Source organism: Ovis aries, chromosome 15, assembly GCF_016772045.2.
Source record: "Ovis aries strain OAR_USU_Benz2616 breed Rambouillet chromosome 15, ARS-UI_Ramb_v3.0, whole genome shotgun sequence".
NCBI classification, from domain to species: Eukaryota; Metazoa; Chordata; class Mammalia; order Artiodactyla; family Bovidae; genus Ovis; species Ovis aries.
This window is the reverse complement of record NC_056068.1, coordinates 10179468-10251556: the sequence shown is the minus strand read 5'-3', so window position 1 is coordinate 10251556 and position 72089 is coordinate 10179468. Positions and strand designations below refer to the sequence as shown.

General features: G+C 36.4%; 1 pseudogene; it reads left to right on the top strand.

Annotated features, from left to right (window-relative positions):
• The first annotated feature begins 39367 nt into the window (after nt 1–39367).
• Nucleotides 39368–41835, top strand: LOC101123407 (NADH dehydrogenase [ubiquinone] flavoprotein 2, mitochondrial-like; annotated as a pseudogene).
• The last annotated feature ends 30254 nt before the right edge of the window (nt 41836–72089 follow it).

Below are 72089 nucleotides of genomic sequence, written 5' to 3'. Positions count from 1 at the left end.
ACTGGAGTTTCAGCTTTAGCATCATTCCTTCCAAAGAAATCTCAGGGCTGGTCTCCTTCAGAATGGTCTGGTTGGATCTCCTTGCAGTCCAAGGGACTCTCAAGAGTCTTCTCCAACACCACAGTTCAAAAGCATCAATTCTTCAGCACTCAGCCTTCTTTACAGTCCAACTCTCAACATCCATACACGACTACTGGAAAAAGCATAGCCTTGATTAGACGGACCTTAGTTGGCTAAGTATTGTCTCTGCTTTTGAATATGCTATCTAGGTTGGTCATAACTTTTAAACTTGAAATTAAAAGTAAGCATCTTTTAATTTCATGGCTGCAGTCACCATCTGCAGTGATTTTGGAGCCCCCCAAAATGCAGTCTGACACTGTTTCCACCATTTCCCATTTATTTCCCATGAAGTGATGGGACCAGTTGCCATGATCTTCATTTTCTGAATGCTGAGCTTTAAGCCAACTTTTTCACTCTCCTCTTTCACTTTCTTCAAGAGGCTTTTTAGTTCCTCTTCTCTTTCTGCCAAAAGGGTGGTGTCATCTGCATATCTGAGGTTATTGATATTTCTCCCTGCAATCTTGATTCCAGCTTGTGTTTCTTCCAGCCCAGCATTTCTCATGATGTACTCTGCATAGAAGTTAAATAAGCAGGGTGACAATATACAGTCTGGACATACTCCTTTTCCTATTTGGAACCAGTCTGTTGTTCCATGTCCAGTTCTAGCTGTTGCTTCCTCATCTGCATACAGATTTCTCAAGAGGCAGGTCAGGTGATCTGGTATTCCCATCTCTTTCAGAATTTTCCACAGTTTATTGTGATCCACACAGTCAAAGGCTTTGGTATAGTCAATAAAGCAGAAATAGATGTTTTTTCTGGAACTGTCTTGCTTTTTTGATGATCCAGGGGATGTTGGCAATTTGATCTCTGGTTCCTCTGCCTTTTTTAAAACCAGCTTGAACATCAGGAAGTTCGCAGTTCACATGTTGCTGAAGCCTGGCTTGGAGAATTTTGAGCATTACTTTTCTAGTATGTGAGACGAGTGCAATTATGAGGTAGTTTGATCATTCTTTGACATTGCCCTTCTTTTGGATTGGAATGAAAACTGATCTTTTCCAGTCCTGTGGCCCCTGCTGAGTTTTCCAAATTTGCTGGCATATTGAATACAGCACTTTCACAGCATCATCTTTCAGGATTTGAAGTAGCTCAACTGGAATTCCATCACCTCCACTAGCTTTGTTTGTAGTGATGCTTTCTAAAGCCCACTTGACTTCACATTCCAGGATGTCTGGCTCTAGATGAGTGACCACACCATCATGATTATCCAGGTCATGAAGCTCTTTTTTGTACAGTTCTTCTGTGTATTCTTGCCACCTCTTCTTAATATCTTCTGCTTCTGTTAGGTCCATACCATTTCTGTCCTTTAGGTGCATGGATTTATCTCTGGGCTTTCAATTTTGTTCCATTGATCTGTATTTCTGTCTTTGTGTCAGTACCATATTTTCTTGATGACTGTGGTTTTGTAGTAGAGCCTGAAGTCAGGCAGGTTGATTCCTCATTTCCATTTTCCTTTCTCAAGATTGCTTTGGCTAATCCAGGTTTTTTGTATTTCCATAAAAAATTGTGAAATTATTTGATCTTGTCTCTGAAAAATACCAATGGTATCTTGATAGGGACTGCATTGAATCTATAGATTGCTTTGGGTAGTATATACATTTTCACTATATTGTCTCTTCCAATCCATGAACATGTATATTTTCCCATCTATTTGTGTCTTCTTTGATTTATTTCACCAGTGTTTTATAGTTTTCTATATATAGGTCTTTTGTTTCTTTAGGTAGATATATTCCTAAGTATTTAATTCTTTTTGGTGCAATGGTGAATGGAATTGTTAGTGTATAGGAATCTAAGGGATTTCTGTGTGTTGATTTTTATTCTGCAACTTTATTATATTCATTGATTAGCTTTAGTAATTTTCTGGTGGAGTCTTTAGAGTTTTCTATGTGGAGGACATGTCATCTGCAAACAGTGTGAATTTTACTTCTTCTTTTCCAATTTGGGTTCCCTTTATTTCTTTTTCTGCTCTGGTTGCTGTGGCCAAAACTTCCAAAACTATGTTGAATAGTAGTGGTGAGAGTGGGCACCCTTGTCTTGTACCTGACTTTAGGGGAAATGGTTTCAATTTTTCACCATTGAGGATAACATTTTATGTGGGTTTGTTACATATAGCTTTTATTATATTGAGGTATGTTCCTTCCATTCTTGCTCTGGAGGGTTTTTAGCATAAATGGATGTTGAATTTTGTCAAAGGCTTTCTCTGCATGTATTGAGATAATCATATGGCTTTTATTTTTCAACTTGTTAATGTGGTGTATTACTTTGGTTGATTTGCAGATATTTTAGAATCCTTGCATCCCAGGAATAAAGCCCACTTGATCGTGATGTATGATCTTTTTAATATGTTATTGGATTCTGTTTATAGAATTTTGTTGAGGATTTTTGCATCAATGTTCATAAGTAATATTGGCCTAAAGTTTTCATTTTTTGTGGCATCTTTGTCAGGTTTTGGTATTAGGGTGATGGTGACCTCATAGAATGAGTTTGGAAGTTCACCTTCCTCTGCAATTTTCTGGAAGAGTTTGAGTAGAATAGGTGTTAGCTCTTCTCTAAATTTTTGGTAGAATTCAGCTGTGAAGCCATCTGGTCCTGGGCTTTTGCTTGTTGAACGATTTCTGATTACAGTTTCAATTTCTGTGCTTCTGATGGGTCTGGTAAGATTTTCTGTTTCCTCCTGGTTCAGTTTTGGAAAGTTGTACATTTCTAAGAATTTGTCCATTTCTTTCAAGTTGTCCATATTATTGGCATATAGTTGCTGATAATAGTCTCTTATGATCCTTTGTACTTCTGTGTTGTCTGCTGTGATCTCTCCATTTTCATTTCTAATTTTGTTGATTTAATTTTTCTCCCTTTGTTTCTTGATGAAGGTGGCTAATGGTTTTTCAATTTCATTTATCTTCTCAAAGAACCAGCTTTTGGCTTTGTTGATATTTGCAATGGTCTCTTTTGTTTCTTTTGCATTTATTTCTGCTCTAATCTTTAAGATTTCTTTCCTTCTATTAACCCTGGGGTTCTTCATTTCTTCTTTTTTTAGTTGCTTTAGTTGTAGAGTTAGGTTATTTATTTGACTTTTCTCTTGTTTCTGGAGGTATGCCTCTATGCTATGAACTTACCTCTTAGCACTGCTTTTATTGTGTCCCACAGGTTTTGGGTTGTTGTGTTTTCATTTTCATTCCTTTCTATGCATATTTTGATTTCTTTTTGATTTCTTCTGTGATTTGTTGGTTATTCAGAAGCGTGTTGTTCAGCCTCCATATGTTGGAACTTTTTAATAGTTTTTCTCCTGTAATTGAGATCTAATCTTAATGCATTATGGTCAGAAAAGATGCTTGGAATGATTTCAATTTTTTTGAATTTATCAAGGTTAGATTTATGGCCCAGGATATGATCTATCCTGGAGAAAGTTCCGTGAGCACTTGAGAAAAGGGTGAAATTCATTGTTTTGGGGTGAAATGTCCTATAGATATCAATTAGGTCTAACTGGTCTATTGTATCATTTAAAGTTTGTGTTTCTTTGTTAATTTTCTGTTTAGTTGATCTGTCCATAGGTGTTAGTGGGGCATTAAAGTCTCCTGCTACTATTGTGTTATTGTTAATTTCCCCTTTCATACTTGTTAGCATTTGTCTTGCATATTGCGGTGCTCCTATATTGGGTGCATATATATTTATAATTGTTATAGCTTCTTCTTGGATTGATCCTTTGATCATTATGTAGTGTCCTTCTTTGTCTCTTTTCACAGCCTTTGTTTTAAAGTCTATTTTTTCGGATATGAGTATTGCCACTCCTGCTTTCTTTTGGTCTCTATTTGCATGGAATATCTTTTTCCAGCCCTTCACTTTCAGTCTGTATGTGTCCCTTGTTGTGAGGTGGATCTCTTGTAAGCAACATATAGAGGGGTCTTGTTTTTGTATCCATTCAGCCAGTCGTTGCCTTTTGGAGCATTCAACCCATTTACGTTTAATGCAGTTATTGATAAGTATGATCCCATTACCATTTACTTTATTGTTTTGGGTTCGATTTTATACACCCTTTTTGTGTTTCTGTCTAGAGAATATCCTTTAGCATTTGTTGGAGAGCTGGTTTGGTGGTGCTGAATTCTCTCAGCTTTTGCTTGTCTGTAAAGCTTTTGATTTCTCCTTCGTATTTGAATGAGATCCTTGCTGGGTACAGTAATCTGGACTGTAGGCTATTGTCTTTCATCACTTTAAGTATGTCTTGCCATTCCCTCCTGGCCTGAAGAGTTTCTATTGAAAGATCAGCTGTTATCCTTATGGGAATCCCCTTGTGTGTTGTTTGTTGTTTTTCCCTTGCTGCTTTTAATATTTGTTCTTTGAGTTTGATCTTTTTAAATTTGATTAATATGTGTCTTGGGGTGTTTCGCCTTGGGTTTATCCTATTTGGAACTCTCTGGGTTTCTTGGACTTGGGTGATTATTTCTTTCCCCATTTTAGGTAAGCTTTCAACTATTATCTTCTCAAGGATTTTCTCATGGTCTTTCTTTTTGTCTTCTTCTTCTGGGACTCCTATAATTCGAATGTAGGAACGTTTTATATTGTCCTGGAAGTCTCTGAGATTGTCCTCATTTCTTTTAATTCGTTTTTCTTTTTTCCTCTCTGATTCATTTATTTCTACCATTCTATCTTCTATTTCACTAATCCTATCTTCTGCCTCCGTTATTCTACTCTTTGTTGCCTCCAGAGTGTTTCTGATCTCATTTATTGTGTTTTTCATTATATATTGACTGTTTTTTATTTCTTCTAGTTCCTTGTTAAACCTTTCTTGCATATTCTCAATCCTTGTCTCCATGCTATTTATCTGTGATTCCATTTTGTTTTCAAGATTTTGGATTATTTTCACTATCAATATTTGGAATTCTTTCTCAGGTAGATTCCCTGTCTCTTCCTCTTTGGTTTGGTGGGCATTTCTCCTGTTCCTTTAGCTGCTGAGTATTCCTCTGTCTCTTCATCTTGGTTATATTGCTTCATTTGGGGTGGCCTTTTTATATTCCAGGAATTTGTGGAGTTCTCTTTATTATGGAGCTTCCTCACTGTGGGTGGGGTTGTATCAGTGGCTTGTCAAGGTTTCCTGGTTAGGGAGGCTTGTGTTGGAGTTTCGGTGGATGGAGCTGGGTTTCTTCTCTCTGGAGTGCAGTGGAGTGACCAGTAATGGATTATGAGATGTCAGTGGTTTTGGAGTAACTTTGAGCTGCCTGTATATTGAAGCTCAGGGGTGTGTTCTGTGTTGCTGGAGAATTTGTGTGGTATGTCTTGCTCTGGAACTTGTTGGCCCTTGTGCAGAACTTGGTTTCAGTGTAGGTATGGAGGTATTTGATGAGCTCCTATTGATTAATGTTCCCTGAATTTAGGAGTTCTCTGATATTCTCAGGCTTTGGACTTAAGCCTCCTGCTTCTGGTTTTCAGTTTTATTTTTACAGTAGCCTCTAGACTTCTCCATCTATACAGTACTGATGATAAAACATCTAGGTTAAAGATGAAAAGTTTCTCCACATTGAGGGACACCCAGAGAGGTTCGCTGAGTTACATGGAAAAGAGAAGAGGGAGGGTGTAGTTAGAGGTCACTGGAATGAGATGCTGTGAGATCAAAACAGGAGAGAGCAAGCTAGCCAGTAATCACTTCCTTATGTGTGCTCCATAGTCTGGACTGCTAAGAGGTGTTCATGGAGTTATACAGGGAAGAGGAGAGGGAGGAAGTAGACAGAGGTGGATAGGAGGATAAAAGAGGGAAATGAAAAGGAGAGAGACAAATCCAGCCAGTAACCAGTTCCTTAGGTGTTCTTCACCGTCTGGAACACACAGAGATTCACAGAGTTGGATAGAGAAGAGAAGGGAGAGGGAAGAGACAGAGGCCACCTGGTGGAGAAAAAGGAGAGTCAAAAGGAGGAGAGAGTGGTCAAGCCAGTAATCTTGCTCTCAGGTAAAATTGGGTAGTGAAGTTTGGGTTTTTAAATGTACAAAATTGACAACAAAAGCCAAAAAGCAAAGATTAAAAATCTAGAGTAGAGGTTGGATTTTCAAAAATACAATATTAAAGAAAAGAAGAAGGAAAAAAGAAAAAAGAAAAATAAAACAAGAAAACACACAAACAAAAAAAAACAAAAAACAAAGCCACAAGAATTATTAAAAAACACCAACAACAACCACACAGAGACTATATATGGTGTTTGCTTTAAAAAATAGCCTTTTTTTGAAAAGTAATAGTAGGTTATAGAAACAAAAATTAGAGGAAAAATGGAAGACTTAACAATTTTAAAAAGTTAGAGGAAAAAAAAAAAAAAAGAAAAGAAGAAGAAAAAGAAAAAACAACCCCACAACAGTGTTAACAAAAAAAGAAAAACACAAAGAAAAAGAAAAAAAGGAATGATTGTAAAAATAGTAAAGATATATCTAGCCGTTTCTCTGGTGTTGTGGGCAGTGTGGGGTCACTTCCAAGGCGGTTCCCTCTGTTTAACTTCTGTTTGCTGGTCTCTTCAGTGTCTGATTTCTGTCCTGACACAGGGGGGCAGTGGTGGACACTTTTTTTTTTTTTTTTTTTTTTTAGGCTCACTTGTTCAGTCCCGTTGTGTGGAGGGAGGGATGCTGCAAACAAATAACACTGTTGTGTGCACAGTGTCTCAGCCCCGCTGGGCCTGTACCTGCTCGCTGCGCACAAACTGCTCCAGCTCTATGATGCTCAGCCAGGAACAGTCTGAGGCCGGCCCTAGGCTGCGTGCACCTCCCTGGTCTAAGCCGCTCAGGTTCGGCACTCAGGTAGCCCTCAGAGGTGCAGATTCGGTTGGGACTACATTTTGTGCCCTTCCCAGGTCTGAGTAGCTCAGGAGTTTGGCGAGCACGGTCACTGTGACATGTCGGCTTTCCTGTCTCTGTTGCTCAGTTTTCTGGGTGTACTGCTGGCGCCCCTTGTGAGGCAGATGGTGACTGTCCAGCACCCCCAGAAGTCTCATCAAAGAAGCCTGCTTGCAGTTTGGTAGGTAAAGTCTCTCCCGGGCTTCGATTGCCCCTTTCCAGCCCTTTCGGCTCTGGTTGCCTGTCCCCAGCAGGGAATGGTCTGTAGCCAGCTATTTCTGTTCCATCCTTTGTTCTGTGCGTGGTCCTGGTGGTGTCTTATGTTCGAGCTTTTCACGTGGTAACTATCCCACAGTCTGGCTTGCTAGCCCAAGTTAGTTCGTTCTGGTTATGCATGGGGCGTTCCTGCCTGATTCTTACAAAGCACTGCAGCCCGCGCCTCCCTCACCTCCCTGCCCTGCCCTCACTTGTTAGTGGCAGATGCAGGCGTCTGTGCTGCTTTTCCACTGGGGGAGTTACTGTTGGGCTTGTTATCTGTTGGTTTTAATTATTTATTTATTTTTCCTTCCTGTTATGTTGTCCTCTGTGCTTCCAAGGCTCACCACAGACTCGGCAGCGAGAGTGTTTCCTGGTGTTTGGAAACCTCTCTTCTTAAAATTCCCTTCCTGGGACGGGCTTCCCTTCCTGGGACGGGCTTCCCTTCCTGGGACAGAGCTCCCTCCCCACCTCCTTTTTCTCTTTTTTCGTCTTTTATATTTTTTCCTACCTGTTTTTGAAGACAATGATCTGCTTTTCTGGGTGCCTGATGTCCTCTGCCAGCATTCAGAAGTTGTTTTGTGGAGTTTGCTCAGCGTTGAAATGTTCTTTTGAGGAATTTGTGAGGGAGAAAGTGGTCTCCCCATCCTATTCCTCCACCATCTTAGGACCGCCTCAATTGTATTTTTTCTAAAGAAAGAGATTTATTTTTACTTTCTTCTGAAATTAAATAGCAATTGATCACCTTGATCCTGCCTGATATTCTTTCAGGTGGTTCTATTTCAGATTTTTCCTTACTCCTAAGGTACTGTGTTTATTCCTAGGGTTAGGAAATTACTTTTAGCATATGTCTCCTCCTCAAAGTTTTTGGCCTTAGGGATTTAAACCCACACTGCAACAGCTAAAAGCCCAAACTGTAACAACTGGTCCACATTGATATGGAATTAAAGTATAGCCTGACTTTTCAGAAATCTGCAGTTTCTGAAACCTCCCTTTAGTATTTTCTGACCCCAGCTGTTGGGTTCTACTGGGTAACTTTGCATATGTACAGCTCAGAATTAAAAAAAAAAAAAAAAAAAAAAAAACAACCAAGAGTGATGTTTTTATACAGATTTTGGTAACAGTGTTGGAGTCCATCCCCAGAAGATCAAAGTTTTTGCTAATTAACAGAGAAAGGTTTAGATGTTGGATTCCATTCCCCATTCCAGTTGGGATAGTTATCTGCTAGTACCCACAGATTTTGATGACTTTCTCTCTGGAGTCTATGCTTTTGGATTGGAAATGAAAGAGGTGAGTCAGGACAGATTTCAGTAATGACTGTTGTTCCCCTCCCCCAGTAAGCAAGGGTGGAGGGTTGGGGTGGTGGGAGGTCTTTCTCTAGATTTTTATGATACACTGTGTAAGATTCCAGTGAGTTTCCTGAAGACCATGTAAGGGTTTGAGAACCCCATGTGTCTGTCCCATCAAGCCCACGTCAGCTCACACTTGATCATTTGAAAGTCATTAAAAATTTCTAATTCAATCATCCTACTGGATTGTTTGGTTTCAGATAATATCTGCCTCAGGTAATCAAATGTTCAGGTAATTTTACTCCTTGAAGGTATCCTTTTTCCAGACTTTTGTCGTTAGTCTTGCAACTTTAGTTCTCTGATGAATTCAAAAAAAGTTAATTTGTAATTAGCACAAGACTTTTAGTTGTGAGACTGTTTTCAGTTCTCTACTTTGAGTTATGAACCAGAATCCAGAATATATACTTTAAGTTCTCCTGAACTGAGATGGAGAATTAGTAGAAAATTTTCTAACTTCTCCCCAAATATTCTAATAAATTAATAAATTAAAAATAGGAAATATGATTTTCAAATATTTACCTGTCAGGAAAATGATAAATTATGTTTACTTACACAATTGTGAAATTTGAAATTACTTTTTAATTTTAATCTATTCTTTTCTTGAACCTACTGCTCAGAATAAAAACTGTTGATTTATTGATTAACATCCACCTAACTCATCAGAAAACTCCATCTATCCTACTTCACCCCCACTTTATTTGGAAAATTTGATTAGAACATGATTTATAACTCAATGACTTGGTTATAGAGATATCAATCATTAATTGAAATTACCTTAGAAATAAGATCAATTCTCAATTAGGACATAAATGATTTGTCAAATCATGTTTCTAGAGATTTCTGAAATATTCTGAGGAATAGGCTACTGTATTTATTAATTTTACAAAGGCATTAGAGCATACATAGTCCATATTCCTAGATTTATCCTGCTGCTTAAAGTCTTAATTCCTATAGTTAACATTTAGAATGCAGATAATTTTTTTCCCAAAAAGTCCAAAGAAATGAAAAAATAAGGAAACTGGATTTTGTGTACCTGAATTTGTGTTAAGATCAAAATCCTTATGATCTTTTCTCAAAGAAAAGACGTTACCTGTCATGCTCCATTATAATGACTATGACTTTGATTTGCTCCATTGGTGAGTTTGCTACACTAGGATAGTAAATCAAAAAAATTAATAATACTGATAAGTATATTGATTGCATAGGAGAGATATCATCTCACAAGTCAAATTTATGTAATTGAGAGTATTGAATTCACTTTTCTTATTTATTACTATAATAAAGAGGTATATTATGATGAAGATTTTAGAGTTCTGAAATAAATATTATAGGAGAACTTTTATTAATAAAAGAAAAACATTGAATAATATTAAATATTAATAAATGTTTGAAGCATTTAGTAGAAAATATTGATAGCTAAATTATCCTATAAGAACAAGAAAAATATGAGTACATTAGTAATATTAAAAATATATTATAAGTAGAAATAAGTGCTAAAAATGATGCCATAAATTTAAAACATTCAAAATATTGAGAATGTACAAATTCCAATATGTAGTTAGCTTAAAAATTGAAGGGAATATACCATTGCAAACTGTAATGCTGAGGCTCATCTAGACCTAGTCAAAGAATGAAATAAATGAATTCATTTTCAAAACTACCCTGCAGTCATTTGTTCATTTCTATATAGCATGGCATCACCTATGCAATGGACATTAACTTGGCTAAACTCTGAGAGATGGTGGAGGACAGGGAGGCCTGGTGTGCTGCAGTCCATGGGGTCAAGAAGAGTTGGACAAGGCTTGGCAACTGAACCAACAGTTATTAGACTGGCATGTCCTATGGAGCTGTGCATTTTTATCCCCATTATGAAGCTAACTGCACAGCATAAAACTGGCGTGCTTAATCGATATTAAAGTGAAGTGTTAGTTGCTCAGTCATGTTCAACTCTTTGCAATCCAACGGAATGTAGCTCACCAGGCTCCTCTGTCCACGGGATTTTCCAGTCAAGGATTTTGGTGTGGGTAGCCATTCACTTCTCCAAGGGATCTTCTTGATCCATGGACTGAACCCTGGTCTCACCCATTGCAGGCAGATTCTTTACCATCTGAGCCACCAGGAAAGCTCAATACTTGATAATAACTGAATGAATGATCAAAGTATTATGGTTTTACTATATATAAATAGATACTATAAATAGATACAAGGTTTACTATAAATAGATACATGGTTGTCCATATATCTATTTTTTGTCAAATTGAGATTGGCTGGTTCTCTCACTGAGTACTTTTATAATAACGGAATAAGTTTATAAATGAAGTACTATTTATTATTTAACGATTGCTTACCTTTAAATATTTGCTTTAATTTAAAATACTTTTAAAGCGCAAGTTCATTCTAACAAGGAATTTTCAAGATATTCCATATTCTACAATAAAATCAATTTATAAACTTACAATTGACCCTTAATTTACATAGTGAGTGTTCCCTAAAGTAATCAAACATTTTTGAGCATTTCTTTAATCCATAAAGTCTAACTAATTCTATTTTTGCAACTGGTTTGTTTTCAATATGCCAAATAACTTCCTGTAATTAAGCTTTTAAGCACTGGGTTATAGCTTTCAATTTGTTCTTTGAATTTACTGTTAGCCAAAGAAGATAGCATATTCACTTAAGCACTCTAGAAAAAATATATACTGACTGAAAAATATTCTTCAGGAAAAAGGTGAGTTTAAGTATATCTAAATGATTTTAAATGTTTATAGTTATTCAACTTATAAAGCTTTACAAGTTCCAAGCAGAGTGCCATGCTACTCTAAAAGATTTTCTAACAAAGAAAATACTTATCTGAGTCATGATAGCATTCAAAGAACAAATAATGTAAATAAATATATAATTGGAAAATTATCTTTAGATAAATTATAATCTCCTTGAAGTTCTCTTTCATTTTTTTCTAAATCTCAGAATAGTGGCACAGAATGGGTTTTGAATAATTTATTAGCTGGCAATTAAAGTTGATTGTTGTAACTACTCATGTTAGTAAATATTAAAAGTGAGATAAATCAAATAGTCAGGAGAAGGTTAAGTACCTTTTGAAACACAAAATATATTTATCAACTCAACATTATGAATGTTATCTAATTTCTCCTCTGACAAAACAGAAAACTATCAAATTTATTTTAAAATAAAGACTCAAAGACAGGCATTTAAGACTACTTTTTTTTCCCCAGTTACTTGAGCCCAATCATATAAGCTCAGTTTTGGAAGAAACTGGTACATATTTGTTAATGGAAATGAATACATGCATATGCATATGTATGCAGAAACACTGATAACAGCTTACAAATATGTTCTAGTATGGTATTAAGTATTTTCTATGTGTCTACTAATTTAATTAATACTATAAATTTATACATTAGGTATTTTCTTCTATTCCTATTTTTCATATGAAGGAAATGAGACACAGTAGGGTAATTTACTCTAGAACTCACAACTAAAATATATTTTTAAAAGGTTGATCTTCCTTATCTGGCACTGGATTTTTCACTTTCAGTTACTTTCATGCACTTCAGTGTTCAATGCAACACTACAATAGCCAAGACATGAAAACAGCCTAAATGTTCACCGACAGATGGATGGATAATGATGTGGTATTTTTATATGAAGGAATATAATTCAGCCATAAAAAAATGAAACAATGCCATTTGCAGCAACATGGATGGACCAGGAGATCATCATATTAAATAATTCAGACAGAGACAAATACCATATGATATCACTTATATGTAGAAGCTAAAATAAAAGAAAAAAAGATACAAATGAATTTATATAGAAAACAGAAATAGACCCAGAGACATAGAAAACAAACTTAAGTTTACCAAAGGAGAAGAAGTGATGGATTAGGAATTTTGGATTAACATTTACACACTACTGCATATAAAATAGATAACCAACGAGACCTACTGTATAGTACAGGGAACTATATTCAATACTTCGTAATAACCTATAAGGGTCTTCCCTTGTGGCTCAGATGGTAAAGAATCTGCCTGCAATAAGGGAGTCCCAGGTTCGATCCCTAGGTTGGGAAAATTCCCTGGAGAAGAGAATAACACTCCACCCCAGTGTTCTTGCCTAGAGAATTCCATGGACAGGGGAGGCTGGCGGGCTTCAGTCTATAGGGCTGCAAAGAGACAGACACGACTGAGTGACAACAATTTTACTTTCATAAGGAAAAAGAATACACACACACACACACACACACACACACACATATATATATATATATATATATATATATAACTGAATCACTTTGCTGTACACCTGAAACTAACACTACTTCGTAAATCAGCTATATTCAATTAAAAAAAATAAAATAAAATCTTTTACTGCTTCCTTAGAAATGAAAATTCCATGGGAGTCTTTTGTGTCTCCTACTCTCCACCATAGCACATAACATTTCATGGGAAACATGGTACAAACTTGATATGAACCAGAACATTGCTAATTAAATAACCATTCTTTAAATCAAAAGGCTCTACATGAATAATACATTCATTCAATGTCTAAAAAAAAATTCTGGCCTGTTGGGTTTTCATGAAAATTAAATAGGTGTTTCTCTACTATTTGATTCATTTCTTAGTTGCATGTGTTTTTTTTTTTTTTTAATTTTTATTTTTACTTTATTTTGCCTTACAATACTGTATTGGTTTTGCCATACATTGACATGAATCTGCCATGGGTGTACATGAGTTCCCAATCCTGAACCCCCCTCCCACCTCCCACCCCATATCATCTCTCTGGATATTTCCTGTGAACCAGCCCCAAGCATCCTGTATCCTGTATCGAACATAGACAGGCAATTCATTTTTTACATGATAGTATACATGTTTCAATGCCATTCTCCCAAATCATCCCACCCTCTCCCTCTCCCGCAGAGTCCAAAAGTCCGTTCTATATATCTGTGTCTCTTTTGCTGTCTCGCATACAGGGTTATCATTACCATCTTTCTAAATTCCATACATATGTGTTAGTATACTGTATTGGTGTTTTTTCTTTGTGGCTTACATCACTCTGTATAATTGGCTCCAGTTTCATCCACCTCATTAAAATGGATTTAAATGTATTCTTTTTAATGGCTAATACTCCATTGTGTATACGTACCACAGCTTTCTTATCCATTCATGTGCTGATGGACATCTAGGTTGTTTCCATGTCCTGGCTATTCTAAACAGTGCTACAATGAACATTGGGGTACACGTGTCTCTTTCAATTCTGCTTTCCTTGGTGTGTATTCCCAGCAGTGGGATTGCTGGGTCATAAGGCAGTTCTATTTGCAATTTTTTAAGGAATCTCCACACTGTTCTCCATAGTGGCTATACTAGTTTGCATTTCCACCAACAGTGTATGATGGTTCCCTTTTCTCCACACCCTCTCCAGCATTTATTGCTGGTAGACTTTTGGATTGCAGCCATTCTGACTGGTGTGAAATGGTACCTCATTGTGGACTTGATTTGCATTTCTCTGATAATGAGTGATGTTGTGCATTTTTGCATGTGTTTGTTAGCCATCTGTATGTCTTCTTCGGAGAAATGTCTATTTAGTTCTTTGGCCCGTTTTTTGATTGGGTCGTTTATTTTTCTGGAATTGAGCTGCAGGTGTTGCTTGTATATTTTTGAGATTAGTTGTTGGTCAGTTGCTTCATTTGCTATTATTTTCTCCCATTCAGACGGCTGTCTTTTCATCTTGCTTATACTTTGCTTTGTTGTGCAGAAGCTTTTAATTGTAATTAGATCCCATTTGTTTATTTTTGCTTTTATTTCCAGTATTCTGGGAGGTGGATCATAGAGGATCCTGCTGTGATTTATGTCGGAGAGTGTTTTGCCTATGCTCTCCTCTAGGTGTTTTATAGTTTCTGGTCTTACGTTTAGATCTTTAATCCATTTTGAGTTTATTTTTTGTGTGGTGTTAGAAAGTGATCTAGTTTCATTCTTTTACAAGTAGTTGACCAGTTTTCCCAGCACCACTTGTGAAAGAGATTGTCTTTACTCCATTGTATATTATTGCCTCCTTTGTCAAAGATAAGGTGTCCATATGTGTGTGGATTTATCTCTGGGCTTTCTATTTTGTTCCATTGATCTATATTTCTGTCTTTGTGCTAGTACCGTACTGTCTTGATGACTGTGGCTTTGTAGTAGAGCCTGAGGTCAGGCAGGTTGATTCTTCCAGTTACATTCTTCTTTCTCAAGATTGCTTTGGCTATTCGAGGTGCTTTGTATTTCCAGACAAATTGTGAAATTATTTGTTCTAGCTCTGTGAAAAATACCGCTGGTGCTTGATAGGGATTGCATTGAATCTGTAGATTGCTTTGGGAAGTATACTCATTTTCACTATATTGATTCTTCCATGAATGTGGTATATTTCTCCATCTATTAGTGTCCTCTTTGATTGCTTTCATCAGTGCTTTATAGTTTTCTATATATAGGTATTTAGTTTCTTTAGGTAGATATAGTCCTAAGTATTTTATTCTTTTCGTTGCAATGGTGAATGGAATTGTTTCCTTAATTTCTTTTTCTGCTTTCTCATTATTAGTGTATAGGAATGCAAGGGATTTCTGTGTGTTGATTTTATATCCTGCAACTTCACTATATTCATTGCTTAGCTCTAGTAATTTTCTGGTGGAGTCTTTAGAGGATGTAGAGGATCATGTTATCTGCAAACAGTGAGAGTTTTACTTCTTCTTTTCCAATTTGGATTCCTTTTATTTCTTTTTTCTACTCTGATTGCTGTGGCCAAAACTTCCAGAACTATGTTGAATAGTAGCGATGAAAGTGGACACCTTTGTCTCGTTCCTGACTTTAGAGGAAATGCTTTCAATTTTTCACCATTGAGGATAATGTTTGCTGCGGGTTTGTCATATATAGCTTTTATTACGTTGAAGTATGTTCCTTCTATTCCTGCTTTCTGGAGAGTTTTTATCATAAATGGATGTTGAATTTTGTCAAAGGCCTTCTCTGCATCTATTGAGATAATCATATGGCTTTTATTTTTCAATTTGTTAATGTGGTGAATTACACTGATTGATTTGCAGATATTGAAGGATCCTTGCATCCCTGGGATAAAGCCCACTTGGTCATGGTGTATGATCTTTTTAATGTGTTGTTGGATTCTGATTGCTAGAATTTTGTTGAGGATTTTTGCATCTATGTTCATCAGTGATATTGGCCTATAGTTTTCTTTTTTTGTAGTATCTTTGTCAGGTTTTGGTATTAGGGTGATGGTGACCTCATAGAATGAGTTTGGAAGTTCACCTTCCTTTGCAATTTTATGGAAGAGTTTGAGTGGGATAGGTGTTAGCTCTTCTCGAAATTTTTGGTAGAATTCAGCTGTGAAGCTGTCTGGACCTGGGCTTTTGTTTGCTGGAAGATTTCTGATTACAGTTTCAATTTCTGTGCTTGTGATGGGTCTGTTAAGATTTTCTATTTCTTCCTGGTTCAGTTTTGGAAAGTTGTAGTTTTCTAAGAATTTGTCCATTTCTTCCATGTGGTCCATTTTATTGGCATATAATTGCTGATAGTAGTCCCTTATGAGCCTTTGTATTTCTGTGTTGTCTGTTGTGATCTCTCCATTTTCATTTCTAATTTTATTGATTTAATTTTTCTCTCTTTGTTTCTTGATGAGTCTGGCTAATGGTTTGTCAATTTTCTTTATCCTTTCAAAGAAACAGCTTTTGGCTTTGTTTATTTTTGCTATGGTCTCTTTTGTTTCTCTTGCATTTATTTCTGCCCTAATTTTTAAGATTTCTTTCCTTCTACTAACTCTGGGGTTCTCCAATTCTTCCTTTTCTAGTTGCTTTAGGTGTAGAGTTAGGTTATTTATTTGACTTTTTTCTTGTTTCTTGAGGTAAGCCTGTATTGCTATGAACTTTCCTCTTAGCACTGCTTTTATCGTGTCCCACAGGTTTTGGGTGGTTGTGTTTTCATTTTCAGTCGTTTCTATAAATATTTTGATTTCTTTTTTGATTTCTTCTGTGATTTGTTGGTTATTCAGAAGTGTGTTGTTCAGTCTCCATATGTTGGAATTTTTAATAGTTTTTCTCCTGTAATTGAGATCTAATCTTAATGCATTGTGGTCAGAAAAGATGCTTGGAATGATTTCAATTTTTTTGAATTTATCGAGGTTAGATTTATGGCCCAGGATATGATCTATACTGGAGAAGGTTCCGTGCGCACTGGAGAAAAAGGTGAAATTCATTGTTTTGGGGTGAAATGTCCTATAGATATCAATTAGGTCTAACTGGTCTATTGTATCATTTAAAGTTTGTGTTTCTTTGTTAATTTTCTGTTTAGTTGATTTGTCCATGAGTGTGAGTGGGGTATTAAAGTCTCCCGCTATTATTGTGTTATTGTTAATTTCCCCTTTCATACTTGTTAGCATTTGTCTTGCATATTGTGGTGCTCCTATGTTGGGTGCATATATATTTATAATTTTTATACTTAGTTGTATGTTGACTTGGGTGAAGAAATCTTCAATTCTTTCATTAGGAAAAATTAAGCAACACCCCCAAGTAAAATTATTAAACTCCTTCATAATTTCAGAAAATGTTGAAAATATGTTATTTGTGCTGATGCATGCTATTGCTATTGGTTTTCTGCTAACAGAAGACATGATTATTCTTTCCAGCCTGTTCTCGGGAATATACAATTTAAACTATAATAGTAGTAGTAAAAAGCATTAATAATAATAATTTGATAATGCAATAGTTGATAAAATGTTAATTACTCTAGCAGGTGATGGTGGTGTCCAGTAAATCTCTGTGTTTTCTATCACTTTAATTCACACTACTTAAAATTCTTCCACTAGGGCATGTATTTCTTTGTATTTTCCTGAAGTCAAGCCATTGAGATACTCTTTCTTTTCTTGTGCTCCATATCAGAGTGTTGAGGAGTCAGTGCTACCTGTTAGCAGACTTCACCTAGCTGGTGAAAGTTGGTATACAAATTCCAACTTTCAGTTCTCAAGCAAGATAGATCTGAAATGTGTGTTCTATGCAATCAATTTTGTGGCTCACAGTAATAAGCAGCTCAGTAATAGCTTATTCATTTCCCTTATGTTTATCTAACTTACTTTCTTATCCTCTTTTCCAATTACTTCCTCTTTTCCAATTACTTGCTTGCAGTTGAATCCTTGCCTCAGGGACTACTCCTAAGGGAACCTCTATTATTAGCATCTTTAGATTAATCTAAAAACTTAACATTCAGTTTAGACATATTAGACTTAGATTATTAGACTTGCATGGAACAGTACATCTCATCTGTTTCTGGTAGTCTGGGAAGATCCATAACTACATAATCATGAGATATCTTTATATAGCAAAAGTGTGCCTTAGTCTGACTGTGCAAGAATGACATTTTCCATGATAACATTAAAATAAATAAAGAATTTTATAAATATCATAGTACCTAAAAAAACTCACAATCTTGCTTATATTTCTGTTTCAAAGGAATTCAGTAATGTGTATATGTATATATTTAGTGATATTTCATTCAGCTCTTTGGTTTATTTTTTGATCTATAGAATTTTAAAATTTATTCACTGATCTCTGTTGCTTAACATTTTCTCTTTGTATTTCACAGAAAAGACTGAAAAGTGACACTAGGAAATTATTAGCTCTGATACACATTTCTATGATCCTTTCGTTTCTCCACACCACACACAATGTAATACAAGGACTGCATAAAATAAGTAACTATTATATGATAGGCTATATGTATTATATACATAATCTACTGGATCTTGATATAGACCTACAAAGTAAGTGTTGTAATTATTGTTTGGTTTTTAGTCACCAAGTCATGTCCAACACTTTTGCCACCCATTCTTGTCAATTTTGACAAGGGTACTGGAGTGGATTGACATTTCCCTACTCCAGGGGATCTTGCTGATCAGAGATTGAATCCGCATCTTCTGCTTGCCAGGCAGATTCTTTACCACTTGCGCTGGGAAGCCCAAGTTTGTAATAGGACAGATAAAACCTGACTCCATCTTTGATTTATTTCTTTTACTTTAACGTTTATGTTCTACTGCTTTTGCTACAAGTTAATAACTAAAAGAATGATACCTATAGCCTGAAACATAAAGGATAGTCCATTTTCAAGGCTTCAACCTTTTGCTTTTCTCTTCATGTAGAGATAAAAATTTGCGAAACAGAGAATAACATTTGTGTTGTTGGCTTACAGGAACACTAATATCAGACCTAAGTGGACAGATGCGGGAACAAAGGATTCTGGCACCAAGAAGTTTGAAACAACCAACCACATTCTCTTCCATTTTAGTATAAAAGAAACCTGAAATCTAACTCTGGTAAGATGGTTCTTTGGGACACTAATCCACCATCTCTTCAATCTCTTGGTTTTCTGGATAAAACTATGCAGAAACTGGTTGCCCAAACCACTTGTTGCTTGCCACTATCACTTGCCCCAACAATTCATCTCTCAATTTTTGTTATTATGTGAGAAGCAGTAAAATTTAGACACAGCAATAATATTACTATTTCTATTTTATTGGCCAGGATACTGAACCTGAAAACATTGTGCAATTTGTCCAAAATACACACACACACATACACACAATCATGTTTTTTATTGTGTTATAATCTATTTAACATAAATTTTACCATTTTAACATTTTTTTTTCTAAATGATCCCCTTTATACTCATGGTATTAAAATCAAGTATCGAATGAAATGTGATGTAGACTGAAGTATAATTCTGTTGGACACTTACAATAAAATCTGTAGTTTTTAATTTTATTTCTTATGAAACCTATTTTTTCATGATTTCTTATGAAATTTTAGTACTGATTTTAGATGAACTCATTAATTTTTTTATTTCTTACATGATACAAAATGATCACAATAAACCTATTTCCATCTGTCGCCATAAAAGTTATTACACTGATATTGACTATATTCCCTATGATGCACATTACATTCTCATGACATTTATTTTGTAACTGAAAGCTGGTACTTGTTTTCCTCACTTATTTAACTCATCCCCCCAATTTAATCCTCTCTGGCAACTAGCAGATTGTTTTCTGTGTCTGAGTCTGATTCTGTTTTCATGTATTTGTTCATTCTGATTTGGCTTTATATTCCACATGTGAAATCATATGGTATTTATCTTTCTCTGTCTGACTTATTTTACTTAATTTGCTTAACCTATTGATGCACTCATGTTGTCATAAATGGCAAGATTTCATTCTTTTTTATGACTGAGTATACTCTGAGAGCTAGTGGAGGACAGAAGAGGCTGATGTGTCGTGCTGCAGTCCATGGGGTGGAAAGAGTTGTAAAGGACTCAGTGACTGAGTAACAAAAACAATATTCCATTATATTATATATATACTTATATATAAGCATATATATCTATAGATAAATATATATATTTAATTTATTTATCAATGAACACTCAGGTTGCTTCTATATCTTGACCATTGTAAATAATGCTTCAATGAACATAAGGGTACATCTATCATTTGGAATCACTGAATTAACTGTTTTTCTTTCTTTAAGTAAAAACCCAGAAGTAGAATTGGTAGGTTACATGGTTATTCTATTTTTAAATTTTTAAAAGTCCGTCATCCAATATTCCATAATGACTGCACTAATTTACATTTCTATCAACAGTACACAAGTTTCTCATTTTACCACATCCTCACTAACACTTGTTATTTGTTGTTTTTTGATAATAGCCATTGGGACAAGTATGAAGTAATATCTCTTTGTGTTTTTGATTTGCATTTCCCTGATGATTGGTAATGTTGAACACGTTTTCTTCTCTGCATTTTTTTTTTTTTTGAAAAGTCTCTATTCAGGACCTCTGTCCATTTTTAATTTTTTTATGTTGAGTTGTATTACTTCTTGGTATATTTTGGATATCAACCCCTTATTGACATATCTTCAAGTATCGTCTCCCTTTCATATACCTGCCTGAGTAGGTTGTTGATAGTTTCGTTCACTGTACAAAAGCTTTTTAGCTCAGTGTGGTTTCATTTATTTTGTTTTGCTTTGTTTTCGTTTCCTTTGCTGGAGGAAAAATATTTTAAATTTTGATAAGAGCAATGTCAAACAGTGCACTGCCTATGTTTTCTTCTTGAAGTTTTATGATTTCAAAGGTTACATTTAAGTCTTTGGCATGAGAAAGTAGTTCAGTTTGATAATTTTGCATGTGAAAGTGAAAGTAAAGTCACTCAGTCGTGTCCAACTCTTTGCGACCCCGTGGACTGTAGCCCACCAGGCTCCTCTATCCATGGGATTCTCCAGGCAAGAATACTGGAGTGGGTTGCCATTTTCTTCTCCAGGGGATCTTGCTGACCCAGGGATTGAACCCAGGTCTCCCACATTGCAGGCATAGGCTTTAACCTCTGAGCCACCTGGGATGACAATTTTGCATGTAGCTCTCCATTATTCACAACCCTATTTATTGAAGAGGCTTTCTTTTCCCCATTGTATATTCTTGTCTCTTTTGTCATAGATTAATTAGCCATATAAGTGTGAATTTATTTCTGGGTTCTCTACTGTATTACATTGATCAATGTGTCTGTTTTTGTGCAGCTACCATGCTGTTTTGATTACTATAGCTTTAGGGCATAGCCTGAAGTTAGGAAACATGATACCTCCAGGTTGATTCTTCTTCCTCAAGATTGTTTTGGTTATTTGGGTTCTTTTGCATTTCCATACCAAATTTTACAATTATTTGTTCTAGTTATTTGAAAAATGACATTGATATTTTAATAGGATTTGCAATTGAACTTATAGATTGCCTTGAGGAGTATGAGCATGTCAACAATATTAATTCTTCCAATAAATGAGAACAGTATATCTATTCTTTTGCTTGTGTTCTGATATTCATCATTTGTGTTAAGAAATATGACAGATTTATATATATATATATTCTGTATATTAATTTCTATTTTTTTCATTTTTTATTTTGTTTGTTTGGGTTCTCTCTTCTTCTTTGTAAGTTTGGCTAGAAGCTTTGCAACTGTGTTTATTCTTTTAAAAAATAAACTCTTGGTTTCATTGATTTTTTCCTACTTTTTAAATTTCCATTTTATTTATTTCCTCTCTAATCTTTATTATTTCCTTCCTTCTGCTTAGACCTTGTTTTCTTTTTTTTTTTTAACTAATTCTTCTAGATGGTAAGTTTGGTTGTTTATTTGAGATTTTTTGTTCCTTTTTGTTCTTTCTTTTTTTCTTTTCTTTCTTTCTTTTTTTTTGGTTTGTTTGTTTGCTTTTTAAGGAAGGTATATATCACTATTAACTTCCCTCTTACTGCATCATACAGATTTTTTATGGCTGTGTTTTCCAACTATCTTTTATACATCCTGGGAAACAAACAAACAAAAAAGGTGCTATTCTTTTTATTGTGCTATTTACTTTAGTCTGATGGTAGGAAACCAAATCCACAATGTCTCTGAAGTATGATTATACATTTTAATGACATTAGTACACCGACAATGTTGCAAAAATGTCACCTCAATTTTCAGAAATTTTTCATTATTCCTAACAGAACCCTGTATTTGTGAAACAATAAGGTCTCATTCCTCATTCCCTTCAGACTCTGATAACCTTTATTTTGTTTCTCTATGAATTTTCATAGTCTATAGTTAATATAATTACAATCATACAATATTTTTCCTTGTGTGTCTGGCTTATACAATTTACCATAAAATTACCAGATTTTTTCATGTTGTAGAATGTATGTATCAGGATTTCTCTCTTTTTCTGTCTGCATAACATTCCATTGTATGTATACACACAATATGTAGTGTAGAAGACCAAAAGTGATTTATCCAATTTATTTCTATCTGCTAAGTGTGTGTAATAGAAATGGAGATACTTTATAAACACAGAAGAATGAGGTAAAAAAAATCATTTCTATATTATATCCAAAGCATAAAAACACATATCCTAAAATAGATGGATTTTTATAACTATGTATTCAATTCATTCTCTTCATTAAAATACTATAAGGAATTACCTTGCAATTATAATTTCTTCATAATTTGCCTACCATGATTTTCACATTAAAATTCATAAAATTACAAAAGATAGATTGAAAACTAATCCATAATCTCTGTAAGAAATGGAATATGTCTATCAGATGAACCCTAGCATCTCTATAGCAGGACCAGGCACAAAGTTGGCACCCAAAATAGTATCTTGAGTGAGTAAATGAAAGAATGCTCATTGTAAATATTTTTGTGACTTTAATATAGTTACAAATGTACAGATAAGTTACAAGAAGAGTGCAAATAAGTCCTCAGTTGAGTTCAGTTCAGTTCAGTCACTCAGTTGTGTCCGACTCTTTGTGACCCCATGAATCACAGCACGCCAGGCCTCCCTGTCCATCACCAACTCCTGGAGTTCACTCAGACTCACGTCCATCGAGTCCATGATGCCATCTAGCCATCTCATCCTCAGTCGCCCCCTTCTCCTCCTGCCCCCAATCCCTCCCAGCATCAGAGTCTTTTCCAATGAGTCAACCCTTTGCATGAGGTGGCCAAAGTGCTGGAGTTTCAGCTTCAGCATCATTCCTTCCAAAGAAATCCCAGGATTGATCTCCTTTAGAATGAACTGGTTGGATCTCCTTGCAGTCCAAGGGACTCTCAAGAGTCTTCTCCAACACCACAGTTCAAAAGCATCAATTCTTTGCACCCTTGGAGACTGAATTTCTTCTCTTCTTTGCTATTTCTTTCTGAATCATTTAACCATAAATTGAAGATAATACTGTGTTCTTAAGTTCCAAATACTTCAAATTTTTTTAAAGAACAAGAAGTTCTTTTTCATAACTGTATTACAATGATCAGAATCAGAGATTTACAGTAAAATACTTACCTAATCCACCTTAGACAGTCAAATTTAATTAATGTTTGCAATAATGGTCATAACAACTACATTTTCCATGTCTACAATTTAACCTAGTATCCCACATCATATTTAAATATTTTGTCTCTTTGCCTTCATTCTTGTTTATTTTCTCATCCTATCCTTACCTTCTATGACCTTTAAATTTTCAGAAATACAGACCAGTCATTTTTTAAATATCATCCAAATCTGGTTTGTCTCATGTTTCTTCAGAACATTCAGAATATTCATTTTTGGCAGGAATATTACAAGACTAAATACAATAATCCATCTTTATCATTGTAGTCTTACTTATGTACTCTAGTTGTTTTACCTTTTTCCCATAGAAAAACTGCAGTCCTAATTTCAACTGTCTTTGTGCCTATTCCTTGCCTTCATTTCTGTCACTGAATGTGGCTGAGACAAAAATATCTCACAAATTATGGTAAATGATCTTTATTTTCATGCTTCATATATAATGTGTAAAATTATGTTATATTCTCCTTATATTTTAAGACAAGTTGGTTTGCTAGTTCTGCACTAACCAATATGGTAGCCAAAATCTGTTGGATCATAGAAAAAGCAAGAAAATTCAAGAAAAACATCAACTTCTAATTCATTGACTATGCTAAAGTCTTTCACTGTGTGTATCACAACAAACTGTGGAAAATTCTTAAAGAGATGGGAATGTCAGATCACCTTATCTGCCTCCAGAGAAACCTGCACACAGATCAAGAAGCAACAGTTAGAATCTGACATGGAACAAAAGACTGGTTCCAAACTGGGAAAGGAGTACATCAAAGCTGTATATTGTCACCCTGTTTATTCAATTTATATGCAGAGTACATCATGCAAAATGTAGGCTGGATGAAGCACAACCTGGAAGAAATATCAATAACCTCATATATGCAGATGACACCACCCTTATGGCAGAAAGCAAAGAGGAACTAGAGAGACTTGATAAGGTGAAAGAGAGGAGTGGAAAAGGTCGCTTAAAACATAACATTCAGAAACTAAGATCATGGCATCCAGTCCCATCACTTCATGGCAAATAGATGGGGAAACAATGGAAACAGCAACAGACTTCTTTACTTGGGCTCCAAAATCACTTTAGATAGTGACTGCAGCCATGAAATTAAAAGATGCTTGCTCCTTGGATGAAAGCTATGACCAAACTCGACAGCACATTAAAAAGCAGAGACATTACTTTGCAGACAAAGGCCCATCTAGCCAAAGCCATGGTTTTTCCAGTGGTCATGTATGGGTGTAAGAACTGGACCATAAAGAAGGCTAAGGACTGAAGAATTGATGCTTTTGAACTGTGGTGTTGGAGAAGACTCTTGAGAGTCCCTTGGACTGCAAGGAGATCAAATCAGTCATTCCTAAAGGAAATCCATCTTGGATATACATTGGAAAGACTGATGCTAAAGATGAAACTCCTATACTTTGGCCACTTGATGCAAAGAGCTGACTCATTAGAAGCGATCCTGATACTGGGAAAGTTTGAAGGCAGGAGGTGAAGGGGATGACAGGGGATGCGACGGTTTTATGGCACACCGACTCAATGAACATGAGTTTAAACAAGATCCAGTAGTTGATAAAGGACTGGGAAGCCTGGCATATTGCAGCCCATAATGTTTCAAATAGTTGGACACAACTGACTGAATAATGACAGCAAGCTACATGTTGATCATTTGAAATATGACTCAAGAGACTAAGGAACTGAATTTTAAAATTCACTAAAGTTTTATTTCAAATTTGTCCATTAAAACTGATTGTCGATTCAGTTACTTGAAAACTTTGAAGTACATTTGGAACAACTCACATGTGTAAATCTACTCTTTCTACTATAAACTTTACTACTAATAAATGCAAATTAGGTTTTTATTATGAAATTAAGCATTTGAATTGAGTGGTGCTATAAATGTAAATTACACACTAACTTTGGAAAAGTTTGTTCCAAAAGGAAAAAAAAAAAAAAAAACAGGCATGAAGAAAACTGCATTGATTTTTTTATATTGATTATATTTTGAAATAGTAATGTTTTTGATACATCAGGATAAATAAAATGTATCATAAAATTAATTTCAGCTATTGGTTTTTAATTTTGTTTTCATTGTTAGTTCCAGAATGTTCAAAATTACATATGTGGCTCATTGAATTTCTGTTGGACAGTACTCTCTAGGTCCTCTAACCACGATCTTAGTGCACAAGAAATATTGGTAAGAACTGTGAAATATGCATAGAATGTTCAGGGTATGCATGAGGAGAAATTAACTCAGAGTAGTGGCAAAACATTTCTTCAATTCACACTGATAAACAGTTGCAGATAACTAAAGAGAAAAGGATTATGTGATGATGCATTATTCTTTCATTCAGCAAATATTTTGAGAAATTTATATTATGTAAGATATGGGGTGGGCTTCCCAGGTGGTGCTAGTGGAAAATAACTTGCCTACCAATGCAGGAGACTTAAGAGATTTGGGTCAATCCCTGGGTCAGGAAGATTTCCTGGAGAAGGGCATGGCAACCACTTCAGTATTCTTGCTTGGAGAATCCCCATTGACAGAGATGTCTGGCAGGCTATAGCATACAGGGTCTCAAAGACTTGGACAAGACAGAGCCGACTTAGAAGACATGCACGCAGGATACTGGGTACACAAGTATAAATTTGGCAAGGTGTGCTTTTAAAACACATTCAGTATCTGCTCTGTAGGGAACAAGGTATAAGGAAGGTTGAGAAGTGCTTGCAAACGAGACTCTCAACCAGGGCTGAACAGTCTTGCAAACGAGATGTTCAGCTAAGAATCCTCTGTTTGTTCCCGTGGGAAAAGAACATTTCTTGCACACAAGGATGTTTCTCTGATTCCTCAAAAGGAACAGACCCAGGGACAAAACGGATTCTAAGTTGATAAGGAAGTTTCCCAAAACAAAGTCTTAGCTGCAGTAAATAAGTAAAGGTAAAGGTTATCTCGCCCTGCACCTGCGCACTGTATAGTCACTAAATCATAGTGCTTGGCAACTTGCCCTGTAGATTGTGATGCAAAATATATAAAGTAAAGCAGCTGTAAGAAGCAAGGGATAAAGTAAAAAGATTCAAACCACTCTGCAGTGCTGGTGCTTCATTCCGTCGCCAGCAGGCTCTTTCTTGTACTACAATTAAAACACAGCCCCTCAGTCACTACCACTTCTTCTCTATTGGATTATGGTAATTGTTTTTTAATTTATATCCATGCTCATCTCTACAATGGTACATATACACAATGGAGTATTACACAGCCATTAAAACGAATACGTTTGAATCCGTTTTAATGAGGTGGATGAAACTGGAGCCGATTATACAGAGTGAAGTAAGCCAGAGAGAAAAACACCAATACAGTATACTAATGCATATATATGGAATTTAGAAAGATGGTAATGATAACCCTGTATGTGAGACAGCAAAAGAGACACAGATGTATAGAACAGTTTTTGGACTCTGTGAGAGAGGGAGAGAGTGGGATCATTTGGGAGAATGGCATTGAAACATGTATAATATCATATATGAAATGAATTGCCAGTCCAGGTTCATTGCATGATACTGGATGCTTGGGGCTGGTGCATTGAGACGACCCAGAGGGATGGTAAAGGGAAGGAGGAGAGAGGGGGTTTCAGGATGGGGAACATGTGTATACCTGTGGCAGATTCATGTTGATGTATGGCAAAACCAATACAATATTATAAAGTAACCTCCAATTAAAACAAATAAATTTATATTTAAAAAATATTTGTGCCACCATCACTACCAACACACACACACACACACACACACACACACACACACACACATTTAGGGTCAATTTTCAACACTGACTCTCTAGTGATCTATTTGAAAAACAATACATTTGTTTATTTTTGCTTTTATTTCCAGAATTCTGGGAGGTGGATCATAGAGGATCCTGCTGTGATTTATGTCTGAGAGTGTTTTGCCTATGTTCTCCTCTAGGAGTTTTATAGTTTCTGATCTTACATTTAGATCTTTAATCCATTTTGAGTTTATTTTTGTGTGCGGTGTTAGAAAGTGATCTAGTTTCATTCTTTTACAAGTGGTTGACCAGTTTTCCCAGCACCACTTGTTAAAGAGATTGTCTTTACTCCATTGTATATTCTTGCCTCCTTTGTCAAAGATAAGGTGTCCATATGTGTGTGGATTTATCTCTGGGCTTTCTATTTTGTTCCATTGATCTATATGTCTGTCTTTGTGCCAGTACCATACTGTCTTGATGACTGTGGCTTTGTAGTAGAGCCTGAAGTCAGGCAAGTTGATTCCTCCAGTTCCATTCTTCTTTCTCAAGATTGCTTTGGCTATTCGAGGTTTTTTGTATTTCCATACAAATCTTGAAATTATTTGTTCTAGTTCTGTGAAAAATGTGGCTGGTAGCTTGATAGGGATTGCATTGAATTTGTAAATTGCTTTGGGTAGTATACTCATTTTCACTATATTGATTCTTCCAATCCATGAACATGGTATATTTCTCCATCTATTAGTGTCCTCTTTGATTTCTTTCATCAGTGTTTTATAGTTTTCTATATACAGGTCTTTAGTTTCTTTAGGTAGATATATTCCTAAGTATTTTATTCTTTTCGTTGCAATGGTGAATGGAATTGTTTCCTTAATTTCTTTTTCTACTTTCTCATTATTCGTGTATAGGAATGCAAGGGATTTCTGTGTGTTGATTTTATATCCTGCAACTTTACTATATTCATTGATGAGCTCTAGTAATTTTCTGGTGGAGTCTTTAGGGTTTTCCATGTAGAGGATCATGTCATCTGCAAACAGTGAGAGTTTTACTTCTTCTTTTCCAATTTGGATTCCTTTTATTTCTTTTTCTGCTCTGATTGCTGTGGCTAAAACTTCCAGAACTATGTTGAATAGTAGCGGTGAAAGTGGACAGAAACTATAAGCAAGGTGAAAAGACAGCCTTCTGAATGGGAGAAAATAATAGCAAATGAAGCAACTGACAAACAACTAATCTCAAAAATATACAAGCAACTTATGCAGCTCAATTCCAGAAAAATAAACGACCCAATCAAAAAATGGGCCAAAGAACTAAATAGACATTTCTCCAAAGAAGACATACGGATGGCTAACAAACACATGAAAAGATGCTCAACATCACTCATTATTAGAGAAATGCAAATCAAAACCACAATGAGGTACCACTTCACACCAGTCAGAATGGCTGCGATCCAAAAATCTGCAAGCAATAAATGCTGGAGAGGGTGTGGAGAAAAGGGAACCCTCCTACACTGTTGGTGGGAATGCAAACTAGTACAGCCACTATGGAGAACGGTGTGGAGATTCCTTAAAAAATTGCAAATAGAACTACCTTATGACCCAGCAATCCCACTTCTGGGCATACACACCGAGGAAACCAGAATTGAAAGAGACACATGTACCCCAATGTTCATCGCAGCACTGTTTATCATAGCCAGGACATGGAAACAACCTAGATGTCCATCAGCAGATGAATGGATAAGAAAGCTGTGGTACATATACACAATGGAGTATTACTCAGCCGTTAAAAAGAATTCATTTGAATCAGTTCTGATGAGATGGATGAAACTGGAGCCGATTATACAGAGTGAAGTCAGCCAGAAAGAAAAACACCAATACAGTATACTAACACATATATATGGAATTTGGGAAGATGGCAATGACGACCCTGTATGCAAGACAGGGAAAGAGACACAGATGTGTATAACGGACTTTTGGACTCAGAGGGAGAGGGAGAGGGTGGGATGATTTGGGAGAATGACATTCTAACATGTATACTATCATGTGAATTGAATCGCCAGTCTATGTCTGACGCAGGATGCAGCATGCTTGGGGCTGGTGCATGGGGATGACCCAGAAAGTTGTTATGGGGAGGGAGGTGGGAGGGGGGTTCATGTTTGGGAATGCATGTAAGAATTAAAGATTTTAAAATTTAAAAAATAAAAAACTAAAATTAAAAAAAAAAAAAGAAAAGAAAAGAAAAAAAAAGTTAAAAAAAAAAAAAGAAAAACAATACAAAAGCATTCCGCCATGAAGTAAATACTTCAAAATATTATTTTTTTTTAACTGGAGGAAAGTCAGATATCATGGTACAAATACTTAAGTTATAGCTTTCAGTAAGTTAAATGGTAATCTCAGCATTGCATCAAGATAATAACATTAAAAACATAATTCTGTTGTTAACTAATGCAGATGCATATTTGTTTTGCAAGATCCTTTGAGGAATCAAGTCATTATATTACAAATTTCTACAAGTTAATTAAAGTCTTATTTTGATGGTATATTTGAGATGAAATAATTTAGTAAAAGAGTGAATGACAAGAAATAAACATTAATTTTAAGGTGCAAACTGATGAAAGTGACTGACTAAAAGGTAAAAATATTTGTGAAATTCTTTATAAAACATTAAGCATCAATGATAAAACATAAAATGCCTGTGGCAGATTCATGTTGATGTTTGGCAAAACCAATACAATATTGTAAAGTAAATAAAAAGGAAAGAAAAAATACTCAGATATAAATATAAATATTATCTAAATTTAAATATATTGGGAATATTTTCAACATTTTATATTTATAAAGGTTTCTCTAAAGTCTATAGATATTTTTATGAATAGGAAGCATACTATTTTCAAGGTACAGAAGACAAGATGAAGTTTATATCTAACGTAAAGAAACAAAGAACTAATATATGGGCTATAAGGTTATGGTAATGATAAGAAATGGAAACCTATGAAAAAGAAGTTTAGTTAATGTAAAACTTACAGAGAAAGTCATAGAATGAATTAATTTTAACATTATATTAATGTGCCTAATTTCACACATATGTATATCAAATGTGTTCGTGTGTATATATATATATGTGTGTGTGTGTGTGTGTGTGTGTGTATATATATATAGTTCAGTTCAGTTCAGTTGCTCAGTCGTGTCCGACTCTGTGACTCCATGGATGGCAACACACCAGGCTTCCTTGTCTATCACAGACTCCCGGAGTTTACTCAAATTCATGTCCATTGAGTCAGTGATAGCATCCAAACATTTCATCCTCTGTCATCCCCTTCTCCTCCCACCTTGAATCTTTCCAAGATGCGAGGTCTTTTCAAATGAGACAGTTCTTCCCAAAAGGTGGTCAAAGTATTGGAGTTTCAGCTTCAACATTACCCCTTCCAATGAGTATTCAGGACTGATCCCTATAGGATGGACTGGTTTGATCTCCTTGCAGTCCAAAGGACTCTCAAGAGTCTTCTCCAACACCACAGTTCAAAGGCATCAATGCTTTGGCACCCAGCTTTCTTTACAGTCCAACTCTCACATCTGTACATAACTACTGGAAAAACCATAGATGGACTAGATGTGTTTGTTGACAAAGTAATGACTAGACGGACCTTTGTTAAAAAAGTAATGTCTCTGTTTTTTTATATGCTGTCTAAGTTGGTCATAAATTTCCTTCCAAGGAGTAAGTATCTTTGATATGGCTGCAGTTAACATCTTCAGTGATTTTGGAGCCCCCCAAAATAAAGTCTGCCACTGTTTTCACTGTTTCCCCATTTATTTGCCCAAAGTGATGGGACCAAATGCCATGATCTTTGTTTTCTGAATGTTGAACTTTAAGCCAACTTTTTCACTCTCCTCTTTCACTTTCATCAAGAGGCTCTTTAGTCCTTGTTCACTTTCTGCCATAAGGGTGGTGTCATCTGAATGTCTGAGGTTATTGATATTTCTCCCACCAATCTTGATTCCAGCTTGTGCTTCCTTCAGCCCCACGTTTCTCATGATATACTCCGCATATAAGTTAAATAAGCAGGGTGACAATATACAGCCTTGGAGTACTCCTTTTCAAATTTGGACTCAGTCTGCTGTTCCATGTCCAGTTTTAACTGTTGCTTCCTGATCTGTATACAGATTTCTCAAGAGGTAGGTCAGGTGGTCTGGCATTCACATCTCTTTCAGGATTTTCCACAGTTTGTTGTGATCCACACTGTCAAAAGCTTTGGTATAATCAATAAAGCAGAAATAGAAGCTTTTCTGTAACTCTCTTGCTTTTTTGATGATCCAACGGATGTTGGCAATTTGATATCTGGTCCCTCTGCCCTTTATAAAACCAGCTGGAACATTTGGAAGTTCACGGTTCGCATTCTGTTGAAGCCAGGCTTGGAGAATTTTGAATATTACTTTACTAGTGTGTGAGATGAGTGTCATTTTGTGGTAGTTTGAACGTTCTTTGGAATTGCCTTTCTTTGTGATTGGAATGAAAACTGATCTTGGCCAGTCCTCTGGCCACTGCTGAGTTTTCCAAATTTGCTGGCATATTGAGTGCAGCACTTTCACAGCATCATCTTTCAGGATTTGAAATAGCTCAACTGGAATTCCATCACCTCCACTAGTTTTGTTCATAGTGATGCATCTTAATGCCCACTTGACTTCACATTCTAGAATGTCTGGCTCTAGGTGAGTGATCACACTCATCATGATTATCTGGGTCGCAAAAATCTTTTTTGTCTAGTTTTTCCGTGTATTCTTGCCACCTCATCCTAATATCTTCTGATTCTATTAGGTCCATACCATTTTTGTCCTTTATTGAGGCCTTCTTTGCATAAAATATTCCCGTTTTATTTCTAAATTTTTTTTTTTGAAGAGATCTCTTTTCTTTCCCATTCTATTGGTTTCCTCTATTTCTTTGCACTGTTCACTGAGGAAGGTTTTCTTATCTCTCCTTGCTCTCCTTTGGAACTTTGCATTCAAATAGGTATATCTTTCCTCTTCTCCTTTGCTTTTAGCTTCTCTTTATTTCATAGCTATTTGTAAGACCTCCTCAAACAGCCATTTTGCTCTTTTGCATTTCTTTTCTTTGGAGATGGTCTTTCTCCCTGTCTCCTGTACAATGTCACAAACTTCAGCCCATAGTTCATCAGGCTCTCTGCCTATCAGATCTAGTCCCTTAAATCTATTTCTCACTTCCACTGTATGATCATAAGGGGTTCAGTTTAGGTCATACCTGAATGGTCTAGTGGTTTTCCCTGCTTTCTTCAATTTAAGTCTGAATTTGGCAATAAGGAGTTCATGATCTGAGCCACAGTCAGCTCCTGGTCTTGTTTTTGTTGACTGTATAGAGCTTCTTCATCTTTGGCTGCAAAGAATATAATCATCTGATTTCACTATTGACCATCTGGTGATGTCCATGTGTAGAGTCTTCTCTTGTGTTGTTGGAAGAGGGTGTTTGCTACGACCTATACATTCTCTTGGCAAAACCCTATTAGCCTTTGCCCTGCTTAATTCTTTACTCCAAGGCCAAATTTGCCTCTTACTCCAGGTGTCTCTTGACTTCCTACTTTTGCATTTCAGCCCCCTATGATGAAAAGAGCATCTTCTTTGGGTGTTAAGTCTAGAAGGTCTTGTAGGTCTTCATAGAACTGTTCAACTTTAGCTTCTTCATCATTACTGTTCAGGGCATAGACTTGGATTACTGTGATATTGAATGGTTTACCTTGGAAATGAAGAGAAATCATTCTGTCATTTTTGAGATTTCATCCAAGTACTGCTTTTTGGACTCTTTTGTTGACTGTGATGGCTACTCCATTTCTTCTAAGGCATTCCTGACTACGGTAGTAGATATAATGGTCATCTGAGTTCAATTCACCCATTCCAGTCCATTTTAGTTCACTGATTCTTAAAATGTCGATGTTCCCTCTTGCTATCTCATTTTACCCCTTCCAATCTGCCTTGATTCATGGACCTAACATTTTAGGTTCCTATGCAATATTGCTCTTTATAGCATAGGAACTTGCTTCCATCACCAGTCACATCTATAACTGGGTGTTGTTTTTGTTTGGCTCCATCTCTTCATTCTTTCAGGAGTTATTTCTCCACTGATCTCCAGTAGCATATTGGGCACCTACCAACCTGGGGAGTTCATCTTTCACTGTCCTATCTTTTTGCCTTTTCATACTGTTCATGGGGTTCTTAAGGCAAGAATAGTAAAGTGGTTTGCCATTCCCTTCTCCAGTAGATCACATTTGGTCAGGTTATAGATATATATAGTTACAGATAGATATAGATAGATAAATAATCACCACTCAAATAAAGTTATATTAGCTTCTAGAATCTTCTTTTTATATCTTTTCTAATCCCTTTCCCCATTTCATAGGGTTATCATTACTTTGACTTATAACAAGATAGATTAGCTTTGCTTATTTTTATATTGGATAAAAATTGATTAGCACATACTTTTTTTGAAAAATGCACAGTTCTTTCATTCAATATTTAATTATGAATTTCAATATAATGTTGCTGTATAGTGTTCTGTCTTTTAAATACATCACAATATATGTATCCATTCAAACACTTGTGGATGTTTGGACAATTTCCAGGTTGGTGGTGTCTGTAAATAAGGGTACTATAAACACTCTAGTTCATATTATGTGCATATTATATATATATATATATATATATATATACACACACGTGTGTTTGTGTGTGTGTGTGTGTGTGTGTGTGTGTGTGTGTATACACACATTTATAATGCTTTGGGGCTTCCCTTGAGGCTCAGCTGGTCAAGAATCCGCCTGCCATGCTGGAGTATTAGGTTCTATCCCTGGGTCAGGAAAATACCCTGGAGAAGAGAAAGGCTACCCACTCCAGTATTCTGGCCTGGATAATCCCATGGGCTGTATGTCCATGAGGTCACAAAGAGTTGGACACGACTGAGTGACTTTCATAATAATGCTATTAGGCATATAATCAGGATTGTATATTTGATAAGACAACTATCATGAGTACTATTGATTGTAGTTGGTGGGATAGTAGAATCTATGTAAGAATTAATTATTGGGACTCATTTAGAAGGGTATTAGCAAATATGTAATAAATGCTTATTATTAGTAGTAGAAGTATTATGTCAAATTAACAGAACAAATGTCTTTATGCAATATAGCAAAGAGGTTAAATATTTGAACTCTAGACATAAATAGACCTCAGTCAGACTCTTTACTGTGTCACTTCCAAGATGAGTGATGTTGAAGTAAATTATTTAATAATTGTCATTTTCCTTACCTCAGTGGAAAATTTACAAACCATAAATTGTTGTGAGTGATGAAGAAGAAATTAAATGTAAAGATTTAGCACAGGAATATTTGTAATGGATATTCAATAACTATTAGTAGTTATTAGTACATTATGTAATTAATAGAGCAGCTAAGATTATTGCAATTTACTAACACTGTCTTTGTAATGTAAGGAGTTTGAACAGAGGCTATGCTTAATATTTTACTTCTATCTCTGAACACAAGGATATGTCGTCCAAGAAACCAACTATCTCTTAGCAAATCAATGTCTCAGTTCCCTTCTAACTTGGAACTTTTTCAGAGGCCATGCTGGATCCCTTTGAACTTCTGGATCAGATGGTAATAACCAGGTACCAGAGAGTTAATATAAAGTGACTAGAGTCAAGAACAATCTTATTTGTTTGACTTTAAAATGCATGAAAGACAAGGTTGCTTATCATGCTAAAATTAATATGAAGTGAATCTGAAAGTAGAGACTCAAAACACTCAGCATTACTGAGAAGTATATCCCAGGGCTTATAAGCTAATTAAAATTCTGCTTAAACTTATATTTCAAATGACTATATTTAAACTAGACTCACTTGATACAAAGAGGCATAATTCTTTGTTTAACTAAAGCTCACTGTTGCATTTTCTCAAGGAAACATCCATAATGTGATGTTCTTTAAAACAAATCCCTGGGTTTTATTAAGGTACTAAAAATACCAATATATGTGACAGTGGATTTTCTAAGAGAAAGGGATTTTTTCTTTCTCCTTTACACTAATAAAAAATGAGGCATACATATTTCTTGAAGGAATTTGTGTGAAAAAAAATAAACACAACTCCTAGAGTATATCTTATTTCTATAGCTGCCAAATCTTTCTATTAGCTTTCTCTCTGACAGAAATGCAGCTATTCCTAGATAAAGTTGGTTTTTAACTAAACATTCTGTCTTTGCAAGTGAAAAATGAGCCTATAGGAATACATTCATATCAACACATCAGAATTTTCTTTCTAAAATATGCTACTAATGAGTGATTGTTTGCACTAATCTTGTATACAAGGGTTAAGTAAGGGCTATTACAATATATTAGGCACAGACACTCTATGCTAGTAATGGTTTTTGAAAGCACACAGGACATTAAAAAAATGTCATAAAGAAGCTAGAAGTTCATGCATGGATTTCCAAGTCTTTGTCTAATAGTTTTATTTTAATTAATTTAAACCTACTTAAAGATAAATACAGAATGAAGCCTCATGTCCACATTTTAGGAGGTATGCAATGTATGTCACGATCTTTTCTTAATGAATCCCTTGCGAATGGGCCTATTCTAAGAAATGTCATGCCTGTTATTTTATTATAGTTTGTCCAACGTTAATGAGAAATTCTATAGGGAATATTTACCTCTTACAATAATAATAACCTATGACAACTATATTTCTTTGTTAAACAATAAAACTTAAAAGCTTTCCAATAATCCAATTCATTACTAAACAAAAAGCATCACAAAAAAATATTTCTTAAGGCTTACCACTAACTTTAAAAGATTTGGAAGTTGAGTAAATATAACATGAAAGATCCCTTATGCATATGTGAGGTTCTCTATACTACATTATTCTTCCTTCCTGGTCTTGTGTAAATACTGCTTGGAGTAGATTTGAGAAGTGATCATATCTAAGGCCCAAATTTCCTATTTCTATGTCTCAGACACTCTTAGAAAAAGTAACATTTGACTCTTCCATCTTAATTCACAAGTGAATCCTGAGGAACCTAAACATCACCTCATCAAAGTTCAATAAATGAAAAGTTCAAAATATTCCTTTTTCTCCCTCCCTCCCTCCCACTCATGGAATATTTTCAGCTTTACACTTTGTTTATTCATTCATTCATTCATTTTTCCCACCAACTCAACAGGTCATTGGGAAGCTCCTCTATCCAACACAGACAACACTGGAAAGGAGAACTGCAAGAAGAACCTAATGTTTTATGGCCTTCCTCATCTAAACTGAACTGTCACATGCAAAGAAGAATTAAGACTAATAGAGCTAAAGTTAGCAAAAAATAGTTTCTTGTTTAAAAATCAGTGACAAAAGAGGCTCTTTCAAAGGAGAGATTACTTGAGGATTTTGTGGCCTAATAATGTATATACTAAATAATTTCTCTCTGATAATGTGTTGCTTCACATGGACAATAACTTAATCTGTGTAAGCCATATATAATCTGATAATATAATTTGAACCTTCCTCACAGACATCAGTTCAGCTCAGTTCAGTCACTCCCTTGTGTCTAACTCTTTGCAACTCCATGGACTGCAGCATGCCAGGCTTTCTTGTTCATCACCAACTCCTGGAGTTTACTCAAACTCATGTCCATTGAGTCCGTGATGCCATCCAACCATCTCATCCTCTATCATCTCCTTCTCCTCCTGCCTTCAATCTTTCCCAGCATCAGGGTCTTTTCCAATAAGTCAGTTTTTTACATCAGATGGCCAAAGTATTGGAGTTTCAGCTTCAGCATCAGTCCGTCCAATGAATATTCAGGACTGATTTCCTTTAGGATTGACTGGTTTGATCTTCTTGCACCCCAAGGGACTCTCAAGAGTCTTCTCCAACACCACAGTTCAAAAGCATCAGTTCTTCAGTGCTTAGCTTTCTTTATAGTCCAATTCTCACATCCATACATGGCTACTGGAAAACCATAGCTTTGGATGGACCTTTGTTGGCAAAGTAATGTCTTTGCTTTTTAGCATGCTGTCTAGGTTGGTCATAGCTTTTCTTCCAAAGATATAACTTCACATTTTTCCCAAATGACATTTTCCTGCTTATTATTTGTATAGAGTAGAAAACAAAATCATTGTTTATCACCTGCAGCTGAAGGAATATATGATGTATATTAACACTTAAAAGGATGTACATTTAATTAAGTATGTTAAATGCACAAAATAATAGGCAATAACATTTTATATCACAAGAATCTATGCTCATACTCCTCAGAAAAAATAATTGTCATCTAATATATCTATTTAATGTTTATATTGAAAATATTGGTCTTATATTGGGAATGCATCTTATGAATATGAAGTATATCTGTTATATATGTTATGAATTAATTTTTTAGCTATTCATCAAATGATGCCACAGGAGTTTTCTAAATGAGAATTGGTGAGTATAGAAAGCAGACTAACTTCTCATCTGTGTTATTCTGAATCAAATTGCATGGTATGTTCCTCTTTGTGAGTAACTAGTGTTCTCTGGATATCCTGGAAAGGACATACATTTGTTTATTTTAATTGCATATGTAGAATGCTCTATCTCCAGACCTGAAATGTATAGCCTTACAAAATGATGTATTTATAATTAAGGGAATATTTTAAGGTTAAAACGTATGATTCATCACCTCACAGCAGGTTTGTTGTTGTTTTTTTTTTTTTTTTGCCTCATCTGGAAGGTTTTTAGATGAAGTCCGGCTAATTGAGTTAAACAATCTCCACTCCTCTCCACTATCAGAGTGGTGTGCTGACAGTTTCCTTTCATTACACTCTGAATGTTGGCATGTCTGTCATGAGGCATTAAGGATTCATGGATTCCCAAGAATTCCTTCAGAATCCTTTCTTTCTTCCTATAATGTCTGTTCTATTTGTCTCTGAGTTTCTGTACTAGTAAGATGATCACAGGTCCCCTGCTGCTGCTAAGTCGCTTCAGTCATGTCCAACTCTGTGTGACCCCATAGACGGCAGCCCACCAGGCTCCTCTGTCCCTGGGATTCTCCAAGCAAGAATACTGGAGTGGGTTTCCATTTCCTTCTCCAACAGATGCCCTAGATCCCACAATAAAAAAAAAAATTATCTGTAAGTGAAAACATTGCCAAAGAAAGATGAGCTTCCAGAATTTTATGGACTTTAATATCAGAATTATTAAAATTAATACCAAGTGCCAAGTTTTCCCTAATATCCATACACATAAGGAAAAAGCTTAAGAAAAAAACTTCCAAATACCATCCGTGTATTTAATTTGCAATAAAATAGGACATTTAAAGATAATTAGGTAAAAAAATGCTCACATATAATAACTAAACACATAATATGAGGAAAGTTTAATGAAATAGGATATCTAGAAGAAATACATAACAAGGTATGTTTAAGAAATATTTATGATTGTTTAAAATTGTGGAAGGAAGATGTCAAAAACAATTCAATCACAGACACATACAAATTATTTGTAGTCCTTGCTTGATTGGGACAATTTTGGGTGTGCTGATCAATAAGTAAAAGTAAATTATGTGAATTGTCTATTATACATACCATAGTGTTTGAATGAGTTCTGATAAAATGAAGGAGGTACATAATCATAATGCCCCCGGCTTGTTTTTGTTTTTTTTGTTTTTTTCCTTTTTTAAGTATACAACTTTAGAATGAAAAGAACACTTTTCAAATTGTTGTTTTATTTGTTAACTAGCTATAACTCAAGAAGGGTAGAAAGCAGTCGGGTATTACAGTTTATATTGGAATTCTGAATATTAAAATTATAAGCCATTTGCCCTGTGATATAGAGTCAGAATTTTAAAGAGCCACTTGTAGGACCCATCTGTTACAAATATCTTTCCTTCAGACATAGAAAAGATATCAAAGAAAACAAATGAGATAATCTGTTAATGTGTTTTTCCTTAAACATATAATAACATAAAATATATTGGTAGTTAAAGAGCTATGAATTAACTATTACTAAAACCTGAATATCCTGATTCCTTATTAAGTTTTTTATTCATGATATCATGCAATGATCATTAAAAATTTAAAATAAAAACCACTTGGGAGGTGGGCAATTTGGTCCATCATGATCTCTATGGCAGTCTGGACCCATGGACCCACTCAGCCAGCCTTGCCAGTGGAGAAGACAATTGAGGAATTTGCATGAGACGGCTGTGCAGAATGGAGCTGGAGGAGCCTTAATTGTGCACATAGATACTCCTGACAATAACCTAGATATTCCATTTGATTTCACAATGGAAAACTCTTAAGAGGACAGAGACAATTGTTAAACAAATGAACAAACAAACAAAAATACGACTTCTGCTTTATTGACTATGCCAAAGCCTTTGACTGTGTGGAATACAACAAACTGTGGAAAATTCTTAAAGAGATGGGAATACCAGGTCACCTTGCCTGCCTCCTGAGAAATCTTTATGCAGGTCAAGAAGCAACAGTTAGGACTGGGCCTGGAACAGCAGGCTGGTTCCAAATTGGAAAAGAAATATATCAGGGCTGTATACTGTCACTCTGTTTATTTAACTTATACACAGAGAACATCACGGGAAATGCTGGGCTGGATGAAGCACAAGCTAGAATCAAGATCTATGGGAGAAATAACAATAACTTCAAATATGCAGATACCATCACCCTTATTGCTGAATGTGAAGAAAAACGAAGAGCCTCTTGATGAAAGTGAAAGAAAAGAGTGAAAAAGCTGGTTTAAAACCCAATGTTCAAAAAACAAAGATAATGGTATCTGGTCCCATCACTTCATGGCAAATAGATGGGGAAATGCTGGAAAGAATGATAGGCCCCCCCCCATCTTTTGGGGGGCTTCAAGTGGAAACAGTGTCAGAGTTTTTTTGGGGGGGCTCCAAAATCACTGCAGATGGTGACTGCAGCCATGATATTAAAAGACGCTTACTCCTTGGAAGAAAAGTTATGACCAACTTAGATAGCATATTCAAAAGCAGAGACATTACTTTGCCGACTAAGGTCCATCTAGTAAAGGCTATGGTTTTCCCAGTAGTCATGTATGGATGTGAGAGTTGAACTGTGAAGAAGGCTGAGCACTGAAGAATTGATGCTTTTGAACTGTGGTGTTGGAGGAGACTCTTGAGAGTTCCTTGGACTGCAAGGAGATCCAACCAGTCCATTCTGAAGGAGATCAACCCTGGGATTTCTTTGGAAGGAATGATGCTAAAGCTGAAACTCCAGTACTTTGGCCATCTCATACGAAGAGCTGACTCATTGGAAAAGACTCTGATGCTGGGAGGGATTGGGGGCAGGAGGAGAAGGGGACGACCGAGGATGAGATGGCTGGATGGCATCACTGACTCGATGGACGTGAGTCTGGGTGGACTCCGGGAGTTGGTGATGGACAGGGAAGCCTGGCGTGCTGCGATTCATGGGGTCGCAGAGTCGGACATGACTGAGCGACTGAACTGAACTGAACTGAAAATCACTGTGGACAGTGAGTGTAGCCATGGAATAAAAGGATGCTTGCTCCTTGGAAGAAAAATTATGACAAATCTAGACACATATTACTAATCAGAGACACCACTCTGTCAGAAAATGTCTGTAAAATCTAAGCTATGGTTTTTCCAGTAGTCACGTACAGATGTGAGAGCTGGACCATAAATAAGGATGAATGCTGAACAACTGATGGTTTTGAACTGCAGTGCTGGAAAAGACTCTTGAGACTCCCTTGGACAGCAAGATCAAACCTGTCAATCCTAAAGGAAGTCAACTCTGAATATTCATTGGAAGGACAGGTGCTGAAGCTGAAGTTTCAATATTTTAGACCTCTGATGCAAAGAACCAACACATTGAAAAAGACCCTGATGCTGAGAAAGATTGAGGAGAACGGGTCAAAAGAGGATGAGATAGTTGGATGGTGTCATCGACTCAACGGACATGAGTTTCAGCAAACTCAGGGAGATATTGAAGGTCAGAGAATCTTGGTGTGCTGCAGTTCATGGGGTCACAAAGATTCAGAAACGATAGAAGGACTGAACAACAACAACACCCAAAATGGCATAAAGCAGAAGCTGTGCTTCTAATCCTGGATTTAGCCCAAAGAAAAAATGGATGGCTGCCCAATTCTGCTATGAACAAGTTTGAAGAAGTTTTACAAGTACCTCCAATGAGAGTATATGATGTGCCAACTTTTTATACAATATATATTGCAATGCCACTTGGAAAATATATTTAAGTATACACTACTATGCCTTGCATGCACTGAAAGTCTGACAGCATACTGGAGGTCATTAAGAAAATTTAAAAAAAAAAAAACTTGAAATAAAGTTTGGAGAGACTACACCTGACACACTTTTCATTCTTATAGAAGTGGAATGTTTAGGGGCCTGTGTAAACCCACCAATGGTTCAAATAAATGACAACTACTAGGAGGATCTGACACTTAAGGATTTTGAAGAAACTTAATGAACTCAAGGCTGGCAGAATCCCAAAACCTAGGCCAAGAAGTGAATGCATCTCATGTGAATCAGCCAGAGATCTTACCTCTTTGACTGAACCACCTAAAGGATCTGGGTTTCTTGTACAACCATGCATTTAATTTATACTTAACTGTATAATTATTTCAATTGGAGAAATAAAATATGAATCTCCTATCAAAAAAGGAAAAAAAAAACACTTGGCAGAATATATAATTTGCAGATAATTGAGGCACATATAGTGAGGTTCTTAGTTCAGCATGCATAAAGAACATAATATTTTAAAATATTTTCATATTCAATCTGTCATTTGATCTATATCACCCCAACCACTGAATTTTCATAGAAAATTATTTTCTATGTATTTTAAATCTGATTTTTAAGTCATTAGTCATTATCTCAAAATCTAAGCTTTATTCAAAAGAATTTCCAAAGTACCCAAATCCACATTTTAATATGAAGAACCAGACTTAAAATTCTTAAACTTATAACTTTACAATTTTTAGCAAAGTCATATAATTTAGCAAAACTGAAAACAGGGAGAGCCTTTTCTTTGCAGCAAGGTGGAGGACACCAGGAAGTGAAGCCAGAAAGGAAGTACAAGAGAGAAAGTACAACCAGAATTAGATTTGAAGATTCTGACTCATTCCTTGATATAAAAATATTTAAATAGTGTATTGAGGTCCAGTAAACACCTTGAACAGAGATATTTACCCTTCAAGTAACTACCTTGTTGAAAAAGAAAAAAAAGAAAGATCCTACAAGAAATCCCTAGATTGCTTGTAGCATCAGAAATGTATAGTGATCCTCAGGAAGAATATTCAGAAAGTCTTGCATATTGTGTATAAACTCACTATACTGAAAAATAAGGGGAAAGAGTGAAGCATTTATCCTACGCCTCCCTTATGAGCATTACTAATAACTATAAAATAGTAGATCAGAAGTTTGTTTTGTAGAAACATTTCACCTTTGTTCTTTTATTTCTGCTGTCTGTGTCATCCTTTACTTTTCATGACAGATAACAATCGTATGTTGACATTTGAGGAGTTTTCTCAGTTTACTTCCTGCCAACAGTTTTTAGGGTGGAAATAATCTCTTCACTTTGTACTCAGTATCCAAGATGACAGTATTTCCAATGCAATTCTCTTGAAATATGTTGGGTGTCTTCCAAATCATATGAGGTTTTACCCCATTTAACACAAAGGTTTATATATGTTTTCCATTCCCATTCCTATATAACATAAATTGTATTAATAATGAGTAACAAAATCTCAGCTTATAAGTTTCAAGATATCAAAGAAAGATGTGATTGACTGAAGAGAGGAAATATATCACTCAAAGATGGATAAAATGATATTTAGGTCCTTCTTTCTCACTTTGAGAAAAGGCTAGTACTTTCAGTTGTACAAGGTGATGCTTGATTCAGGTAATGTGAAAACATGGCTTTCTATTTTCCTTCTTTGGAATTTAAATATGGTTACAGAAATTATGTATTGATTTCAGATTTACAAGGGTGGATGATGGTGATGGTCGATGTTGTAATATTCCTTAACTAAACTGAAACTATGTATTCCAGAATTTCTTGGTAATGCTCAGACTGGGTTGGCCACAAATAAAATAACATCTCATGTGTTCTCAATTACCTTCAAAATGAACTCTGAATGATAAACCAAAAAGGCTCATCTCTCATCAATACCCTTCAGCTGTGTAAATTCAGACTCACCCAAACTACCTACTTCCCTTTTTTTGAGAGCCACCATGTTTGTTAAGGCACCTTGTCTTTACACATGTTTTTTCCTCTGCCTGAAATCATCTTGATTGGCCTTTTCATAGCTAATGCTTTGTAATATTTTAAGAATAATGTCATGAAACTTAAGTATGTGAGTTACATTCTTCTCTTTGTTTCCATATTGTTTCATATACCCTAACAAGGAATATATTTCTTGCATCTCACTTCTTTGTTTTCCTTTTTATATTATGATTGCTAAATGAAGGAGTAGATGGAATAATTTATATGGAATTGGTTATAAATATGAAATATGAATTAACAGGACAGCCTTGGCAACTTAGATGCCATAACTTTTATGGTCAGAGACTGCTGCCTTCCTTAAAAAGAAAACTTTGCCGTCTTTCTAAACAAATATATTTTTGTGTAGATTCTCCCCAATGCTTAAAACATTGAAGGCATTCAGAAAATATAAAAAAGCAGAAAACAGTTTTAATACCAACAACAAAAATTGACAGCTAGACAATAAACTTCTGAAGCACGACACAATGAAAGTAAGTAAAATGTTGTTTAGGGCTTGAAATGTAACAATTTTATTTATTATCTGAAATGTCTGGGAAAGCTGCTGATATCTGAGTTTTGGCATAATAGAAGGGTAGAGAAAGACATTAAAGACAAGGAGGAACCATGAAATGTTTTGCTGCAAACACTTAATAATCATCACATGCAATTCCCTTCCTAATGTCTAGTATTAAACATTGTGATTTAGAGTTTGCTGCTAAGAACAAGTCTATGCCTAATACATAATATGGGTCCTTCCCATATAGAGCCACACATTTAAGGACTTATGGATATAACTCCACATGAAACTTTGGTCATTAAAATGTTTTATTTTCTCAGATATGTACCACCACCACCACAAAAATTGAAACAAATGTAGCCTAACAAGGCAGTTGTTCATGGAGGCTTCAGAGAACTATTGTCTAATTTTCCATACCCATTAATTAGCCAAATGAGTTATAAAAATAATGACTATAAAAGCAATCACCTAAAATTGCGTCTAGTATAAAGGATAGAATAAACAGGAGTTTCATTTATTCTACTTATGGCATTACTGTACTGTCATTTTATATTCACATGAAGACTCCATTGACAAATTTATAGAAATTATAGTATTGGGGGATATTGAAAAGTCCTCAGATCCCCAAATACTTTATCATATGCTTACTGATAGATGTTATTTTTAATTAATTTATTTATTTTGATTGGAGGCTAACTACTTTACAATATTTTAGTGGTTTTTGCAAAATTATGCACAAATTACCACTTCAGTATTCTTGCCTTGAGAACTATATGAACAGTATGAAAAGGCAACAGCTATGACACTGACAAATGAACTCCCCAGGTCACTAGGTGTCCAACATTACTGGATATCAGTGGAGAAATAACTCCAGAAAGAGTGAAGAAGAAAAGGAGTAGCCCTCATTGTCAACAAAAGAGTCCAAAATGCAATACTTGGGTGCAATCTCAAAAATGACAGAATGATCCCTGTTTGTTTCTAAGGCAAGCCATTCAATATCACAGTAATCCAAGTCTATGCAACACCCAGTGATATTGAAAAAGCTGATGTTGAACAGTTCTGTGAAGACCTAAAAGACCTTCTAGAACTCACACCCCCAAAAGATGTACTTTTCATCATAGGGGACTGAGATGCAAAAGTGGGAAGTCAAGAGATACTGGAGTAACAGGCAAATTTGGCCTTGGAGTACAAAATGAAGTAAGGCAAAGGCTAGCAGAGTTTTGCCAACAGAAAAGGCTAGCAGAGTTTTGCCAACAGAGTGAACTCATCAAAGCAAACACCCTCTTCCAACAACACAAGAGAAGACTCTACACACAGACATCACCAGATGGTCAATACTGAAAACAGACTGATTATATTCTTTGCAGCCAAAGATGGAGAAGCTCTATACAGTCAGCAAAAATAAGACTAAGGGTTGACTGTGGCTCAAATCATTAACTCCTTATTGCCAAATTCAGACTTATATTGAAGAAAGTAAGGAAAACCACTAGACCATTCAGGCATGACCTAATCAACTCCCTCATGATTATACAGTAGAAGTGACAAAGAGATTCAAGGGGTTAGATCTGACAGACAGAGAGCTTGAAGAACTATGGACAGAGATTAAAGACATTGTACAGGAGGCACTAATCAAGACCATCCCCAAGAAAACCAAATGCAAAAAGGCAAAAACTGGATGTTTGAGGAAGCCTTACAAATAGCTGAGAAAGGAAGAGAAGCTAAAGGCAAAGGAGGAAAGGAAAGATAAACCCATTTGAATGCAGAGTTCCAAAGACTAGCTAGGAGGGATAAGAAAGCCTTCCTTTGTGATCAATGCAAAGAAAGAGAGGAAAACAATAGAATGGGAAAGACTAGAGATCTCTTCAAGAAAATTAGAGATACCAAGGGAACATTTCATGCAATAATGGCCACAATATAGGACAGAACTGGTATGGACCTAACAGAAGCAGAAGATATTAAGAAGAGGTGGCAAGAATATGCAGAAGAACTATACAAAAAAGATAGTCATGACTCAGATAATCACGATGGTGTGATCACTCACTTAGAACCAGACATCCTGAAATACAAAGTCAAGTGGGACTTAGGAAGCATCCCTATGAACAAAGCTAGTAGAGATAATGGAATTCCAATTTAGCTCTTTCAATATTTATATTAATTGGAGGTTAATTAGTTTACAATATTGTATTGGTTTTGCCATACATCAACATGTATCTGCCACAGGTATACACGTGTTTCCCATCCTGAACCCCCCTCCCACCTCCCTCCCCGTATCATCGCTCTGGGTCGTCTCAGTGCACAAGCCCCAAGCATCCAGTATCATGCACTGAACCTGGACTGGCGACTCATTTCATATATGATATGATACATGTTTCAATGCCAGTCTCCCAAATCATCCCACCCTCTCCCTCTCCCACAGAGTCCAAAAGACTGTTCTATACATCTGTGCCTCTTTTGCTGTCTCGCATACAGGGTTTTCATTACCATCTTTCTAAATTCCATATATATGCATTACTCTCTGGTGGCTCAGAGAACAAAGTGACTGTCCGCAATACGGGAGACCTGGGTTTGATCCCTGGGTTGGGAAGTTCCCCTGGAGAAGGAAATGGGAACCCACTTAAATATCCTTGCCTAGAGAATCCCATGGATGGAAGAGCCTGGTGGGCTACAGTTCATGGGGTCACAAAGAGTCGGACACAACTGAGCGAGCTCCCTTCACTTCACTTCACACTGTACTGGTGTTTTTCTTTCTGGCTTACTTCACTCTGTATAATAGGTTCCAGTTTCATCCATCTCATCAGAACTGATTCAAATGTATTCTTTTTAATGGCTGAGTAATGCTCCATTGTGTATATGTACCACAGCTTTCTTATCCATTCATCTGCTGATGGACATCTAGGTTGTTTCCATGTCCTGGCTATTATAACCAGTGCTGCGATGAATATTGGGGTACACATGTCTCTTCCAATTCTAGTGTCCTTGGTGTGTATGGCCAGCAGAGGGAATGCTGGGTCATAAGGCAGTTCTATTTCCAGTTTTTTAAGGAATCTCCACACTGTTCTCCATAGTGGCTCTACTAGTTTGCATTCCCACCAACAGTGTATGATGGTTCCCTTTTCTCCATACCCTCTCCAGCATTTATTGCTTGTAGACTTTTGGATCACAGCCATTCTGACTGGCTTGAAATGGTACCTCATTTTGGTTTTGATTTGCATTAAAGTGCTGCATTCAATATGCCAACAAATTTGGAAAACTCAGCAGTGGCCACAAGAATGGAATAGGCCAATTTTCTTTCCAGATCCAAGAAAGGCAATGCCAAAGAATGTTGAAACTAACACAAAATTGCACTCATCTCACACACTAGCAAAATAATGCTTAAAATTCTGCAGTGAGGCTTCAACAGTACGTGAACTATGAATTTCCAAATGTTTAAGCTGGATTTAGAAAAGGCAAAGAAACCAGAGATCAAATTGCCAACATCCGTTGTATCATGGAAAAAGCAAGAGAGTTCCAAAGAAACATCTACTTCTGCTTTGTTGACTACAGCAAAGCCTTTGACTGTGAGGATCACAAAAAAACTGAAAAATTCTTCATAAGAATACCAGGTCACCTTATCTGCCTCCTGAGAAATCTGTATGTGGGTCAAGAAGAAAGAGTTAGAACTGGACGTGGAATAACAGACTGGTTCCAAATTTGGAAAGGACTATGTCAAGGCTGTATATTGTCACCCTGATTATTTAACTTATATGCAGAGTACATCATGGGAAATGCTAGGCTGGATGAAGCACAAGCTGGAATCAAGATTTCTGGGAGAAATATCAATAACCTCAGATACACAGATGACAACACCCTTATGGCAGAAAGTGAAGAACTAAAGAGTCTCTTGATGAAAGTGAAAGGGGAGAGTGAAAAGGCTGGCTTGAAACTCCACATTCAAAAAACTAAGATCATTGCATCTAGTCCCATCACCTCATGGCAAATAGATGGGGAAACAGTGACAGACTTCATTTTCTTGGGCTCCAAAATCACTGCAGATGGTGACTGCCGCCAGGAAATTCAAAGACACTTTCTCCTTGGAAGAAAAGCTATGACCAAACTAGACAGCATACAAAAAGCAAAGACATTACTTTGCTGACAAAGGTCCATCTAGTCAAACCTATGGTTTTTCCAGTTGTCACATACTACTGTCAGAGTTGGACTACAGAGAAAACTGGACACAGAAAAATTTATGCTTTTGAATTGTGGTGTTGGAGAGGACTTTTAAGAGTTCCTTGCACTGCAAGATCAAACCAGTCAATCCTAAAGGAAATCCGTCCTGAATATTCATTGGAAGGACTGATGCTGAAGCTGAAACTTCAAATCTTTGGCCACCTGATTCAAAGACTGACTCATTGAAAAAGACCCTGGTGCTGGGAAAGATTGAAAGCCTAAGGAGAAGGGTACGACAAAGGATAAGATGTTTGCATGGCATCACTGACTCGATGGACATGAGTTTGAGCAAGCTCTAGGAGTTGGTAATGGACAGGGAAACCTGGTGTGCTGCAATCTATAGAACTGCAAAGATTCAGACACGACTGAGCAACTGAACTGAACTGAGATGCATGCTTCTTAATTTAATACAGGAAAGTAAATGGTAATATCTGTATAACTGATGAAGTGGTTCAGTTCAGTTCAGTCACTCAGTCGTGTTCGACTCTTTGCGACCCCATGAATTACAGCACGCCAGGCCTCCCTGTCCATCACCATCTCCCAGAGTTCACTCAGACTCACGTCCATCCAGTCCGTGATGCCATCCAGTCATCTCATCCTCTGTCGTCCCCTTCTCCTCCTGCCCCAATCCCTCCCAGAATCAGAGTCTTTTCCAAAGAGTCAACTCTTCGCATGAGGTGCCCAAAGTACTGGAGCTTCAGCTTTAGCATCATTCCTTCCAAAGAAATCCCAGGGTTGATCTCCTTCAGAATGGACTGGTTGGATCTCCTTGAAGTCCAAGGGACTCTCAAGAGTCTTCTCCAACACCACAGTTCAAAAGCATCAATTCTTCAGTGCTCAGCCTTCTTCACAGTCCAACTCTCACATCCATACATGACCACAGGAAAAACCATAGCCTTGACTAGACGGACCTTAGTCGGCAAAGTAATGTCTCTGCTTTTGAATATACTATCTAGGTTGGTCATAACTTTTCTTCCAAGGAATAGCCATCTTTTAATTTCATGGCTGCAATCACCATCTGCAGTGATTTTGGAGCCAGAAAGATAAAGCCTGACACTGTTTCCACTGTTTCCCCTTCTATTTGCCAGGAAGTGATGGGACCAGATGCCATGATCTTCGTTTTCTGACTGTTGAGCTTTAAGCCAACTTTTTCACTCTCCTCTTTCACTTTCATCAAGAGGCTTTTTAGTTTCTCTTCACTTTCTGCCATAAGGGTGGTGTCATCTGCATATCTGAGGTTATTGATATTTCTCTCGGCAATCTTGATTCCAGCTTGTGTTTCTTCCAGTCCAGCGTTTCTCATGATGTACTCTGCATGTAAGTCAAATAAGTAGGGTGACAATATACAGCCTTGACGTACTCCTTTTCCTATTTGGAACCAGTCTGTTGTTCCATATCCAGTTCTAACTGTTGCTTCCTCACCTGCATATAGATTTCTCAAGAGGCAGGTTAGGTGGTCTGGTATTCTCATCTCTTTCAGAATTTTCCACAGTTGATTGTGATCCACACAGTCAAAGGCTTTGGCATAGTCAATAAAGCTGAAATAGATGTTTTTCTGGAACTCTCTTGCTTTTTCCATGATCCAGCAGATGTTGGCATTTTGATCTCTGGTTCTTCTGCCTTTTCTAAAACCAGCTTGAACATCAGGGAGTTCATGGTTCACGTATTGCTGAAGCCTGGCTTGGAGAATTTTGAGCATTTCTTTACTAGCATGTGAGATGAGTGCAATTGTGCAGTAGTTTGAGCATTCTTTGGCATTGCCTTTCTTTGGGATTGGAATGAAAACTGACCTTTTCCAGTCCTGTGGCCAATGCTGAGTTTTCCAAATGTCCTGGCATATGGCTACTATCCATCTGACAAAGTTGTTGTGAGTAGTAAAAAACATTAATTGCTAGGCAACTCCACATAATAATATATTTTAGGTACTGTGGTTCACTTTTTTGTCTAAATATTCACCATCAGATTATTGTGCAAAGTAAGCTTAAATGGCAGTTGAGATGAGTGAAAACTGAGAAACTCAAATCATAGGATAGCAAGGCGGGAATAGAGAATTGCAATAAACTTTCAATAAATAAATCCTAGAACCAAAGTATGAGACCATCAGAACTGTCTTGGGACTGCCAGGACCCAGATCATTTTAGATCATTCACAGTGTTATATTCCAATGAATTTATTAATCCTTTCAAATTGCAAGTGAATGTCGCTGAGACATGTCTGACTTTATGAGACCCCATGGACACACTCCATCAAATTCTCCAGGCTAGAATACTGGAGTGGGTAGTTATTCCCTTCTCCAGGTAACCTTCCCAACCCAAGCATCAAATCCAGGTCTCCCACATTGTAGGTGGATTCTTTACCAGTTGAGCCACCAGGGGAGCAATTTCTTAGATGTTCGATTTTATCATCTTATAAGATGGAATAATAGTAGCATATATTTAAGTAACTGATATGTCCCAAAGCCCCCATCATAAATCACATTTCATTGGATTGCTTTCATAATGATGGAAAAATTCTTATCAAATATCAGGGCCATTTTCTTGTTGTTCAGTCACCAAGTCGTGTCTGACTCTGCCACTCCATGGACTGCAGCATGCCAGGCTTCACAGTCCCTCACCATCTCCCGGAGTTTGCCCAAATTCATGTCCATTGAATAGGTGATGCCATCCAACAGTCTCATCCTCTGTCACCTTCTTTTCCTTCACACTTCAATCTTTCCCATCATCAGGATCTTTCCCAATGAGTTAGCTGTTTGCATCAGTTGGCCAAAATATTGGAGCTTCAGCTTTAGCATCAGTCCTTCCAAAGAATATTCAAGGTTGGTTTTCTTTAAGATTAACTGGTTTGACCTCTTTGCTTTCCAAGGGACTCTCAAGAGTCCTCAGTGCCATAGCTAAAAATAAATTAACAAATAAATTGCTTGTTTCAAAAATATATGCTGAAACTATCTCATAAGTTTCAGGCAGAAATAGTAATTGGTAAGTTTGTTATATCTCTATCTTCTAACACAGTGATTGGCACATGGATTGGAGTCTATAAATATTGAATGATTTTATTCAAAAATAAAGAAATGGTCAAATGGAAATTTTGTTGCTAAGCATGTATTTGAATCCTTGAAGTCCACCTTCCTTGGGTTAATATTTCTCCCTTCTCTAATCTCCCTACCACTTTCTTCCATTCCTCCACTACAGTCATTTTTTCCCCTTCTATTCTCTTTTCTCCTCTTCTTTTCTTCTCATCTCTTCCAAACACAGCATGTTGAGTGGATAACTACTGACATATAATTGTTACTATAGATTTTGAGTATCTGTGAAAAAGCAAATCAATGGCATGCAACCAATATGTATCTCACTAACTCTAAGTTTGTTCTAGAACAGAAAGTGGAATTAAAGAACTTCATTTAAAAAAAATTATTATTATTATCATTATTTTACTTTACAATATTGTATTGTTTTTGCCGCACATCAACATGAATCCGCCATGGGTGGACACGTGTTCTCAATCCCGAACCCCTCTCCCACCTCCCCCTCCTCCCCACTAGACTCACTATGTTTAAAATATAAGGGAAAGATAAATGCTTCCCAGTAAATTTAATGGAACAGGATAACAAATTCTGAAGTTCTATTTAGCAAAATCATACCACTTCAGCAAAACTCTGTACCTATTTATGACCTTAAATCTATGGAGCTGTCTCCCCAACCTTGTGTGTTGCTTGCTAGATTATGAAAAATCAAATTTTAAAAACCTAACATCTTCAAGAGCACTCAAGCTGTTTTTAGGAGTTAGCACATTTGTCTGTAGGATGTGGGGAAACAAACTACCACTACAACTACAACTTTTCTGAATTGATGATTCTTCTGAAAAAGAATCTCAGGAATGTGGTTATTTCCTACCTACAGAGTGAAACTGAAAAGAATGTTGATTAGGCTGGCTCAATTCTAAAGAAATTCTGGAAATAAACCTATATAAGTTTTACTACACCCATCATAGCAGGAAGTAGCTATTCCATTTGGTTCAAAAATTTGAAATGCTCTTTACTGCACATTCTTTGGAGATGTGACCTTTGGGTATGAAGGATATAATCAATTCATTGACAAGCAAAGGCAAAATTTTAATGATGTTTTCTAATATGACATTTTACCTTTAACTTCAGATTTCTAGACTTCATGTCTTCATTTCAGGAACAAAAGCAATGTAATACAATAATTCAGCTGACTAACAATCTGCTTTTCTAAATGGAAAGTTAATGCTGACCTGCCAAATATTTTCTGAAATGCATTTATTTATTTACTTTTCTAAAAATACATTTACTAGTCATCATTAACAACCATTTTCTCCATATTATGTTAAGTCCTAAGGTTACTGATATTACTAATGCTCAGTGGTAAATCTAATTATATTTCAGAACTATATTCCTTCTCCTCATCTTATAAGACTGATAGATACTCTCACTTCATTGATGTAGTAAATGACTTAGTGACTCTTGTTAACAAATAGGATACTGTAGATACTCAAAATTTGCTTGTGTGGAAGGACTCATGCTCTTGACATCTTAACAACAAGATGTAAACATGCTGTATTTATTCACTTATTTAGGTCTTCTTTAGTTTATCTCAGTAATGTTTTGCAGTTTTTATTGTACTTACATACATTTTGTTACTTTATTTCTAAATATTTCATTTTTGATACTATTATAAATGGTATTTTTCTCTACTTTTATTTGTAGAACAGTGTCTGGTATAAGTAGGAGCTCAGCAAATATTTATTGGCCCATTACTAATTGGATTCTATGCTCATCTGATATATCTCATTATTTTAATAAATTTAGTAGGCAAACAATATTTTTTTTTAAATTAAAGGAAGGTATGGCACCCCACTCCAGTACTCTTGCCTGGAAAAGCCCATGGATGGAGGAGCCTGGTAGGCTGCAGTCCATGTGGTCGCTAAGAGTCGGACACGACTGAGCGACTTCACTTTCACTTTTCACTTTCATGCATTGGAGAAGGAAATGGCAACCCATTCCAGTGTTCTTGCCTGGAGAATCCCAGGGATGGGGGAACCTGGTGCGCTGCGGTCTATGGGGTCGCATAGAGTTGGACACGACTGAAGCGACTTAGCAGTAGCAGCAGCAGACTTCTCATGGGAGTGATTACTGACATATCTGTCCTTTCTTCTGTTTTGTCTATTTTCTTAATTCATTATGATATTTGGATATACTTTCCTAGAACTATGTCCTTCTGTTTAGCCGCACTACTCTTATAAGATTATTTTTGGAGCTTTAGGTAATTTAATTACTCATTTTTAGCTGTTGTGATTACTGTTCAATATCTAATGATGCAGTATTACAGTCAGAAGCTATAAATATAGAACATAGAAGTTTCTATAGTAAACAAGTTCTCCCTGGATTTTCCTTATTATGATATCTTTCTTTAATGCATTTATTTCTGGATGTGCTGAGTGTTTGTTGCTGTGTGTTGGGTTTTCTCTAGTTTTGGGGAGCAGGGTCTACTCTTTATTGTGGTACAGAGGCTTCTCATTGCAGTGGCTTCTCTTTTCACTGAGCATGGGCTCTAGGGTTTAAGTTTCAGTGTTACAATTCCTGAGCTCTACAGCACAGGCTCAATAGTTGTGGCACAGGGGATTAGTTGCTCTCTGGCATGTGGGATTTTCCTGGACCAAGGATGAAACCCTGTCTCCATAATTGGCAGGCAGATTCTTTACCACTGAGCCAGCTGGAAAACCCCCTTTATTATGATATCTTTAAGTAAAATGTGTATTTTAAAGTAGAATTGCAAAGCATAAATTCTACATGTGTAATCTTAAATACAATGAATGTACTTATTCATACATTTAAGAAACATTTAATAGTGCAAGAGCCACATAATATATAGACACTGAAGATAAAAAGATGAGTAAGATATAGTGATTAGTTATATTGTATTATCTATAATTACATTGTTATATAAGTATACATGGATATATGTATAACAAGTAAGTGTATATATAACTTATATCAGCATATAAAATATATTAACTTATGGGCATAAATATTGTGAAAACATTTAATTTTAACATAGTCACTGTAATTTTCTCAAAGGATAAAAAAAACTTCAGTGACTTTTGGAGTTATACCAAGACCAAAAAAGTTTGGTGGTTATAATGTCAGCAGCATAAGAGTTGAAATATTGTATTGCATAATTTGAATAGTCAATTTAATATGTTATATTTATTGGAATCCATCATCCAAAGTGGTGAAACTGTTCAGCGAGCCAGCCATTTGTATTCTGCTACTTCAGATAAGACAGATTTGAAAATACAGCTTCATGTCTTTCTTTTATGGTTAAAATTTATAACCAAATAAAATATGAATCAAAAAAATCCTCTTGTCTATAAATATATTGCCATTTAAATGGATGCTACTCATATAGTAGAATCTCTATAAATAAAAAGTTAATTATTAAATGTACACATCAGATTAATAAAAGTTTAAGTTTCTTATAAAAAATATCTGGGGAATTAAAAATAATCATCAGACATAAAAATTCATAAAATACATAAGTATTTGTGTTTCAAATTCAAATTTTTAACAGCAAATGAAAATAGTTTGTCACTGGAAAAGACTACCTTATTCTGTGTGTGGAGAGGTATTCACAATCTATTAATTATCAACTACTATACAGCTCAGGCACAATTAGTTTGTCAAATGTGTTTTATTTTTAGTAGATGTATAAGAAAACATTATTTTACAGTAGTAATGATAATAATTAAATACAACATTTTGTAAGGTATATAAAAAGTCATATCTTCCTAATTTTCTTTTGAGAGTAAAAATTATAAACAAAATAAATTGATTATATTACCAAAGGTTTGATTAAGTTATGATGAATGAGAATAACAACATTCTACCAAAACCAAGTTTAAAAAGCTAACATTTTCCTTTAAAAAACTTTGGTTAAAGAATGTGAAAGAAGCTGAAGCACAACTTGACAGAGATAAAATTCAGGAAAAAGCAGTAGCAACAACGAAAAAAATGAGCTCAAATTTTGCAGCCCATTTTGTTCTTAGGACATTTGTCAATTCTAAATAAAGAGCAATAAGTTGAAGTCTGGGAAAGAGCCCTTGTTAGGAGCAGCTACCAAGAGGCAGAAAAATTAACAGAGATGCAATATTTCCCTTAGGCTATGAAGGAAAGCTGATAGAGATAAAACAATGCTCCAATTCCGGTGAGAAGAAAGCGTTGGGAATTGATTTCACTACCCTGTCAGTTTTCACATCAAGGCATTCAGTTAATTCTGAACTTTTGCAGTGTTGGAGGTTAAGACACTGCCTATGGCTGATTCTTGTTGATGTATGACAGAATACCACAAAATTCTGTAAAGCAGTTATCCTTCAATTAAAAAGAATAAATAAAGTGGCAAAAAAATAAAGACAAGTCTCTTGGACTTTCCTGGAGATCTAGTTTTAAGACTCCATGCTTCCAATGCAGGGGCTGTGTGTTCAATCCCTGATCAGGGAACCCAATCTCACATACCCAATCTGGTAATCATCTCAGATTCTCAGAACACACAGGAGGCTATACCTTAGCAGGAGTGACAGCTCCAGAGACAGAGGTCAGCTTTATTCCTTACAAATGAACTCTGAAACCTATCAAAAAAGTTAAGTTTTTTTGAAATATAAAGCTCAAAATTTATTATTTTGTTAAGAGACAGGGGTTGAAATTCAAAATACAATCAGATATAAACAGACAGTGATAAACTTGACACTGCATTTCAAAGAAAATGTTTAAAATAGATATAATTAGCATATTTTAAATATAAGATAAAATATATCACCTGAAAATCCTAACTTGACAAATGACTCTGATAGCAGAATGGATACAATGGAAAAATGAATTAATGCACTGAAAGAAACTGAAAGGCAGAGTAATAATAAGTATTCATATTGAAGCACATAGAGAAACTGAAGACTAGAAAAATACCATAAAAGCTATGTGAAACAAAGTCAAAAGCCTAGCATATATTTTGTCTTTAGTTTTTTAATTTGAATAAATGCTTAATTTAAGAACAGTTTTCTAATTATAGGAAAGTAATATAAAGAGGGATTGGGGGCAGGAGGAGAAGGGGACGACCGAGGATGAGATGGCTGGATGGCATCACGGACTCGATGGACGTGAGTCTGAGTGAACTCCGGGAGATGGTGATGAACAGGGAGGCCTGACGTGCTGCAATTCATGAGGTCGCAAAGAGTCGGACACGACTGAGCAACTGAACTGAACTGAACTGAATATAAAGAGTACAAGCAGCTCCCGTATACTTCTCACCCACTTTTCCCTATTGTTTTCCTTTTTAACTTTTATTGGAGTATAGGTGGATTCGCAATGTCTCATTACTTTCAGGTATAGAGCAAAGTCAGAGAAGGCAATGGCAAGCCACTCCAGTACTCTTGCCTGGAAAATCCCATGGGCGGAAGAGCCTGATGGGTTGCAGTTCATGGGGTCGCGAAAAGTCGGACACGACTGATCGACTTCACTTTCACTTTTCACTTTCATGCATTGGAGAAGGAAATGGCAACCCACTCCAGTGTTCTTGCCTGGAGAATCCCAGGGATGGGGGAGCCTGGTGGGTTGCCATCTATGGAGTCGCACAGAGCTGGACACGACTGAAGCGACTTAGCAGCAGAATGAAGCAAAGTGAATCAGTTACACATACACATATATCCACTATTTTTTAAAGATTATTTAAAAATGTTTAGCATATTTTTAACCAGAGTAATAGAAAGAGAGAAAGGAATAAAGATATACTTCAAGAAATACAGGGCAGGAATTTCTTTAAATCAAATACTAACATCAAATCACAGGTGTAGTAACTTCTGTACTCCCAGCAAAATGAACACAAAGAAGTCTATATCTCTGTACATCGTGATAAACCAAGCAAACACCAATAATATAAAGATGCTTTAACAGCAGCTATAAACAGGGGCACATTACACTTGTAAGAGTAACAGTAGCACTGTTCATAGAAATGCAATGCTGCAAACTTCAAGAAATTTCATAAGAGTCAAGTCACTCAGGATATATTCTTTGATATAGTCAAATTAGCCAAAAAAATAATAACAGAAAAAAATAGAGAAATTTTAAACTGTTTAGACATTGATTATTTTCCAGCAAAAAGAAAAAAAAACTTCATTGTCAAAATAAATTATGAAGTTACTACTATGTTGAACTAAATGATTTAAGAAAAACCTTCATGCCAAAATTAATGATTCACTTTATGCAGGCAAATTTAGAATAGTATAGGGAATTCAGAACCTATAAGGAAATTAGGATCTTAAAACTCATATATAAAAAGAAAAAAAAGAAACACTCCAATATTGCTAAAGCTATCTCAACTAATTTTTAAACAGTTAACATATAGCTTAAAGAAAGGAAAAAATAATAATGTAAATTAATAAAATAGAAATTAGAAAATCAACAAAATCAGTTACTTTTTAAAGATTAACAAAAATAATAAAACTCTATTAAGATTAATCAAGAAAAAAGAATAGGTACAATAAACTTTTATAAGCAATGAAAAGGGGTCATTCACTACTTATCAATTAGATGTTAAAAGGATATGATTTAACATTAACAATCCTGTAGCACTGAATTTGAAAATTTCAGTTAAATGGAGAATAATTTAAAAATAGAAGAGTTAAAAAACAAATAAAATGGTAAAATATTGAGGTAGATTTATATCTATTTTAAAATTGAATCCATGTTTACAGCTTACCTTATAAAGATGTATAGGAACAAATTGGTTCGCCAATAAAGTTTCTCCTATTTTAAGACAAAAGAGCACCAACTTTTCTATGGACAAATGCAATGTATAGGAAAAGAGAAAATGCTTCTGAACTAAGGACGACAGCATAACTTTAACATCAAATATGACAATAAAATACATGAAATATAATTAACAGGCAAATATTTTCCTTGAAATAAATGCAAAGATTCTAAGCAAAATATTAGTAAGCAGAAAACTGGAATGTATCAAAAGGATAATGCCTCAGGACAAAGATGAATTAGTTCCAGAATGAAACTTTGTTTTTAAACACCACAGGTCAGACAATGTAACTGATCATTTCAGTTCAGTTCAGTTGCTCAGTCACGTCCGACTCTTTGCGACCACATGAACAGCAACACACCAGGCCTTCCTGTCCGTCACCAACTCCTGGAGTCCACACAAACCAACGTTGATCGAGTCGATGATGCCATTCAAATATCTCAAACTCTGTCGTCCCCTTCTCCTACTGCCCTCAATCTTTCCCAGAATCAGGGTCTTTTCAAATGAGTCAGCTCTTCGTATCAGGTAGCCAAAGTATTGGAGTTTCAGTTTCAACATCAGTCCTTTCAATCAACACGCAGGACTGATCTCCTTCAGAATGGACTGGTTGAATCTCCTTGCAGTCCAAGGGACTCAAGAGTCTTCTCCAACACCACAGTTCAAAAGCATCAATTGTTCAGAGCTCAACTTTCTTCACAGTCCAACTCTCACATCCATACATGACTACTGGAAAAACCATAGCTTTGACTAGATGGACCTTTGTTGGCAAAGTAATATCTATGCTTTTTAATACGTGGTCTAGTTTGGTCATAATTTTCCTACCAAGGAGTAAGTGTCTTAATTTCATGGCTGCAATCACCATCTGCAGTGATTTTGGAGCCCAGAAAGATAAAGTCAGCCACTGTTTCCACTGTTTCCCAATCTATTTGCCATGAGGTGATGGGACCAGTTGCCATGATCTTAGTTTTCTGAATGTTGAGCTTTAAGCCAATGTTTTCACTCTCCTCTTTCACTTTCATCAAGAGGCTCTTTAGTTCTTCACTTTCTGCCCTAAGGGTGGTGTCATATGCATATCTGAGGTTATTGATATTTCTCCTGGCAATCTTGATTCCAGCTTGTGCTTCCTTCAGCCCAGAATTTTTCATGATGTACTCTGCATGTAAGTTAAATAAGCAGGGTGACAATATAGAGCCTTGACGTACACCTTTTCAAATTTGGAACCAGTCTGTTTTTCCATGTTCAGTTCTAACTGTTGTTCCTGGACCTGCATACAGGTTTCTCAAGAGGCAAGTCAGGTGGTCTGATATTCCCATCTCTTTCAGAATTTTCCACAGTTTATTGTGATCCACACAGTCAAAGGCTTTGGCATAGTCAATAAAGCAAAAATAGATGTATTCCTGGAACTCTCTTGCTTTTTTGATGATCCAGTGGATGTTGGCAAGTTAATCTCTGGGTCCTCTGCCTTTTCTAAAACTGGGCTTAAAGTACAGAATAAACCAGGCAAAGGCTAATAAAGTTCTGCCAAGAGAATGCACTGGTCATAGCAAACACCCTCTTCCAACAACACAAGAGAAGACCCTACACATGGACAGCACCAGATGGTAGACACCAAACAGATTGATTATATTCTTTGCAGTCAAAGATAGGGAAGCTCTATACAGTCAGCAAACACAAGACCGAGAGCTGACTGTGGCTCAGATCATGAACTCTTTATTGCCAAATTCAGACTGAAATTGAAGAAAGTGGAGAAAACCATTAGACCATTCAGGTATGACCTAAATCAAATCCCTTATGACTATACAGTGAAAGTGAGAAATAGATTTAAGGGACTAGATCTCGTAGACAGAGTGCCTGATGAACTATGGATGGAGGTTCGTGACATTGTACAGGAGACAGGGATCAAGACCATCTCCATGGAAAAGAAATGCAAAACAGCAAAATGGCTGTCTGAGGAGGCCTTACAAATAGCTGTGAAAAGAAGTAAAAAACAAAGGAGAAAAGGAAAGATATACCCATTTGAATGAAGAGTTCCAAAGACTAGCAAGGAGAGATAAGAAAGCCTTCCTCAGCAATCAACGCAAAGAAATAGAAGAAAACAATAGAATGGGAAAGACTAGAGATTTCTTCAAGAAAAGTGGAGATACCAAGAGAACATTTCATGCAATGATGGGCACAATAAAGGGCATAAATGGTATGGACCTAACAGAAGCAGAAGATATTTAGAAGAGCAGGCAAGAATACACAGACGAACTGTACAAAAAAAATCTTCACGTCCCAGATAATCATGATGGTGTGATGATCACTCACCTAGAGCCAGACATCCTGGAATTTGAAGTCAAGTGGCCCCTAGGAAGCATCACTATGAACAAAGCTAGTGGAGCTGATGGAATTCCAGTTGAGCTATTTCAAATCCTGAAAGATGAAGCTGTAAAAGTGCTGCACTCAATATGCCAGCAAATTTGGAAAACTCAGCAGTAGCTACAGTACTGGAAAAGGTCAGTTTTCATTCCAATTCCAAAGAAAGGCAATGCTAAAGAATGTAACTTATAAAATCAAGGTAAAAAATAAAAAAGGAAGAGAAAATCTATTTTTATGTCAATATAATATGATGTAGGTACAATTCAACACTTATTTAAACTAAAATTTCTCAGCAGACTAGCAATAGAAAGAACTTCCCAATTGAATAAAGAGCTTTGTGTTAGGCTGCTTTGAAAATGGAGGGCAATGATCTCTGCTTTTTTGGTAACATAGTTACCCCTTATCTGCAATTCCACTTTCCATAATTTCATTATCAGCAAATATCAAACAGAAAATTCAGGAAAGAAATAAACATGCCCTGGTTTTTCCTGTGGTCATGCATGGATGTGAGAGTTGGACTGTGAAGAGGGCTGAGCGCTGAAGAATTGATGCTTTTGAACTGTGGTATTGGAGAAGAATTGAGAGTCCCTTGGACTGCAAGGAGATCCAACCAGTCCATTCTGAAGGAGATCAACCCTGGGATTTCTTTGGAAGGAATGATGCTAAAGCTGAAACTCCAGTACTTTGGCCACCTCATGCGAAGAGTTGACTCATTGGAAAAGACCCTGATGCTGGGAGGGATTGGCGGCAGGAGGAGAAGGGGACGACAGAGGATGAGATGGCTGGATGGCATCACGGACTCGATGGACGTGAGTCTGAGTGAACTCTGGGAGTTGGTGATGAATAGGGAGGCCTGGCGTGCTGCGATTCATGGGGTCACAAAGAGTCGGACATGGCTGAGCGACTGAACTGAACTGAACTGATGTTTAAAATTGCTTGCTATTTTTAGCATGATGAAATCTTGACCTGTCCCTCCTCGGTTTTCCCACCCTGAATATTACTCATCCTTTTGTCTACCATAACCTGCCAATTAGTTACTTAGTAGACATCTAAGTTGGCTGTTTCAGCATCACAACAGTTCAGTTCAGTTCAGTCGCTCAGTCATGTCTGACTTTTTGTGACCCCAGGGACTGCACCATGCCAGGCTTCCCTGTCCATCACCAGCTCTTGCAGCTTGCTCAATCTCATGTCCATTGAGTCGGTGATGCCATCCAACCATCTCATCCTCTTTTATCCCCTTCTCCTCCTGCCCTCAATCTTTCCCAGCATCACGGTCTTTTCCAATGAGTCAGTTCTTCACATCAGGTGGCCAAAGTATTGGAATTTCAGCTTCAACATCAGTCCTTCCAATGAATATTCAGGACTGATTTCCTTTACGACTGACTTGTTTGATCTCCTTCAAATCACCTTTACTGTACTTTATTTTACTCAAAGTGTAAAAGCAATGATAATAGAAATCTGGACATGTCAGAGAGAAGCTGCAAACTACTTCCTTTAAGGGGAAAGCAGTAGGTTTTAAACTTTAGGAAAGAAAAAAAAATATGCTGAGTTTGCTAAGATTTACAGTAGGTACAGATCTTCTATTTATGAAATAGTGAAGAAGTTTGTGCTAGTTTTGCGGTTGCACCTGAGACTGCAAAAGTCACAACTACAGTGCATGTAAACGCTTAGTTAAGATGGAAAAGGGGTCTTCCCTGGCGGTTCAGTGGTAAAGAATCTGCCTGCTAACACATGAGATGGAGGTTGGATCCCTGGTCCAGGAAGATACCATGTGCCACAGAGCAATTAAGCCATTGCCCCAGAAATACTGAGCCTGTGTTCTATAGCCCAGAAACTGCAACTACTGAGCTCATGTGCTGCAACTACTGAAGCCCTTGGACCCTAAATCCCATGCCCCCTAACAAGAAAAAGCCACTTCAATGAAAAGGTTGCATACTGCAGGTAGGGAGTAGCGCACACAAGCTCACAGCAACTAGAGAACCTGCCCAGCAATGAACACTCAGCATAGCCAAAAATAAATTAATAAACAAAAGGAAGGAAAAAAGAAGGATTAAATTTGTAAAAATGATATTTTTAAAGAAAGAGACCACATTTACATAATTTTTATTACAGTATATTGTTACTATTGTTTTATTATTAGTGATTGTTGTTTATATTCTACTGTGCCTAAGATAAATTAAACTTTGTCATATATATGTATGTATAGGAAAAACATAATACAGGGTCCAGTTCTATTTTCAGTTTCAGACACCTGCTGTCAGTCTTGAAAAGTATCCCCTGTAGATAAGGGGTGGGGTGGCTACTGTATTCATGACTTTGTTTAACATTTCATCTTGTGTGACAACCTGACTCAATACTTTTTAACCAATAGATTATGATAAAATTAATGGGATGATTCTTCCAAAGTTTTAAAGACTGTGACTTTTCTGTTCCTCTCACTTGCTCTCCATCTTTCTTTTTTTCTCACATTGATTAAACCAGCCACCATTTTATGAGCTGCCCTGTGAAGAGGTCCAAGTAGTGAAGAAATGAGTCACCTCCTGCCAATATCCTGTGGGGAACTCAGGACTCTCAATTCAATAATCCACTAAGGACCGCATTCTGCCAATCAACACTGAGTGAGCTTGGAAGTGGAGCCTGTCTGGGCTGCCTTTTTGATTGCAAACATGAGAGAGACCTGAGTCAAAGGATTTATTAATAGTTAAGCCACACCCAGATTCCTCATGCCAGAAATTGAGAGAAAATAAATGTTTGTTTGTTTTTAGTCATTAGGTTATGGCAATAAGTCTTAAAATGGAAACATAGCTAATTCAAATATCTAAAATATTTAAGAAAAATCTATAGCAATTTTAATAATTAATTGTCAAAAGATACATTCTTAAGATTGAGAACAAAACACAAGTAACTTCTTATCACCACTTTACTTAGAGATCACTTTTTATAGGAAATTCTAGGTAGAAAATAAGCTATTTTAAAATGTAATTTTACATTTATTTCCAAAAAAATTGAAAATTTAAAATAAATGTAATAAAATGTGTTCAAATCTCTTCAGTGAAAACATCATTAAAAGAATTAAATTCTAAGGAATATACCATGTTGATAGGTTATAAAAATCAATCTTTTAAAATGATAATTCACCCTAAAATCACCTATGGATTCATTGAAATGCCAATTAAAATTCCAGGTGGATTTTTCAACACATTGATATGGAAGAGTAAAAGGCTAAGAATAACCAAGATAATTTTTAAAAACAAAATTAAAAAATTGAGAGTTTATACTGTCAGATCTCAAAGCTTTTTTATAAACAGCAATTAAACCTATGCAGTATTGGGGAAAGGATAAATACATAGATCAGAACAGAGGTAATATATAGGCATCTGATTTAAGAAAATGTGACACTTCAGAACAGGAAAGAAAGGAGGGTCTTTTCAACAAAGTTTGAAAATGTTTAATTTTATATGCATATGAAAATATGACTCTTTTCCCTACTTCACACAATAAACAAACATCAATTCCATAATTTATCAGGAAATATTTCTTAAATGAACACACTCTTATTCACACACCACAGACATTAATCATAATATGATTTTTTTTAACTGGATGACATTAAATCTTTCCTGTGCTTTAAGCAATTATTAAGCTGTTAAATGTTAACTCAAGATAGAAAGAAAAAGTACATATAGAATAAATCTGAAAACAGATTGATATACCAAACATAGAAAGAATCATATTTATCAAGGAGAAAATAGCAAATAACTTTAAAAAAGAATACCCAAATAAGAAAATAAAATCACTAAAACATGAAATTACATGGATGATACCAAACAAAGTAAGCCAAGTTGAAAATGCATATATTGTAAGATTTCATCCAAAGAAAGTTTGATAACAGGGAAAACTAATTTATGGTGTTGAAAATTAAGGGAGTCATTATTCTTGGTGTGTTAATTAGTTACTGGAAGAAAGCACAAAGAGGAATCTGGAGTTTTAATAATACCCTATTATTCAGCATACCATTAATTACATTAATATGTTCAGTGGATAAAAATCAACATCTATACACTTGCCCTTTGTAATTTTAGAGATGTTTTCTGTATAATATACTTAATAAACACATTATTATTATGTCTCTATATTCTAAAAGAAATTACAAGTCTTCCCACCCAAAATAAACTTTAACCCAAGACTACCATTCACCATAGCTTCTAGCAAGGCTGAACCTGAAGTGAAACAGGCTTCTAAATTTTGTTCAGACGTATCTTGCCTATGGGCTTCACTGGTGGCTCAGTGGTAAAGAATCTGCCTGCAATGCACAAGACCCAGGTTCAGTCTCTGGGTCAGAAAGATCCCCTGGAGAAAGAAATAGCAACCCACACTAGTATTTTTGCATGGGAGATCCCATGGACAAAGGAACCTAATGGGCTACAGTCCAGGGAGTTGCAAGAGTCAGACATGACTGAGCAACTAAACCACCACTATCTAGATGATGTGTAAATTTATAGGAAAATCCTCATTTTTATTATACATGTGCGCGCACACACACACACATGTAATTGGAAATTTAATTTATGCAGTAAACATTTCTCCAGGCTTTTCTCCAGGTTTAGAAAGTAGAGATGAGGTGGGCTTATACTAAATATTATTGTACAAATTCAGTAACAATTTCTGAACCTCAAGTCTCTGTGTGAAATTTAAGTCATCCCAGCCTTGTATATTGTCCTCGGTAATCCCTTCAAGTCACATTCCATAGTGCCCAGGTGTTCTTGTCAACTTACAAAAGCCCTGCCAGCTCATTTTCTATCTATTATTTTCTCCCTTCTCTCTTCTTTTATCAAAGCTAATGCAGAGGCATGTGCTGTCCATAAAATTTCATAAGATTACCCACTGCGGTCATTGTTTCAGCTGGCACTCATTCTAAAGTGTTTTAAGGCTCCACCACTGTGAGAAAGCCACCATGCTGTGACAAACCAACCATGCCTGATTCTCCCCTGATGTACTAGGGTCCAGGGGGGATCGATGCCCCTGTCATTTTCGCAGATGCCCAGTGCTGAATTCTGTGCCATGATTCAGAACTTAAGTCTGGATTTAAGAAGAATAATAAAAGTTAATATGGACAGAAACCTCAATAGTTAAAAATAAAGCAAACCAAAAATACTTCAATACAAGCAAACTCCATGGGTGTGTGGTATGTATTTTGAAAAAATATGAATTGAGAGAAAATAACATTTCAAAACATTTAAGTGCAGTGCTCAGACATTTCAGGAGCACAATTGAAAGGATGTATGTGTAAATTCCATATACAAATATTCATAGAAAAATTTCAGGGGGGTGGTCCTAAGGTGGTGGAGGAATAGGATGGGGAGACCACTTTCTCCCTCACAATTTCATCAAAAGAACTTTTCAACGCTGAGTAAATTTCACAAAACAACTTCTGAATGCTGGCAGAGGACATCAGGCACCCAGAAAAGCAGATCATTGTCTTCAAAAACAGGTAGGAAAAAATATAAAAGATGAAAAAGGAGACAAAGGAGGTAGGGAGGGAGCTCCATCCTGGGAAGAGAATCTTAGGAAGAGAGGTTTCCAAACACCAGGAAACACTCTCACTGCCGAGTCTGTGGTGAGCCTTGGAAGCACAGAGGGCAACATAACAGGAAGGAAAAATAAATAATTAAAACCAATAGGTTACAAGCCCTAAAGTAACTCCCCCAGCAGAGAAACAGCACAGACACCTGCATCCGCCACTAGCAAGTGGGGGCTGGACAGGGAGGCCCGGGATGCACAGGCTACAGTGCTTTGTAAGATTTGGGCCAGAACACCCCGTGCGTAACCAGAGCAAACTAACTTGGGCTAGCAAACCAGACTGTGGGATAGCTACCACGCAAAAAGCTTGAACATAAGACACCACCAGGACTGCGCACAGAACAAAGGATGGAACAGAAATAGCCAGCTGCAGACCATCCCCCTCCTGTGACAGGTAGCCAGAGCCATAAGGGCTGGAAGGGGGCAATCGCAGCCCAAGAGAGACATTGCCTACCAAAATGCAAGCAGGCTTCTTTGCTAACTAAAACTTCTGGGGGTTCTGGACAGTCATCAGCCGCCAGAGAAGGGACACCAGCGATACACCCTGAAAACTGAGCAGCAGAGACTGGAAAGGTGATAAGTTGCAGCGATTGCACTCACCAAACACCTGAGCTACTCGGACCTGGGAAGGGCACAAAACACAGGCCCAACCGAATCTGCATCTCTGAGGGCTACCTGAGCACCAAGCCTGAGCTGCTTAGACCAAGGAGGTGCATGCAGCCTAGGGCCGGCCTTAGATGCTTCCCGGTGGAGCAATATAGAGCCTGAGTGGTGTGCATCCCGAGCAGGGGCAGGCCCAGCGGGGCTAAGACACTGCAAGCACATGCAGTGTTACTCATTTGCACCACCCCTCCCTCCCCAAAGCACGAATGAACCAGTGAGCCCCACTCACCCCCCAAAAAAAAGTGTCCACCACCACCACCCCTGTGAAAGGGCGGAAATCAGACACTGAAAAGACCAGCAAACAGAAGAAGTTAAACAGAGGGAACCACCTTGGAAGTGACCCCACACCGCCCACAACACCAGAGAAAGGGCCAGATATATCTTTACTATTTTTACGATCATTCTTTTTGTTATTGTTGTTGTAGATACTGTTGTGTGATTGTTTTTTCTTTTCTTTTTCCTCTTCTTTTTTTTTAACCTTTTTAAATTTGTAAGTCCTCTATTTCTCCTTTAATTTTTATTTTTATAAACTACTATTACTTTTCAAAAAAAAAAAAAAGACCCTATTTTTAAAGCAAACACTGTATATACTCTTTTTGTGGTTGTTGTTGTTTTTAATAATTTGGGAGGCTTTTTTTTTTTTTTCTTTCTGCTCCTTCTTCCTCTTTTCTTTAATATTGTATTTTTGAAAATCCAACCTCTACTTTAGATTTTTAATCTTTGCTTTTTGGTATTTGTTGTCAATTTTGTACATTTAAAAACCCAATCTTCAGTACCCAATTTTACCTGAGAGTGAGATTACTGGCTTGACCACTCTCTCCTCCTTTGGACTCTCCTTTTTCTCCACCAGGTGGCCTCTGTCTCTTCCCTCCCCCTTCATTCTCTACCCAACTCTGTGAATCTCTGTGTCTTCCAGACGGTGGAGAACACTTAGGGAACTGATTACTGGCTGGATCTGTCTCTCCGATTCATTTCCCTCTTTTATCCTCCTGGCCACCTCTGTCTACTTCCTCCCTCTCCTCTTCCCTGTATAACTCCGTGAACACCTCTGAGCAGACCAGAGTGAGGAATGCACATAAGGAAGTGACTACAGACTAGCTTGCTGTCTCCTCTTTTGAACCCACCTCATCTCATTCCAGTCACCTCTAACTACACCCTCCCTCTTCTTTTCTCCATGTAACTCAATGAACCTCTCTTGGTGTCCCTCAATGTGGAGAAACTTTTCATCTTTAACCTAGATGTTTTATGATCAGTGCTGTATAGATGGAGAAGTCTTGAGGCTACTGTAAAAATAAAACTGAAAACCAGAAGCAGGAGGCTTAAGTCCAAAGCCTGAGAACATCAGAGAACTCCTGAATTCAGGGAACATTAATTGATATGAGCTCATCAAACACCTCCATATCTACACTGAAACCAAGCTCCACCCAAGGGCCAACAAGTTCCAGAGCAAGTCATACCATTCAAATTCCCCAGCAACACAGGAACACCCCCCTGAGCTTCAATATACAGGCAGCTCAAAGTTACTCCAAAACCATTGACATGCCATAACACATTACTGGTCACTCCATTGCACCCCAGAGAGAAGAAATCCAGCTCCACCCACCAGAACTCCAACACAAGCCTCCCTAACCAGGAAACCTTGACAAGCCACTGATAGAACCCCACCCAAAGTGAGGAAGCTCCATATTAAAGAGAACTCCACAAATTCCCAGAATATAGAAAGGCCACCTCAAATGAAGCAATATAACCAAGATGAAGAGACAAAGGAATACCCAGCAGATAAAGGAACAGGAGAAATGCCCACCAAACCAAACAAAGGAGGAAGAGATAGTGAATCTACCTGAGAAAGAATTCTGAATACTGATAGAGAAAATGATCCAAAATCTTGAAATCAAAATGGAAACACAGATAAACAGCCTGGATACAAGGACTGAGAAGATGCAAGAAAGGTTTAACAAGGAACTAGAAGAAATAAGAGTCAATATATAACAAATAATGCAATAAATGAGATCAGAAACACTCTGGAGGCAACAAATAGCAGAATAACAGAGGCAGAAGATAGGATTAGTGAAATAGAAGATTGAATGGCAGAAATAAATGAATCAGAGAAGAAAAAAAGAAAAATGAATTAAAAGAAAAGAGGACAATCTCAGAGACCTCCAGGACAATATGAAACACTCCAACATTTGAATTATAGGAGTCCCAGAAGAAGAAAACAAAAAGAAAGACCATGAGAAAATCCTTGAGAAGATGATAGATGAAAACTTCCCTAAAATGGGGAAGGAAATAATCACCCAAGTCCAAGAAACCCAGAGAGTCCCAAACAGAATAAACCCAAGGCGAAACACCCCAAGACACATATTAATCAAATTAACAAAGATCAAACTCAAAGAACAAATATTAAGAGTAGCAAAGGAAAAACAACAAACAACACACAAGGGGATTCCCATAAGGGTAACAGCTGATCTTTCAATAGAAACTCTTCAGGCTAGAAGGCAATGGCAGGGCATACTTAAAGTGATGAAAGAAAATAACCTACAGTCCAGGTTACTGTACCCAGCAAGGATCTCATTCAAATATGAAGGAGAAATCAAAAGCTTTACAGACAAGCAAAAGCTGAGAGAATTCAGCACCACCAAACCAGCTCTCCAACAAATGCTAAAGGATATTCTCTAGACAGGAAACACAAAAGGGTGTATAAACCCGAACCCAAAACAATAAAGTAAATGGTAACGGGATCATACTTATCAATAATTACCTTAAATGTAAATGGGTTGAATGCCCAAACCAAAAGACAAAGACTGGCTGAATGGATACAAAAACAAGATCCCTACATACTACCTACAATAGACTCACCTCAAACCAAGGGACACATACAGACTGAAAGTGAAGGTCTGGAAAAAGATATTCCATGCAAATAGAGACTAAAAGAAAGCATGAGTATCAATACTCATATCCGATAAAATAGACTTTAAAACAAAGGCTGTGAAAAGAGACAAAGAAGGACACTACATAATAATCAAAGGATCAATCCAAGAAGAAGATATAACAATTATAAATATATATGCACCCAATATAGGAGCACCGCAATATGTAAGACAAATGCTAACAAGTATGAAAGGAGAAATTAATAGTAACACAATAATAGTGGGAGACTTTAATACCCCACCCACACCTATGGACAGATCAACTAAACAGAAAATTAACAAAGAAACACAAACTTTAAATGATACAATAGACCAGTTAGACCTAATTGATATCTATAGGACATTTCACCACAAAACAATGAATTTCAACTTTTTCTCAAGTGCGCACAGATCACATCCTGGGCCATAAATCTAACCTTGATAAATTCAAAAAATAGAAATCATTCCAAGCATCTTTTCTGACCATAATGTGTTAAGATTAGATTTCAATTACAGGAGAAAAACTATTAAAAATTCCAACATATGGAGGCTGAACAACATGCTTCTGATTAACAAACAAATCACAGAATAAATCAAAATATGCATAGAAACGAATGAAAATGAAAACACAACAACCCAAAACCTGTGGGACACTATAAAAGCAGTGCTAAGAGGAAAGTTCATAGCAATACAGGCATACCTCAAGAAACAAGAAAAAAGTCAAATAAATAACCTAACTCTACACCTAAAGCAACTAGAAAAGGAAGAAATGGAGAACCCCAGAGTTAGTAGAAGCAAAGAAATCTTAAAAATAAAGTCAGAAATAAATGCAAAAGGAACAAAAGATACCATAGGAAATATCAACAAAGCCAAAAGCTGGTTCTTTGAAAGGATAAATAAAATTGACAAACTGTTAGGCAGACTCATCAAGAAACAAAGGGAGAAAAATTAAATCAATAAAATTGGAAATGAAAATGGAGAGATCACAACAGACAACACAGAAATACAAAGGCTCATAAGAGACATTCAGCAATTATATGCCAATAAAATGGACAACGTGGAAGAAATGGACAAATTCTTAGAAAACTACAACTTTCCAAAACTGAACCAGGAAGAAATAGAAAATCTTAACAGACCCATCACAAGCACGGAAATTGAAACTCTCAGCAGAAATCTTCCATCAAACAAAAGCCCAGGTCCAGATGGCTTCACAGCTGAATTCTACCAAAAATTTAGAGAAGAGCTAACACCTGTCCTCCTCAAACTCTTCCAGAAAAGTGCAGAGGAAGGTAAACTTCAAACTCATTCTATGAGGCTACCATCACCCTAATACCAAAACTTGACACAGATGCCCCAAAAAAGAAAACTACAGGCCAAATCACTGTTGAACATATATGCAAAAGTCTAAAACAAAATTCTAGCAATCAGAATCCAACAACACATTAAAAAGATCGTACATCATGACCAAGTGGGCTTTATCCCAGGGATGCAAGGATTCTTCAATATCTGCAAATCAATCAGTGTAATTCACCACATTAACAAATTGAAAAACAAAAGCCATATGATTATCTCAATAGATGCAGAGAAGGCCTTTGACAAAATTCAACATCCATTTATGATAAAAGCTCTCCAGAAAGCAGGAATAGAAGGAACATACCTCAACATAATAAAAGCTATCTATGACAAACTCACAGCAAACATTATCCTCAATGGTGAAAAATTGAAAGCATTTCCCCTAAAGTCAGGAACAAGACAAGGGTGCCCACTTTCACCGCTACTATTCAACATAGTTCTGGAAGTTTTGGCCACCGCAATCAGAGCAGAAAAAAGAAATAAAAGAAATTCAAACTGGAAAAGAAGTAAAACTCTCACTGTTTGTAGATGACATGGTCCTCTACATAGAAAACTCTAAAGACTCCATCAAAAAATTACAAGAGCTAAGCAATGAATATAGTAAAGTTGCAGGATATAAAATCAACACACAGAAATCCCTTGCATTCCTAATACACTAATAATGAGAAAGCAGAAAAAGAAATTAAGGAAACAATTCCATTCACCATTGCAACGAAAAGAACAAAATACTTAGGAATATATCTACCTAAAGAAACTAAAGACCTATATATAGCAAACTATAAAACACTGACGAAAGAAATCAAAGAGGACACTAATAGATGGACAAATATACCATGTTCATGGATCGGAAGAATCAATATAGTGAAAATGAGTATACTACCCAAAGCAATCTACAGATTCAATGCAATCCCTATCAAGCTACCAGCGGTAATTTTCACAGAACTAGAACAAATAATTTCAAGACTTGTATGGAAATATAAGAAACCTTGAATAGCCAAAGCAATCTTGAGAAAGAAAAATCGAACTGGAGGAATTAACTTGCCTGACTTCAGGCTCTACTACAAAGCCACAGTCATCAAGACAGTATGGTACTGGCACAAAGACAGATATATAGATCAATGGAACAAAATAGAAAGCCCAGAGATAAATCCACACACCTATGGACACCTTATCTTTGACAAAGGAGGCA